Source organism: Mustela nigripes, chromosome 12 (assembly GCF_022355385.1).
Source record: "Mustela nigripes isolate SB6536 chromosome 12, MUSNIG.SB6536, whole genome shotgun sequence".
Lineage (NCBI taxonomy): Eukaryota > Metazoa > Chordata > Mammalia > Carnivora > Mustelidae > Mustela > Mustela nigripes.
The window spans coordinates 27,818,527-27,890,615 of NC_081568.1; the positions used below are offsets into that span (position 1 = coordinate 27,818,527).

General features: G+C 40.8%; 1 protein-coding gene and 1 pseudogene across 6 annotated transcripts; both read right to left on the bottom strand.

Annotated features, from left to right (window-relative positions):
* Positions 1–3,748: 3,748 nt before the first annotated feature.
* CAPSL (calcyphosine like) lies at positions 3,749–33,944 on the bottom strand. Of its 6 annotated transcripts, none has more exons than XM_059416483.1 (6): positions 33,833–33,942; positions 19,567–19,703; positions 16,197–16,374; positions 15,704–15,913; positions 11,067–11,170; positions 4,262–4,352 (listed from the first exon to the last, which is right to left on the bottom strand). In XM_059416483.1, the coding sequence occupies exons 2-5, from the start codon at positions 19,701–19,703 to the stop codon at positions 11,069–11,071; spliced, it is 627 nt and encodes a 208-aa protein (XP_059272466.1). In that variant the 5' UTR covers positions 33,833–33,942; the 3' UTR covers positions 4,262–4,352; positions 11,067–11,068. The 6 variants fall into 6 exon arrangements, with proteins under 6 accessions (XP_059272470.1, XP_059272466.1, XP_059272469.1 ...); XM_059416486.1 differs by having other exon boundaries at positions 33,846–33,923; XM_059416485.1 differs by lacking the exon at positions 33,833–33,942 and adding an exon at positions 33,620–33,804.
* Positions 33,945–38,533: 4,589 nt separating this feature from the next.
* LOC132027487 (UDP-glucuronosyltransferase 3A1-like) lies at positions 38,534–54,733 on the bottom strand (annotated as a pseudogene).
* Positions 54,734–72,089: the final 17,356 nt, after the last annotated feature.

The following is a 72,089-nucleotide window of genomic DNA, read 5'->3' on the forward strand; positions in this document are numbered from 1 at the left end:
GGACAGTACTCACTGGTAGTACTGAATATTTGCTTAATAAATACTTTCTGGTTGAGTGAATGCTCAACTGCCTATCTGTTTCTTACCTAGATATCCATAGAACTCTCAAAAGAGCTCTTCATCTACCCCACTGGTAGCTTCTCGAATTTGTCATTTCCCAAGTCTGGTAGAGAAGCTGCCATGATTTGATGAACTTAAGAGACCCTGAAAAGAAGGACAGTAGATGTCTCATGTATAGACTATATGAACTGGGGTTTTCCCTTCCCTTCCCCTATATGCCTCATCTGAGAACCATAGAGCAGGAGGCATCTTTGTGGCTCAGTCAGTTAAGCATCTGACTCTTGGTTTCAGCTTAGGTCATGATCTCATGGTTGTGTGATCAAGACCAGCATCAGGCTCTGTGCTCAGAAGAGACATCTGGAAATATATAAGTCAGGACAAATTATGGGAGCCTTAAATGCCATGCCATAGGTCTGAACTCTCAAATGGTCTTGGGGAATTACTGAATATCTTTAATATCTTTAAGAAATGAAGTGACATGATTGAACCTGAGGTGTAGGAAAAATCATCCTGGTATTAGCATGAAGGGTAGAGGAAAAGGTATAAGACTGAAGGCACAGACTTACCTGTGGACCATTTCTACATTTGAGGTAGGAAGAACTCAACATGTAAAATGGGGAAGGAGAAAAAGACACCAAAAAAAAAAAAAAAGAATCAGCTGACTCAAAAAACTGCTGTAAAATAATAGCAAACCCTTCTATATAGCTTATTTAGCACCAGCTGAAGTTCTAAGTGCTTCCCATATATTAACCCATTATCTCTGCTTAGCAGATGAGTAACTGAGCTGTGAGAGATCAAGTAGTTTGTCTACACTTATAAAGCTAGTAAGCCAGGCAGGCTGACTCTGGCATTTTCACTCTTAACCATTTCTTGGCAAGGGAGGGAACAAAGATCCTTGGGTTTCTAGCTCATGTAACTGAAGACTACAGACTGAGATAAAAGTTTGTTCAGTATTAGTAGAAGATAGGGTGGGACTAATGGAGGCCACGGAAAGGAGTAATGAATTTTATTTTATTTTGGATCTGCTGATTTCAAGTGAACGTGAGTGACATGTGCAAATGTCTGTTACCTGGGCTCTTGCAACAGAAGAAAGTACAGTCTCCCTTCCTGCCATTTTTTGGATCTGGCATTATGTGTTAGAGCTAATATCTTAATGATGTTCTGATTTTTAACTCTATCTGATTCTAAAAATTTTCCCCACAATTTCTATCTGTAATAACAGTCTGCTTTGTCAGTAGACAATACTCACCAACCCTGAAAACTTCCCATAATTTATTAAATTAGGATGATTAGTTATTCTGCTGAATTATTTCCAGATAAGATTGTTCCAATTTAATTCTTCCCTCCAAGATGAAACAAAAAAGTATCTGATGTCTGGTCAGTTCACCAGGGCTTCAGTGAGGTACATTCCAAATGGTATGGAAATAAGATAGCCCACAGAGCAATATTATTTTTACTGTGATATTTTATACACAATTAATTAGAACAGAAGTATAGAAAAGTACCCTACAGAGACTAATTTCACCCTCAAATGGGTGAGGTAAGCCAGATCCTCAGTGATTCCATTGACATGTCTAATTAACATATCTAAAGTGAAAAGTGTGTCCCTTTCATGGGTAGTTGCTCAGCTATGAAACATTGAGAAACAGAGAGGTCAGGGAGGAATTTTTGTTAGTTCCCTCCAGGGATTGTTATGAAAAGAATATTATGGTCTTACTGGCAAGATGAATGCAATGCAATAAACTGTCAGCCTAATTTCATTAAATATTCTAATACACATGCCCTTTGTTCTTATTCCAGTGACTAAATAACCTTATAATTGTTTCCAACAAAGAACCTGCCTCTAGGGCAAAAATTTTCTCATTTACTAACATAAGTAACCTGGTTCCAGCATGTGAGATAAGACATAGCTACAACTCCCCACGGAAAACTCCTGTGTGGACATAGATGGAAAATTCCTAGCTCCTATACCATAGAGGGAGATAAAGGATGAATTGTCTCAGTGTTGGCATAGCATGAATTTCAAGATCTAGAATAGAGCCATAAGGCCAAGAGACAAGACAGGCCAAGTGGAGAATCATTACCTAATGTGGTTGTAGAAGTTGTTTTCTTCGTTGCTAATATGACCAAGAATAGAAAGACCTCGGTTCTATACTCCTCCAACCTGGCAAATACCTTACTCCACATGGATTAGCAGGACCACCAAACATGTCTCCCTGAGAAGATGGAAGGCAGGGCACCTGGGTGGTTTAGTCAGTTAAGCACCTGCATTCAGCTCAGGTCATGATCCCAGGGTCCTGGAGATTTAGCCCATGGGGCTCCCAGCTCAGTGGGGAGTCTTCTTCTCCCTCTCCCTCTGCCCTGCTCATTCTCTCTTTAAAAAAAAAAAAATGAAAGAAAGAAAGGAAGAGGAAGAAAATAAAAGAAAGGAAAAGAAAAGAAAGGAAAAGAAAAGAAAGAAAGAAAGAAAGAGAAAATGGAAGGCAGTGGGGACTGCTATTTTAAGTGGTAGAAACAGCTAGTGGTCCACTAAAATTTGTACTCTCTCCCTATTAGATAGATTTGCATTGGCAGGAAGATTTCCTGATTGAGACCACACTTCCCAGCCTCCCTTGCATTTAGATGTAATCATGAGACTAGTGTCATCAAGCAAAATGCAAGCAGAAGAGATGTGTGTCCCTTCCAGACCATACCTTTTCAGAAAGTTCTTCAGCCTTCTCTACATACTCTTTCCCTTCAGATACCTCGATCTCAGTGACTACAGAGCCTGGGAAAACAGCAGAATCATAAAATGGAGGAATCGTGCAACCCAGAATCACCACCTGGAGGAAAGCTATTCACTGACCACAAACTGGATACATAATACTGCTTCAGGAATGAAAAAGAAATATCTATTGTATGAGCTATGATAAATTTTAGGGTTTATTTACCACAAATGTTACCTAACATGCCATGTGTATGCCCTCTGCACTGCTTAGTAGCATCGGAGAACAAATTGCTAAGTGACTAGACTAAGAGCTGAATCGTCGCTCTCTCCCATCCTCAAACCCAGAGGAGGCTCTCTGATCTGGCCTCAGCAAGTGTGAGAATTGCATTCTCCATAGTAGATGAGTGGCTTGGCATTCCAGTTGCTATGAGCTCGCTCAACATAGGTCTGTCTTAAGAGATGGACCCACTCCCGGCGGGCTGACACATTCAGAATCTCAAGGCTGGAAGTCTCCAGGACTCAGCCCTCCAATCAAAATGCCTCCTCCCAAGAGTGCTATTTTGCTCCTACACATGCCTGGGGGCACATATATTTTCTTGGTACCTCCTTCATATTTTCAAGACTCTGATGGCAAGGAGAGGATGGCCCAGCATTGACAAATGGGCCAGGAAACCTTGCATCATCTGCCTTATGGAGGAGCCTAAAAGTGGGTTCCAAAGATGAATTCCCAAAACAGTTTGAAAGCTTTCCTCACTGGTGTACCCTAAAGTTCCAGAAAGCCTCCAAGTCTTTTTTTCCTGATAGGTTGACCCAGGACGTGATCCCACAAAATCCTAGTCTTCTACCAAGAGGGCCAACTGAGCTCACCTTCCTTTTGTCACCAGAATCACTTGTGACTCCTGTTCACGCATGTGTGGGCATTTGTTGACTTTAAATCCCTGGCTTAAAATATGAAGACAGAAAAAAAAAAAGACCATTAAATTTCAGAATAAAATAAATTTTATTTGTATTCACCAAGAGACACATTAGAATAAGTAAGCTCAGGAAATTTTACAAAGTCAGATGTTCTTCCAATCTTTTTATCATCACCCACTGCTAAAGACTGGAAAGAGAGGGAACAAATAGAGATTTGGGGAAACATCTACCTTTACCCCTGTAAGAGGAATGACTGTAACAAGAGGTACATTATTTCACCAAAGAACCACTTGCCAGTCTCACTTCATGGCTTGCTTCATTCCTTCCTTCTTTCCTTCCTTCTGTTCTTCCTTTCTTTCTGATTTAAAAATATATCCTCAGCCATTTAAGCAATGCATAGGATCCAGGCCATTAAGTAAGATGACTGAAGATCTATTGCTTTTAAAATCCTAGATCTTTCAGAAACTTTAGTTTACACCTTATCAAGAATCTATAGCATTGGACATCTTTCAAAGTCATTCCACTCTCTGAGAGTCCCCGATTTCCAAAAGAATTAACAGACAGAAAGTCATAATCTCCAGGATTTTGTCATCATTAAAATGAAATAGGCATCCGTGTCAATAGAAGCACTGACACCAGCATAATAGTTCAAGAACTCTTCTTTCGAAACCTGAGAGGGATAAAGAGCAGGAGAAAAAGAAGGACATGGTGTCAAAATATGTGAGACATAGTAAGGCATTTTACATTCTCCCTGAAATGTTTTCAATGGAGTCTGATCTGCCACTGACAATCAAGCAAAGTCAGGTAACTGACTCTGAGATCAGGGAACCTGGCTTGCCCCTCCCTTCTGAGGTGGGGCCCTTGCACGGTAGGCTAAAGACCCACCTGCCCACTGGCCATCACCTTTTGCATTAAGATAAAAATGTTTAGAGCTGTGCTATCCAATACAGTAGCCTCTAACCACACATGGCTTTTTAAGTTTAAATTTGTTAAAATTAAACATAATGAAAAACTGAATTCCTCTGTTGCACTAGCCACATTTCCATTGCTCAATCACCGTACGTGGCTAGAGGCTGACATCTTGGAGAGCACAGATGGAGAACATTCCCATCATCACAGAAGGGCCTATGGGACCGTTCTACTCCAGAGCATACTTGGCATGATTATACTTGTGATTATTATTAATACTTTAGAGAAATTTATAGCATAAATGTACAGGTTAAAAAGCTCTTTAAGGAAAGGAAGTTTAAGTAAGATGACTGAAATAAAGGATAGAACTAGAGAATGGGGTGCTTCTCAGGATCCTTGGACACCCAGGAATCCACGATGGCTGGGATTCAAAAACAGGATGTAAGGCACTAGCCACATGGGAGGTGCTAAAAGGCAAACTTCTCATTTTGGTCAGGATGTGTATTTCGTGTTTCGTCATTGGCCCTGTGAAGCCTATAATGGGCAATGAAATTAAAAGAGCAGAAATCAGCCTGTGGGATCCATTTCTTTCTCCCCCCTCTTAACCCCCCCTGTTTCTTAATACAAACACACAGAGTATTCTATTCCCCACAGTCTTAGGGGTACCACTCAGAGGCTGGGCATTGCGGGAACTTGCTTGGCCTGCCAAATGGGAGGAGTCCAACCCTGCAGGAAAAGGAATATAGGCATCAAATTTTCAAACTCTCATTCTTGGCTCAAAATAAGTGGGGGTGGGGAGGGTAAAGTTACATTTTGTCCTTTTAAAAACGTGAGCAAGTACAATTTGAAAAGGGCCTTATCATTTTCAAAGAAGAAATTTCATCCCCTTCAACTGAATTATCACACAAGCAACATTTTAAATGATCCAAAAGCACCATCTGGGAAGTAAACTTTTAAAAGAAGCATGATATGTAACATGTTAGCTATTAAAGAGAAAAATATTTTGGAAAGACTTTAAAACAGAAACAAAAGCTAGATGAACTCTTTTAGTACAGGGTTGTTAATGTTTCAAGTCTTCAATTGAGGGAATTATGTTAAATTAGAAAATCATGTGAATGTCAAGACACAATATGATAATGTGGTAAATTGACAAAGTTGGTATTAGATATTAAATTAGATCTAACTTTGGAGCTCAAAATCTTCTTAATTTCTGGTTTCTCAAAGCAATATCTTAACTGTTGACATTATGACAAATTCTTGCTTTCAATGCATACATAGCTTACCCACTACAAGCATGTATAGATTTTTTAAACAAAATATTTGAAAATTTATATCATAATGTCACTGAAATTCTGCTTTATAAAACACCTTTTCAGCCTCAATTTCAATTAAAGATACTATCAGAATAAGATTTACATATAGGAACTCCTCACTATCTAGAAATGGTTTGAGTCACAGTTAGATAAATAAAGTCTTGCCAATGAACAATTGGCCTAGGGCCATTTTCAGATATGTGGGAACTTTTTATGACTAGCATTTTAATTACATTTATGTGCAAACAGATATCTCCAAATACCTGTAAAACATATATGCACATAAGCCAGCACAGCTCTTATAATCTTTACATAATGACTTGCTTAAGAACCCATCCTTTTTAGTGTGGGTGAGACGGAAGTAGATTTTCACTCAAACCCTAAGTGAGCTCAATTAGAGGAGCTTAAATTAATGGTGATTTACTCTATTTACTGTGCAGCTTCAAAGATTATCTTAAATAAATGGTTGTGGAATGATGTTGCTAAATGAGATTTTAGGCATGACTCAGGATGAAATCTGTGGAACAGAGTTTATTCTGCAGTCCCCTTGGAAACTAAAAGAATGATCTGGGTTTCAGAAGGTAATGCCTGGTGTTTGGTAATGCTCTGCGTTTGTGCTGCACTTTATCCCATCAAGGTGGAAGCAATCGGAGGCTCACGATAACCCCGGCAAGAGAAGCTACTCTGCCATCTGTCATTTTCTCTCAATTACAGGTTCCTTTTCTGTTCCAAGGCGCTCTCAGAGCACGGGCCATCATCAGTTCCGCATGTGGTCTGAGTGTTTCTAGGAGACCAGCAACTCAAACCTTTCAAGTATAAGATCAAGATGTTCCCAGAATCAATACCTGTGTCTGAGTGCCAAATGCAAAGGTTTGTAAAGAAAAAGTTATTCAAGTCTTTCATGACAGGATTACAAACTACATACTCAGATCTTGCTTCAAAATTTCAGGTGCTTGAGCTCTGAGTCACAGGGTCCCTCTTAAATTTATTATGGGGTCTCGTGCAGAATGACACATCTGAGCCGCGCGGCACTTGTCCCTATGTTGGGAATGAGAGTGGGAACAGGAAACTCATGGTGCTCACAAGAATTTTGGTGAAACAGAAATGGCATCAACCATGTTCCATGGCTGTTAGAATTTGTGTCATACTCCAGAGAAATCATAAACAAATAAATTCCATTTATGAAGAGTAAGAAGACTCTAGAACAGGTCGGTTCATTTTGAGATTTTTCTTTCCCTGATATGATATACCTTTCTGGTTGTTGCAAGTTCCATTATCAAAACCTCAGCTACTGGTCGGTGGTTCACATTTTCAGTGTGTTCACTCCTAAAGAGCACCTTTCACTCTATTCTGCTGAGGGAAGATACTGGCTTTGGCGAAGCAGGTGTGAAAATAAAACAAGAAGGTCATGCTATTCTCAGAGAGGAAGAGCTGCTTCACCACAAGCTTCTCACCACACCAACTGAGGTGGCAAAAGAACTCTTCTCACACAGCAGCTTCTCAGAACCCCCATCAATCATTTGTTTATGTTTCTTTCAACAGATTTCACTCGTCATCTGTTTTATAAGACATAATTTTAAGGAACTCATTTGGTAACTTGGTTGGTTTTTTTTTTTTTAAGACAAGGAAAAAACTAGTTATCTCTCTCTAAGTTATATAGTTTCCACATCAGCAACCTGGAGGAGTAGGAGCACACTTAGAAACTGGCTTTCCAAAGGATCAGTTACATGAAGATGACATTATACGATAACCTATCAGATCCTTTGGCAGCTTTATTTTTCCTTGAATCATAAGCATTTCTAAAAACTGAAAACTTTGCTGCTTCTTTCAATAAGCTTTTAATTTACAACAGCAGCTTACAATTTCCAGGAAAGCAAGTTTGTTGACCAATCTGAGAAACTGGAATTTGGAGGTGGGGGGGGTTCTTTTATGCCCCAGAGGGTTGTGTATAAATCCAAAAAGGTATACCACTCAGAGGATGTTAGTAGAATTTCATGAATGAGGAGCAGAAGGGCCCCACACACCAGCCAAGAATACATATTTGGTTAATTTCATCTCTCCACTTGATTAAACATCAGCAGAACAAATTGCCTCTGTAGGTTACCTAAAGAGGGTTGAATCATTCCCTACTTGTACTCTCATGGCTCAGCAAGGCAATTCACAGTGGCCAAGGGAAGTGAAACGCTGACAGTGATCTGCCTCCAAGAATAAAGGGATCTTTTCTTGGCAGTGTCTTGATAGACTTCCTACAATCAGTAAATTACTGCATGGTCCTACAGCACATTGTCATAGGAAGGGCCCCGACTATCCTGCCTTCAGGGCTGATGCTTCTCCTCTCTTATCTCTGAACTCTGGGCTCTTGGTTTGGGTTCAAAGCCAGTGGTTTTGTTTGAATTTATCCTATAGCTTCTTCCTCTATCCCCAAAGCCTACACATAGTAGTGACTCAATAAATATTTACTGATGGGATGTATTCAACCTTGAACTGTGACAAAGGCAATCTGCAGCCTACTTGACGGGGACCCAGCTCTGCCTTAAAAAGCTGCTCTTAGGGTATGAATGTTGTTCTGTGTTGCTACCAAACTACAAAGAGCCATCCATCACCCTCCAGAGTGTCATTTGGGTCTGGGACAAAATCTTATCAAGGTTCGAATGTCTAGGAAAATTAGCCGTGCAGGTGGGCTGGAAGAATTCTGCCTCAGGCTGCAATACCAAGACTTCTTCAGGCAGGATGGGAACCAGCCCTTGGAGAAGGTCAGACCACCATTCTTGCCTAGTTTTGCCTTTGCAGGGTAGGGCGGGGGAAAGGGTTAAAACCCAGATTCAGTATTGATATTGGTGGCTTCTTGTGGCCAATCCTGATTCTCAGAATTTTTACATACTGTTTCTGTTTCATGAAAAGCTGCTAAGCTCATCCTCTTCTCTTTGGCTTGTTTCCTTCCTTCCTGTCTGGGGTCCTGGCCCCAAAGGTAAAGTGCTCCTAAGGGTTGGAGATATTTCATTGTGTTTAGCTTCTGACCTCAGTATTTACTTTTTCAATTGGAAATGGAGTAATATTTAAATTGTGTAAGTTAAATAAATAGAATATATATCCAGAAAAGTGTTGTTAGCAAATGATTTTTCTTAAATGACTGTTTGTTCCTCCCCTGCTACCAGAAGGAGTAAGAGTTAAATTATGAGTGAGCCCTGATGAGGCCAGAAATCACAGTTAAGACTCAGAATAGGAATGTAGTGATTCTTGACCATAAGATTGTTAGATTTTTTTTTTTTTTTACTGGGCGCGGGGGTCGTTGGTGGAATCTTCATTTGTGGGCCCAGCATCTGACCTGCTGGAAGGGAGACATCTGAATGTGGCCAGACACACGCTGAGGTACAGGTTATCTGAAATCTGATAGCTGTGCCCCAATTAGACAGGAAACAAGAGTACGACTGGGGAAGACAAAGCTGATAGCTACAACCTAGTCCTTATTCAGAATCACATGCTAACTCTCCAATTAAGCAGAGGTATGAGTCATTCCCAAAATCAAAGGCACAATCTATCTAGAACAATACACTTGAAATCATGGCCAGGAAACCTGGGACCTCTCCTTCGCCATCCTCTGCAAGGTGCAGGTTACAGAAAACATGGTTTTTTTTTCCCTATGCATTCCATCATAATCTCTTCTGGATTTCTACCTCATTTCTACATATTTCTTCATAATACCTGGCATCTTTTGGCCTGCCAATCTCTACATAAGCCTATAGAATAAAGTCAGTGGAAAGCCAGACTTGTGCAATCAATTTCTGAAAAACTAGCTTCCCATAATTTGGGGATGTTCCCAACCTCAAGAAAAAGGTCACTTGTCCGGCCTGTCATAGGGAAGTGGGAAATTGGCTTCTTGACAACAAACAAACTTCTATGATTCTTATCTGGAAACACCTGCTTTCACAAATTTTAAATCAATGTGTATCTTGGTCTCCACTTCCAACTCTCTGAGATAAAAAGTAAACAAGCGAATTAGTACAAAATACAGCAAGTGTGTTTGATTGACCCTAAACCCAGAGCCACTTAAATACATGGGATCTTAAAGGGTACTATTATTTCAATCCACATCCCCAAAGCAGGGGATGAATGCAGCCAGGGACAGAGGTGACAAAAAGGACTGTCCTTGAGTAACAAGGCAGGTAGTCATAGTCAAAGGGCTGTCACTGTGCTTCTACCTCTGGCCCCAGACACAGAACACACAGAGGGACACAGTGGTGGTTTCAATATCTATTTGCTAGTAGCTGGGGCTGCCTTTGCTTAGAAGCCTTTCATGGGGAGATTCTCACACACTGACAATATGAAGCCAAAGCTTAGATCTGGGAGGAGAACACTTTGGGCCATGAAGTGTCAAGATGGAAAATCTTGGAGTAGCAGGCCTACTCAAGTACCCCACCCCCTTGTACTGGTAGGAATGTCAATATTATTGGCCCATGGCAGGGACGGGGGAGATGAACATTCCACCAGACAAAGGCTTGCTGATATGGTCTGCTCACTCACAGGGCAAGAGGTCCCACATAATATCTGAGAGCACAGCCTAGCCTGAGACTTGAACCACACGGATGGTCCTAGCTCACCTGCTCAAGGAAATGGCCTCCCCTCTCACAGACACTTTAGATGACCCAAAAATGTCATTCTAAACCTACTCACCAAACTGAGGCTTCCCTAAACCACTGGCAGAGAAACTTAAGATTCAGGTATAAAAATTGAGGCCAATGTGTGGTTCTTCTGGTCCCAATTTGGAACTGAAGCACTTAAATATTTACAGTCAGGTGAATTCTCCCACCTAGAAACAGACCATCTAAAATGAGGTGGAGAAAGACTGTGGGTGCGTGGGTAGGGATTGTAATTAAAATAGTCAAACTTTTATTTATGGCCAAGGAAGACACCTATGTTTATTAGACATGTGTATGTATCCTAGAGCCTGGCTCTAGTAGCTTTTTGAATCTTATTTTAATTAATCCCTCTAGTAGATCTAAGGAAACAGCTTTAGCGAAGTCTTTTCTGCCCCAGAAGATGCAGTTTGCGTTGACACGAAAGAACATGAACATGAAATCAAATGTGATCCCAGTTTGGGGCTGATGTTTAACCATTTGGAGCCACGTGGCCATACACCCAAGACCCTGGTCACCAGGTCCTACATTTAGAGCTTCCAGGCAGTTCTCATCATGACAATGAAATACACATCCGTGTCAATGGACGCGCTCACCCCTGCATAGTAGTTCATAAACTCCTCAGGGGTCACCTGCAGTGGAAAAGTCAGACACAAAAACAAAACTTTGCTTCCCACCACTTCAGTAGAGGCCCATCACCAGTACCTGGAAATGAGAGAAAAACTTTGGGCAAGGCTCTTTACTGACACAGATCAAGAGTAGATCTCAGACGAGAGGAAACAGTCAAGTGGAAGATGGCCATGAGGGGTAGCGGAGGGGAAAAAGGAGTAGAAAGTTTTGAAAATTTCCAGACCAACCTAAATGAAAAGCGAGACACAGGCTCTCGCCTTTCTTTAAGTGCAGGAGCCTATCTGTTTGGATAAGTGTGACTGAAACACAGAATGAGAAAGAAGTTTCTTTAGTGGTAGTTAGTATGGGCTTTCTGCAACATGTCAGAAATAGTGCTTCAGGTTCTGGGTCTGGGCAAGTAATGGTTCACCTTTCAGAAAGTGGGATTCTGCCCTGTGGATAAAGAAACAGATTTCTACTTAAATAGTCCTTGGCCTTATGCTTTTTTAAAGTAGAATGTACTCATTTCAAGGCACAAAGTGAGTGGGGAAAAAAAAGGCGACCTCTGCTCCATGCCTTCCCACACCCCCTAGGATGGGTTCTTTCTCCATCCTGTGTCTATAACTGTCTCTTTGGAATATCAATTAATGTGTTTACCTAAGCTAGAATTTTATTTTACTTTCCTTCTAGAAAGAAGAAACAATAGTTATCAATCTTATTTTTTAATAGGTATAGACGATGTGTACGCTACAGTTCAACTATACGGGCTGACGTGATTAGGTGACTCAGGGAAAGAACTGTTTTCCTGTTCGACTGAGCTCTCTAACCAATCAATTTAGCCCGAGTACAGCCCTACTTACACAGGAGGACACAGAAACAATTATGATGGCTGTTAGCCCTCAATGTTAAGTGTCAGAAAGGATTAAAAGCATCACAAAAAGTGAAACCCATAAATAAATAATAAATAAATCCATATAAATAAACCCATAAATACACCCATAAAAAATGAACACTTCTTTCACAGAATGCCCACCTATATCTACTAAGAATCATGGAGCTGACTCACCCACTTACCTTTTTTGCAATTATAAGTGAACAGAGAAGAAAAGTCACAGGATCCATATTTCACTCTCTACACCTAGCTCCCACGTGAGCCCCAAATAGTAAGATCCAGAAGGAAGAAAGTCATTGGACTGAGCTAATAGTTAAGCTGGGCTTTTCAGTGGCCTAGAAGTAGAAGTCGATGGACATAGCTTTTACTAAAATCAGAATACTCTTAATGTTCTCCTTTCTTCAATTTCTTTACCTATATCTTCCTGTGCATTTGTCCATTACCTAGCATGAAACCCCACCTGAGAGTCAGGTTACATAAAACTGGACATCAGAGCTAAGATATTTGATCACGTCAGAAAAGGCCATCAGTTATTCTTCGTGAGGTGTCTGCTTGTTTCCTGAGATTCACCGTACATGGAGAATAGCCTGAATTGAAAATCCTATGATTTCCCCAAGTTTGCCCTCATTGTAGTAAAGCACCTTTCACTAATAATACCCAACTACTGAATTATCTTGTTGGACATTAGTAAAAAGTGAGAAAGCAGACATGTCTGCTCTTGGTCAGCCTCTTGATGATGCTACCTTAGCTGATGGACTATTTATTATATGATGGAGAGTGTCCCAGATGGGAATGAGGGGAATATTTGAGTCATGATACAGAGTACAGTACCCTTTCCTCTGTTTAAGACTGATTTTTTAAAAATTGTAAGATAAATTTAGGTTATTTGTATAGACTCAGTAATATATTTAAAATAATTTTAATTATTAAAAAAAAAACACTATGAGATAGATGAGGCAACAAGACCCATATTCTCTCACAGGCTAATCTACTTCTGAGAGATTTTTTTTAAATATTTGTAACTGTAAAATGAAATATATAAATGAAAACTTTCAAACATAGATATTAAAAACAAGAAGTAAAAAATTTCAACCAACTAGGGTGGGATTTAGAGAGAGAATAGGAGAGAGGATAGTGGCTGGGTGGCTTAGTTGGTTAAGCATCTGACTCTTGATTTTGGCTCAGGTCGTGATCTCAGGGTCATGAAATCAAGACCCACCTCAGGCTCCACGCTTAGCGGGGAGTCTGCTTGAGATTCTCTCTCTCTCCCCCTGCTTCTGTCCCTCCCCCTGCTCAGTCTCTCTCTCTTTCAAATATATAGATACATCTTTAAAAAAAAAAATCAGAGTGAATAGGGTTCACTTCATACATTATACAGTTGCTTTCATCCACATGACTTCTGTGCACCCATTGCTTGGAGGGCGGGGTATGGGAATTACTAGTACAGGACCATTCCATCAAAATCCATGACTACTATAAACCCCAGGAGACTTTATGACTACTTGAGAGCTTAGCCCACAAATTTGAGCATCATCCTTAGCTGAGAAGTGTACTAAATTTCTTGCCTTAGTCTAAATTCTGTCTTACTTGGATATGAGCTGTATATGTTAACCATAAATGAGTGCACTGGCTTCAAACATAGCTATGCTTCACCATAAGAAATCTTGATGTATAAAACAACTCAATTTGGAAAGATAAGTTAAGAACTAATTATCCTCTTTATGAAAGAATTTACCGTGGAGTTTCTTTACATGAACAGTTCCTTGTGCATTTAAAATATGATTCAGTGTACAAAAGTCTGAATCACACATCACATTCCAGAAACATTTTCGTTATGTCTTTTAGGTGAGATCGCTCTGTAAAACCCTTAGCACAATACCCAGTAGGTAAGTACTCAATAAATGATCTAGATCTGTAATTATGCCACGTAAGTTTCATGTACGTATTATATGTAGTAATTAAAAAGGGGCACTTCTGAATCTTTTAGAGACAAGGATCTCAGATGTGAACATAATTAAGAGTCATCGGGGGCCCTTACTAAAACTGCAAACCTTTGATCTCCACCCGAAAATCATCAGGTTCTGTGGTTCTGCCTGGTGGCCAGCAAGGTACATTATTAATCCATCCCCCAGATGATGATCGGGCACAGTCAGCTGGGCATTTATACAGGGTCTGTGATATTCAGGTAATATCAAACACTATAACTGCTAAAAAACCCCAGTGACCTTTATGAGCATTTGAGAACTTGAGATGGCTTGTTAAAATAAATGTCAGAAAGGACAGGGTTGGGAACTTTAAATCAGCTGAATCATAACAACCGGCCACTCTGACTTGGGTTAGAGCAAAGAGCAGCTGAGGTTTCCCCTGGCAACGGGGAGAAGGAACCACCTGCAGAGAGCAGGCAAGTACACCCTGGGATCTCATGTAGAGGTGGGCTAATTTGGGGAAATGGCAGTTGACTATTTTTCCACTCCCATTTCAGAGATCAAAGGCTGGCTATGTTGGAAGAAAACATACGGTTCAGTTCTGTTAAGTCTGTCTCTAAGCATTAGGCTGCCCTACAAAATCTACCCCTAACCCCTTCTTTGAATCCACCTCTATAATTCCTTCAACTAAAAGGAGGGGTATTTCTCTGTCCCCTGGGGGAAAATGTCAGCAGGAAGGAAAGAAAGGTAGTCCCCTAACCCCTTGCTAATAAGACTTTCCATGAAGTTTCACAGAAAAATTTGGGGGAAATTCCCTTCAGAAGGGGAAGCCTTGTTTCCTATTCCTACCATTGCCATTTTTCCTCCTGCCCAGGGCCCCACTCTTCTTCCTGTGTAACTCGGCGGGGAAGAACCCTCCCTAGGGTTCCGCTGCACTGAATGTCAGCCAAGGAGAACACTCCCTTCCCCATCATCAGAGCAGCCAAGACACCTAATAGCAGAACTGAGGCCAAGTTCAAAAGTCCACTTACGGCTGTTGATAAAAGACAGACGACTGACACTGTCATCTCAGCGTGACACAGCTGCTGAGTTGCAGTTCCTTAGCCTATCAGACTATGCATTTGCAGCCTAAAGATACCAGTTAATGGAGGTGGGGTGGTTGCCCTTTTTTTTAAGGCCGCTGTAGTTTCCAAATGCAAGTTAATCTCAAAGCCCACTAACGATGAAATCAAAGCGAATTCTGTTATCTGGCATTCCCTTTACTGAGGGCCTCCCTTAAATGACGGGCCTGCATAGCAAAGTGTGAGGACACACAATGTTGTGGGGGTGAGTGTGAAAAGCACTGCCACAGCCTGAAACACCTTGTGAATCATGTTCCAAATAATTAAGTTTTGGTTTCATTTTGAAGTTGAATAGGCTCTGCTGCAGTCGAGTTCATTGGTATGTGGCTGGCTAAGTACGGTAAGTACAGTGACCATGAAATGGAGTGTTAAATCAAAGGACCACGTTCTCCAGATGATGGCTATTTAGCCGTGTGTGGATCCCTTACCAATATATGTGCAAACACACATATCTTATCACTTCCTCTCCCAACTTTCTAGATAGTCTCTAAGGAAATACTTTACTTCTACTTATAAGGAATATGTTACACATATCTGTTAAAGCTTTGGCTCTCTTTCCTAACTAAAATTACAAATTTGACAGAAGAAATTCCACTAAAGTTAAGCTCTTCTACTTACCAATCCATCTTTGTCATAGGGTGAATCAAAGTTATCCAGAAACTTCCTGAATACTTGCTCCTCCGTCCATTCTCCATTCTGGTACTTAGGGTGGTGTTTGGCGTTATATACCTCACGAAGATCTTCAATTGTTATAACTCCATCTCCGGTCTTGTCTAACTTCCTAAAAGCTTGCATAATTACCTCTTTTCTGGCTCTAGACATTGGAGGCTAGACAAACAGAAACACACACACACAGACAACGCAAGTCAATGAGCTTGTTTTGTATCATACATCATGAAATACCTGTTTCCTCTCAAGGGTATGAAATGGTCTGCGTGCCGTTAAACAACACGCATGACAATTACTCTGAAAAGTCCCTACACCTGTTGCTGATCTCCTTCCCATCTCCTCCACAGTGCGCTGACAACTTCTGAAAACAAAACCTTAAAATAGCCAACCCAAACCATGTGAAAGCCAAACTCAGCAGATACAGATTCATGAGGCCACTTACTCTTAATGTAAGAAGAAATTCATTGAAGTCTATTGTTCCGTTTCCATCTTTATCAAACCTCCGGAAGAGCTCTTCTGCCTCTTCCTTTTCCATGACCACGGCATAATCATTTAGCCCTTTCACAAATTCTTTGAAGTCAAGAGTTCGGTTGTTATTGTCATCCATAATTCGAAACACTCTAAAGAAAACATACACGGACACAAAAAGAAAGACCAAAAAAAAAAAAAAATAAAACAGAGAACAAGGGGTAAGAATAAAGATTTAAGAATAAACACTCTCACAGTTTTTTAAAGTAAAATACAGAAGCCCTAGATTCTACTCTGAACCCTCCTCCCAAAATAGGAGAGTCTCTTCCGAGCCTCTCATAAAATAAAATGTGCTATGCGATTCTAATTTTAAGACATTCTGAAAAATGCAAAGCTATAGAGACAATAAAAAGACAAGGGAACGGGGAGAAGAGAATAGGCAGAGCACAGGGGATTTTTAGGGCAGTGAAAATATTCTGTATGATTTTATAATGGTGGGTACTTGGCCCTATGCACTTGCTAATGCCCACAGAACTTTAGTATACAAAGAGTAAACCTTAATGTGTAAATTTTTAAAAAATTATCTAGGAGGTCAGGGAATTCCAGGAAGGAACGTAGACGGTGACAGGAGAACCTAAAGTTGGAAATAATCTCACTGAATGTGGGGTGGGGTATGCTGACTTGTAACTGTGGAAATTAGAAGAGTGCATAGGACTAAAGGCACAAGGAACTGCACATAGGCACCGGACTCTAGTTCATAAAGATATTTCCCATGGAGATTTGAGTGGGCAATTCTGACATGCTATAAGCTATACTGGAATTAAACAATTGAGTAAACAGAGGGCAGGTGGTGGAAGTTAGTGTATCACTGTTGAAATGAGAATTTAGATGAGCTAGGGAGGAGCCTAGAATGGTCTGATGCATGCGGGTAATGGGCTGGAGTTGGAGACATTGATATGAACTCATGTTTAGCTTAATATAAATAAAATGATTACATATAAAAATCTATAGCTATGTACATATATCATATATTTTCTTTTTCTGTCAGCTAAGAGAACCTAGAAGTAACACCCCATTAACAAACACATCTAGAGCCTAGATCTTGGTTTCCAATACAGTTCTTCAATAAAAGGAATGGGGATTTTTGGAGAAATGTCTGATTCTAGGACTGGGGCATGATATACAAGATGAACTTGGAATATCTTATACCAGAAAGTAAGGAAGTGCTCAAAACAAACAAAACTACATTGATGGGGCTACATCAGAGGGACACAGGAGCCAAGTGAAAGAGCTCCTAAGGCCCAGACTTCAACATTTTGGGCAATAAAATAGTGTTGTGTTGTAACCCAAAGTATAAACTAAATATCCATGAGTTCATATTGATTTAAGTAAATGATTCAATAAAGAAATAAGCAAATATTACTTAGAAAAGACAAATTTCTCTTGCAGAAATATTCCAGATAAATTGTGCACATACTCTGTCCTCAAGGAGGAAAGCATAGTCCCCACTCCCTATGTATGGCTCTGCACAGAGACTTCCTTCCAAGGAGTACAATACAGAAAGGGAGGGAGCAGTAACTTTACATTGGAGAAGCCAGACTAACATTGTCTCAGCCAGATGATCAAGGTCAACATCAACAGTGATAAGTCAAGTTGACAGTAGGCATCCTTGACATGAGGTGATGAAAATGGTGCTTCCCTAATGTGGTCTCAAAAAACCATAAACCCAGTCTAATCATGAAGAAAACAGGAGAGGGTAGCTTCCACTTGAGTTGAAGAGTGATTAAGGAAAGGGCAAAACCAGTAAAGGGGCAGAGGCAGACGGCACATTGGAGCATGAACGATCCAATAAATGAGCCAATAAACTGGCTTATAGGGGAAGGGCTGTTAGGGATTGGTCTGGGGGGTGGGGATGCAGGTAGCAAGAGGGACTCTACTGAGCGGGTCAGTGAGTAGGTGAGAGGGCAGTGTCGCCGAGGGGTTTGCACCAAAGACAGTGATAGGACTCCAGAATGAAAGAGGTGGAGTGTGGAAGTTAGGGTGATACAGTAGTGAAGAGAAGTGGGCTAGTCTTCCTGCTGGACTGTGGCCACCTGGCCACCAGGGTCCATGTGTCCACAGTCTGGACTTCTGACGGCACTGGGCTTCCTGTGAGAATTTGAGACCACTGAACGTGACAGTCCTGATACTCAGCGAGTACCTCACTGGAAGAGAAGCCTTCCACAACCTCCGCATGTGAGGCCGGGGCCCCTGAGGCTGCCCTGTACTTCTCTCACACACGACGTCACCACAGAGATTCTCACTTCCGTGACAATGAGTCTCCTCAGTCTAAGGCCTGCGTGGGGCCTGGAGGGGCCTTGTTCACCCACGAATGTACACGCACCTGGCTCATGGCAGGCTCTCCTATAGTCTGTCAGAGAGAGGTAATGGGGGGCTCGGTGGTTCAGTCAGCTAAGCGTCTGACTCTTGATTTTGGCTCGGTCATGATCTCAGGGTGGTGGGATCAAGCCCCGCGTTGGGGCTCTCCCTGCTCTCCCTGCCCACCACAGAAAGCTCTCTCTCTCAAGTAAATTAATTGATTAATTAATTTTTAAAAATCTTTTTAAAAGGGGGGGCCTGGGAGGCTCAGTGGGTTAAGCCTCTGCCTTCAGCTCAGGTCATGGTCCTGGCGTCTTGGGATCGAGCCCCGCATTGGGCTCTCTGCTCAGCAGGGAGCCTGCTTCCCCCTCTCTCTCTGCCTACTTGTGATCTCTGTCAAATAAATAAATAAAATCTTAAAAAAAAAAAATCTTTCAAAAAGGAGAGAGAATGCACAGGATCTGCCCACTGGAGGCTAACAATCTCTTTCTCCTTAGGTTTTGAGGACTTCTCCCATATCAGAGGGTCCGAGGACAGGCTCTATGGAGCTGGGAGAATCCCACTGCCGTGGTATATCCCACAGGCAATTCCTGTGGCCCCCCAGAGGTGAGCAAGATAGGACCGCCTGAGAGCAACCTCCTCCCTCTTCCACTCCGGCCCCTATTGTCACAGCTGCTAGGAGCGTCTCTCTCCAGGTCCTGCTCCGTGTCTCTGGGACCCGAACATGCCTCTCCCTTCACTTCCAGGCATCCCAGCAGCTGGGCTCTCTTGTCACAGACACAGCCTTGCTGAATCTCGGACAAAGAACTAAAAATTGTCACAAGGGACCTCAGAGATCCGTTCCTCCAAACTGCATTTTACAACTAGGGAATGGAGACCCTAGGAGGCCAAGACTTGCTCAAAGACCCAGAGCTAGTCATAGCCTCACCTGGCTGTGTCCCGCCTCTCTACTTTGGGCCCCTGCCACCCCCTGGCCCGGATCCTACCTGCCGAGTCCTTTGATGCCTGCGGAGCCCCGGGCCAGGCACTCCAGTCGGAGTCTTTCAATGGGGTCAGTGGCCGTGGTGAGCTTTTTCTTGGCCTGGATTGCCATCTCCCGATCGTGCCGTGCTGTCCCTGCCATCTGAGAGGAGAATTCGCAGCACATCAGCAGAGCTCGGGCCTCATCAGCCAGCTTCTGGCTGGGCAGGGGGATAGCAGCCTCTCCCAGAAGGAAAACACTCTCACCCACTTCCTGGGAAAAGCCTCGAACTCCCTAGAATTTCCAGCTTTTGGCTAGACCAACTATGTGCCTGAGTATTCCTTGCTTACTTCTCTGGTCCTGAGGACATCTGACTTCTCCAGCCTGGACAGCAGTTCTGGACAACAGTTCAAATAAACAGCCTTTCCCAGACACACTTTCATTTTGTCGAAACACTCCTCCCATCATACAATGAAAAGTCCCACTTCTCTATATTCTCCTTTTTGAGTTGTCCTTCTATTATTCTCGTAGTTAGCATTCTACCTCTTCCCTTTGACTCCACATTTAATATTCTCCTCTTTGGCCTAACATTAATTTTTATTGTTTCTGTCTTGGCTGAGCTGCTCCACACTGGGCCCTCAGAATCCCTGCCCATAGCTGGCATGTTTTGTTTAACAGGTTGGTGTTCATTACTACCTGGATTCCTGAGACAGAGAACGGTAAACAGGTACTCTCTCTCTCTTAGATATAAGACTTTTTTTTTTTTTTTTTTTTTTGTCTACACTTTGGCTTTTGTGTTTTAAATATTCAGAAATAGGAGAGGGTGGGTACCGTGAACCTCCCTCCGGAGAAGTCCCTGAGCCACACACAAACTCCTGCAGGGCGGTTTGGGGTTTCAGAACCTGCAGAAGTGGAAAGCGCTCTGGGATGAGGGCCTGGAGACCCAGGTTCTAGTCCAGACTCCCAACTCCCTCTCAGCGACGTCTGAGCAAATCTCTGGGCCTCTGGTTTCTCCTTCTCTGTCAAGTGAAAGGCTTAAACGATTTTACAGTTCCTCCCTGTTCCAAAAGCAACTAATCCTCCTATGAGCTCACTGACCCAGCAAATGAGGGATTCTAGAAATTACTTTTCTTAATGGGAGTTGTGAATGAAGGAGCAAGACAGTTGAGGGGTAGGCAGACACAGCATTCAAATGCAGAAAAGATGGTGCTGGAATGGATCTGCTCTTGGCTCAAGGGCTCCCCCCCCCACCACGCCTTGTCCCTGGCCAAGTGCTGGCAGTTCTCCTGAGGCCCACACTAAAAAGGGGGAATTCTTTTCATCGGAGCCGACAACTCTCAGACCGATGCTCTCTAAGGCTGTTCATCTACACTACAGGTCGTGAGTTCTCCCCCACAAAAATCTCATTATTTCACTTTGGAGCGAGGGAATCTCAGACTGAAAACTGAGACCACAACAGATAAGTCAGGGATGTGAATTCCCAACAGCCTCATTTCCTAGCACATGTCCCAAGAGCCAAGTTAGAAGTTCTCTCCTTCTTGACCCACATTCTGGTTCCCACGACTTGAATGTAACTTGGGAATAATTCTCAGTTCTCTTAGACCCCCAAGGCAAGAAGGAGACCTTTGTCCAGTAGGTCCTGGCCGCTTTATTCCACATGAAGAAGAAACTGGTCTGCCCAAGGCTGGCTGGATCCTTCCTCGCTTCCTCCAGCAGCGAAGGAACGGGTTGGCCAGAAATCCAGATGGCCACCTGCCATGCTTTTGGAGGCCTCTCTCTCCACTCCCAGTGGGCCTGTACACACAGGTCTCCAACTCACGCAGCCACCTCAGCCACAGCCCAAATCAGCTGCCTTCCTGGCAGCTTTAGCCTCTTCAAACCTTCCTTTTCCTGTTACTATTTTGTCACCTGATGTCAAACCGACAACTCCTGGAGCTTGACCCCAGCTTCTAGCCCTAAGGCCACCCCACAGAAGGCTTCAGCCACAGTCAGAAACCTGGGTTTTTCTGTACGAAAACCCCAGCTCCCTCCAGGCACCCCCTGCCCCCATACACAGCTAGCCTTGCCCAAGCCTCTTCCTAGCCCTGAGCAGCCTGAGCAGCCCTGACCAGAGGCTGCTAGCAGCACCGCCACCGCGCCCCTCCCCGCCACCGAGGGAGCTGGAAAGGCTATAGGCAATCTTGTGCCCTAGCTCCATCAGGCCCCCAGCCCTCACTTGGTGCCATCTGCCCAGTGGCTGCCCCCTCCCCCTATTCATCTCCCTTTTCTCATTTCCATCACCTCTCCCCTGCCTTTTCACCCCGCCCTGCTGGTTCTGGTTTGCCACACCGGTCACAGGGGCAGGCGGGGAATGGAGAGACACACAGGCCACAAACCAGTAACGGGGTGTGTGAGACAGAGCACGAGAAAGGACCCAGGTGGGGCCCTACTGACACACCTTCAAAATTAACAGCGTCAGTTGCTAGAGTTTATGGCTCCCCGACCCCGTGGTAGGCATGTGCCCAGGCCTCACAAATGCCCAAGGAGCTGAACTGAAAACAGAAGCTCAAACAAATACACGTGCGTCCTGTTCAGAGCATTCCTCACGGTGGCCAAAAGCACAGAAAGCCCAAATGCCCATCCACAGAGGAGCAGATGAACAGAACACGGTTCCACTTCTCCAAGGTCACCCAGTCTTCAGATGCCCTACCTCCTTGTGGACCCGGGTTTGGGATCATAATAACACTGCATTAACCTCTACTGTTCCCATGCTCCTGCTTGGTCCTTCTATGCAGTAAATGTAACCTTGACCCACATAAAGAGTGGACTCGTCTGCTAATTCAACAGCTATTTGTTGGGTAGGTACCATTGGTCGGAGTCTGCTGGGTGCTGGGAACCCAAAGATGAACCCAGGTCTGTCCCTGTTCTTCAGGAGCCCAGATTTCATTCACTAGCAGCTGGAGAAGGGGAGGTGCACATGGATGATTAGGGTAGAGTGAGAAAACTATAAGATTGGTGCTTCAGCAGAGAGCCGTCGTAATTGGGGAAAGGACCTCACATCTGGCCTTGAGGGGGGAGTAGCAATGCAACGAGCAGAGAGCGGGACAAAGCATGCACAGACACAAGAAGGAAAAGCCAAAGTCACACACTGATTCCATGTACAGGGAACATCAAGAAAAGTCAAATGCACAGAGACAGAACACAGACTGGCTATGGCCAAGGCCTCAGGGAAGGCGGCCATGGGAAGTGGAGTTTTTTAGAGGAGCGGGAGGGGGGGTGATGAAAATGTTTTGGAACCTGATACAGATGGTGGTTGCACAACATTAGGAATCTACAGTATATTTTTAAATGACTAATTTCACATTATGTAAATTTCACCTCAATTAAAAAAAAAAAAAAAAACCCGTGAGCTAGTTACAGTTATGGTTTTTTTTTTTCCCCTAAAAAAACGGGGGGGGGGGGGGGGCGCCTTTGGTGTGGCTCCCAGGAATTCACACACCCTTAGGACCATGAGGTCACCCCAAGCCCCTCCTCCTTCAGCAGACTGGGGAACTGAGGCATGTGCTGGTAAAACAACTTGCTCCCAGATCCTGGCTGACACCCAAACGTAGGTCTTCTGACGTTTCAGCAGAGCTCCTTCTACTTCACCACGTTTGTGAAGTAAGATAAAAGAATCTCAAAGCACAGTAGGTGGTTCCCATCCACAGGAGAGCAGGGCAGAGCTCAGGAAAGCCTCCTGCGGGTTTTATCCCCTGTGCCCGACCCCACACAGCGACCATGCACATGGTGGCCTCTGGGGTTGACTCTGATATATTCAGTAAAAAGAAGTCCATTCCCTCCTGCCATGATTCTTGAAATGCCTGAGTTAACCATTCACATCCATCGCTTAGTTACCTGGTTCATCAACAAATGTATGTTCTGTGCGCTGTTTTCAAGTCACAAGTGTCAGAGAGGAAGGATGACTCTGAGAAGCAACTCCTTGAACAGCACAGGATCTTAAATTTGATTGAAGATTAACCACTGAAGTCCCGTGGTTAAGCAGGACAGGAAACAAAGTTTGGTAAGAACTGGGGGGTTTCAAAGAAAACCCAACAAGGCAGGGTTTTGGTGATGAAAGACGACACTCGGGACTTCCGGAACTTGCCTTAAGGCTCCAGGCACCTGGGCAAGAGTCTTTCCCCAAAGGTGTGTCACTTAACATCACTGCAGGACATAAAGCGTCCCTAGACTGCAGAAGACCCTCCCTGAGCCTCTAGGAGCCGGCCTGGTGACCGCCGAAGAGCATGCCCTCCCTAGGCACGGGGCCGCAGCGCCACCTAGTGTTGGCACCGCGTCTGCGCATTTCCCCAGGGGGGCTGGGTCCCTTTCTCCAACAAATGTTTATTAAGGGCTTAGTTTAGAGCAGGTCACTGGGTTGGACTGGGGAAGAGGGAGTAAGGGCGTGGGGGAGAGCAACCCTACTACTCCCTCACCACAAATCAGAAGAAGGTAGCTAACCTGACTTCGAGCAGGGTTTTCTGAAGACTTCTCAGAGAAGGGGCTGTCTTTTATCCTAAAGGAAAGAGTAGTTAACCAGGCTAGGGTTGTGGGGGGCAGAAGAAGGAAGGGTACCGTACACTTCCAGAGTGCCAAGGCCCAAACGAAAGAGAAAGTGGTATAATTACAGAAATGCAAGTATTCTAGCAGGACTGCAGAATGGTGGGCGGGTGGTGTGATGAAGCCCTTGTTGGGAAAGGGAGGAAATATGGAAAGCGGAGATTTGGAGAAAGATGACACTGAGAAGGTAAGCAGGCATCAGATCACAAGGAGCCTGGGACACAAGCTGGGCAGTTTGGATCCTGTACCGAGAGCAACAGGAGACGACAAAGGACTTTAACGAGGCAGTGACAGTTTGTTGTCAAAGAGCCCTCGGATTCAGTATGGCACAGACTGGGGACAGCCAGGTGAGAGATCCTGCTGACTGAGCGGAGGTACTGGCAGCAGGGACAGAGAAAGGGAAAGAGATCTGAGATGGAGAGTACTCAAATATACAGTGTGAAGGAGAGGGAGGGCTCAGGGTTGGCAGAGATCAACCACCCACGACCCTGCCAACACCCCCCCACACACACACACTCCCCCAGCTGGTGAGGAGGAACGTTCACAGAGCAAATATAGGGAGGGACCTGGAGATGTGGGGCACAGGCCAGGTGGAGCCTCCAGCAGCAAAGCCAAAGGAAACTTTGCAGCAAGGGTCACTGGGGCTCCTCACACAGAAGCTAGTTAAGGCTCCCTCATCCCACTGTCCAACTGCACAGCCTCCTGCCCCTGCCAAAACGCTCTGCTTGGATTTTAAATGAATCATTGTGAGACAGGATATGGACAGGTAAAATTGCATGGAGGTCTGTCTTTTCAAGTGTCTCAGGAAGTCCTCTTTGCAGGGTTCAGGGACAGATTTAAACTGAACCTTTGGTGCCTTCTTGCGGCCATAAGCTGAATTACAATTCTCTCGTGGCAGTAAGCGGAGAGAGGTCTCCGTCTCTCTCTGTCTCTCTCTCATGAGACTACACCCAACAGCTTACACACAGAGGTGGATCTTAAAACCAAAGAGAGAGCCCCAGGAGTCATTTATTCAGACACCGATACAGAGAGAGCACCAAGATCTTCCACATCCTCTGACACAAAACAGGAAACGTCTCATCTGTAGAGCACACTACCCTCTGTTTTCTGTGACATTACACTTCTGGTTTTCCTCTTTCACGAAAAAGATGGTTGCAGGAAGGTGCAGAGGGAACTGCAGCAGGGTTAGTCAGGTCAGACAAACTTTAGAGAAAGGGAAAGCTAGCCTGGAAGTGTTGGGGGAAACTGAATTAGGGAACCGTGGTAGAGGGAACAGAGAGGAGGAGGCTGTGGGCTGAGGAGGAGGAGGGAGAGCAGGCTGGCCTCCCCTGGCTGCGCAGGGATGTTCACCGTGATGATGGGACATGGTTTTGCCCAGAAAGTCCTCCTTTGCACCCCACTGCTTGGGGTGCAGAGACAGGGGGACTGTGAGGGAACTGTCCTACTGAGGAAGTCACAGAAGCCCAGCCCCATGAAAACAGTAACTGCCAGCAGAGCCGTCCAGTCTTTGGAAAGACTTCATGCTATCAAGCCCATTTTCCCCATAGCCAGGCCATGTAGTGAATCTTGCCTTAAAAACCTTTTGAGGCATTTCTGTAACCGTTAAGTACCTGTGCCATTACATTAACCATTTCAATAGCAAGGGACCCAGAGTTGCTATAATAGCTCTGTGTGATTTTAAACATTTTTCTATTTAGAGAAAAGAAAAGAGCAAGGCAATGTCAGAGTAGGTAGCTGCTGCTTAAACTGTAGAGCTTCGAACTCACCCTTAGAAGATGGAAGACCTACTGACCTTCTCTCAAACCCACATCCAAGCCAAACCTTTCCCCATCTTGACTTTGTGGGGATGATCCTGTGCCTAAGGGCCATCCCTATGTGGATGGGGACATGTGGGGGGTTTTAGATTGTCTCTACTTGGGAACAGAATGTAAGACTCAAATTTTGATTTAGACTCAGTGCACCTTTTACTAATTAAAATGTCATCCAGGGATAGGGTAGGACATTCAACATATCGTGTTTGAAGGCAATAGTAGGGAAATATCAAACCATCTCTACTGACTCCAATCCGTTTAATAAACTAGCTCCTGTTATGTAGCAGATGGCAAAATCCTGTAGTTCCTCAAGAGTTTCCCTTAGAAAATGCTCCTCTGTCATGAACTGGCTCCCAGTAGCTCAAAGTAGCCTAGCAGGAGGCTAGAAGATGCCCCTCTGAGACTGAAATGAAAGACCCAGATGATTTGAGGAAAGACATAGTTTCTGCAGTAGAGTCCTGGGAACCTGCACTCACCCCAAGTTTAATCACAGGTGTGGGTCAGTGTTGTTGATGTCCTGGGGGATCCTTCATTGAACCCATTTGAGCTCAGTTCAGTGAAACAGACCCTTAGCATCTCTAGCTACTAACAAGGGACGGTGCTAAGTCTTCAGGAGCAGGTACAGAGCTATGGTTCCAACCAGGTATGATTTCACCCACTCTGCCCTCCCTCCCCATCCCCAGGGGATATTTGACAATGTTTGGAGACGTCTTTGGTTGTCACCGCAGGGGTCTGGGGTATTACAGGCATCTAGTGAGTAGAAGCCAGAGATGCTGCTAAGCTTCCTACAAAGCACAGGACAGCCCTTGACAACCAAGAATCTTCCAGTCCAGAATGCCGGTAGTCCCGAGGTTGATCCCCCCTGGCGGAGAGAAGGAACTAGAGCACCAGGAGCAACAAGGGCACCAGAGGTGTTGTTGATGACTCAATGTCTGTGCCCCACCCCAAGCACAGGAAGTTAAAATCTCCAGGTGTGATGGCAGGGATCTGTACGGGGCTCAACACGTGGCTCAACATGGGGCTCAAAACCCCGACCCTGCGATCAAGACCTGAGCTGAGATCAAGAGTCAGATGCTTAGCCAACTGAGCCACCAGGATGTCCCTTCAGAGGGTTTTAAGATGCACCCGAGTTTGAGAATAGAAGGAAGCAACAGGAGCTACAGGATCCCTCTAGTGGCAGGAGTGAGACCTTGAGTGACAGGGCTGGAGGAGAACTGAAACGTAACACAGGATAAAATTCAGGCACAAGGAGAAGTGTTAAACCATAATTCAAACCACTCCGGGGGCCATGTCTGTGGCTCAGTGCTCTACATGCAGGAGTTCATGGCCTCGGGCAGCTGGTTCTATCAAACATTGTCACCCTATTCCAGGACGTTGGCATAAACCCAGAGAACCCAGATCCTTGCCCAACCAAGAAAGTGCCAGGGGCAGTGGCAGAGTCAGCGCGGACACCTGAATGTGCTCTGGCGACATCCCCATGTTCAACAGGGATGCTCCGGTGCTCAGACACTGCTTTGGGAATTCAGGGAAGGTCCCTGAAAGGAGAAGGAAAGCCAGAGCTCCAAGGAGGAAAGTGCCTTGGAGGGCTCGAAGGTTTTCACTGCAGACGAGGGAAGGGGACAACAGCACAGGGCCAAGCCAGGCCACACAAGGGGGTCCTAAACACAACCCCTCGCCCTCCTGCCTCAGGGCCTTTGCTCAGTTAGCAGAGTGATGCGCAAGGTATTGGTTTTGTTTTTTGAGGTTTTCTTTTTTGTTTGTTTTTTTCCGAAATCAAAATCAAAGCTACTGAGCTGATTATCTTCCATTATATTTGTCTTTTCCCACAAATTATTTTTTTTTAAGATTTTATTTATTTATTTGACAGACAGAGACTACAAGTAGGCAGAGAGGCAGGCAGAGAGAGAGAGGGAGAAGCAGGCTCCCTGCTGAGCAGAAAGCCCGACTCAGGGCTCAATCCCAGGACCCTGAGATCATGACCTGAGCCGGAGGCAGAGACTTAACCCACTGAGCCACCCAGGCACCCCATTCCCACAAATTATTTTTTAAATTGCTCCACAACCTATGAATACATGAAACATCTGGGTTTTGTTTGGATTGTTAATTTCCACATCAATTTGAAGTATGATGGTATGCAGATCTACACTTTAATGATAAGAACACACTGGAAATGAGACATCACTGAAGTCTGGCATCTTATCAGGTTTTCTCTGTGCCAAAATACATTTTCATAAGATGTTTAAAACTCCTGCTTTAGCCTTTGTCAATTGGCAGGTTTCTCTAGAGCCCATGTCTGCTAAATCATTGTCTTTCTTTTATTCTCTCTGCTGTTCTTTGGGATGTGACTTAAGTCCTCGTGTTACTGTTTATGATATGGCATGATTTGAGAATAATGCATTATAAATATCAGTGTTGGAAAGTGTCTACTTCATACATCTGCTTGAAATTTTATTTTATTAATTCAACCAGGGCCAGGATTCAGGCCCAGTAAGGTAGGGGACTAGGGTGCCATGTTTAAGGAGGCCCTTCATCTCAAGACGGTGCAAATGTCAACATTGCACTTGTCCAAACCTAAGAGTCAGTGCCTCCTTAAATATTGTGCCCTAGGTGCCTGCTTTGCCTCACCCTGGTCCTGGTCCTGAAGTTAATGTCTGTTTACTGAACACCCATTATGTGCCACAACACAGTGATAAATGGGACAGCCAAGGTCTCTTCCAGGAGTTTCCAGTCCTCAGAGTAGTTTTAACCTTGTTGAATTTGAACTACATCTGATGTTCCAGACACTGCAACTGGCTTATTCTAAAGTCATTCCAATCTCCTTTGTCTGCTGCATTCCATTTTCAGTTGGGTGGCCACGTGAATGAGTTCTGGCCAGAAACCCAATTGAAAGTATCGAGAGCTCTAGGAGAACTCTTCCATTTCGTTTGCCTCTTCCTGCCTTGAACAAGAACGCAATGTCCAGAGATTTAGCAGCCTTTATGCAGTCATGAGGAAAAAGCCAAGGGAATCACAGATACCAACTTAAAGCCCTACTGTCACTGTGCTGCTGTACCAAGTCAGCAACTGCCTGACTCCACGCTCTTGTCCTGAGGAACCTGTCAGTCAGGTTCTCTATCATAGTCAAAAGTATTTCTAACTGATATAGTTGGCAAAAGCTTCTGTGTACAGAGCTTGGCTTGACCTTAGATATTGACCTTTACCCAGGTAAAATAACTAGCAATCCAATGTGAGGAGAGAAGCTCCCCCGAGAAACAGTCAAGAGGAGATCAAGTGACTCCATTACAATCTGCTCTCTCCACAGAATTTTATCAGCATTCAGCAACCTCTGCAGCATTTTTGGCTACAAAGAAGTGAGAAATACTCTTCAGCCTTATACTCAAGAACCCATATCACTAACACAATGTGATACCAGTTTATTAAAGCCCAAAGGTCCCAGGCTTGCGAGATCCTTATAATGAGCATCTCTAGGGAATCTCTGGAGGCAGGAGGCGGTGTAATAACACTCTCCTTGCTGTCTCCTTCTCCATCTTTCTCTGCCTTTAGTCTCTGGGGTTTTTACCAGGAAATCGCTTGCAATCTATTCCGGTCAGACAGCCTATTACATGAAAGATCTTAAAGAGGCAGAGTAAGAAAAGACCTAAGCTACACAAAAGTAAGAAAAGATTTGGCTGGATTTGTGTACAAAATGCAAAAAAAACAAATAAACAAACAAACAAAAAAAGACAAAAGAAAAATAAAACTTTCATTCCATACTCCCTGGTTTTAGTGACTATGCTCTTAGAACCAACCAGGCAACATTCCAATATCCCATTTTTCAGGTACCGTGAGACCTTGGCCTCAGTGATTTCAAACCCACTGCAGAGACAAACCCCAAATGTCTATCTTCTACTACTTTTAGATGGGAATAAAGGTCTGAGTACCATTTGTATTCTTGCAACATTAGAAACCAAAATCACTTAAGTAACTATTTTACGGCCACTGAAAATGCCTCCTTTGGGGTCCTTTGTCCATATAATGTTTATTTTATAGCCACTTAGAAATCCAGCCAACTATTTGCATCTTGCAGGCTTTTTAACTGATACTTCCAGAAAACCAAGAAGCACCAATGGATAAAAACCCAATGTCAGAGTGACAGTATCTGCATAGCTAGCGTATCAGACAGAAATCATGTCCAGCTACTCATAACAGAAACACGTAATTGTCTGTGAATATGACAGAGGTTTATTTCCTCTCATGTAAAGGAGTCTGGAGGCATTTCAGAGAGTCTATGTCCCAAAGAACTACCATCTTTCTACTTTACCATTGTTTGTATCCTCAGAGTTGCTTCAAGTTACAAAAGAACCTTTGTTGCTCCCACCATTACATCCACACCCCAGGCAGCAGAGAAGAGTGAGGACAAGGAGTGTGCCCTTGGCAGCTGAGTCATCCCTTCTTAATGGCTCCCACCTCCTTCCTTAATGGCACCCAACTCCTTCCACTGAAATCTCATTGGCCAGTCCCTCAAAGGCGGCTAGCACTATGATCTGAATGTTCATACCCTTCCAAAATTCATAAGTCAAAGTCCTAACTCCCGGTATTAAGAGGTGGGGACTTTGGGAGGTACTTAATTCACAAGGGTAAAACATGAATGGGATTAGTGTCTCATAAAGGAAGCTCCAGAGAAATCCCCTGCCCCTTCTACCACCTGAGCAGTAGCACGAAGGTGATGGCTCTACACCAGGTAGGGGACCCAACCATGCTGGTGTCTTGGTCTTAGATTCCTAGCCCACAGAATTATGAGAAATAAGCTTTTGTTTTTATAAGCTACCCAGTTTGTGCTATCTTGCTAGAGCACTCCAAACAGATTAAGACAGCTAAGAAACCTAATTTTGGGCTGGGTACTTTGCCATCCTTCAGGTTGTGTTTATAAAGAAGAGGAAAATTGACAGGTTCTGCCACAGTTGGCAGAAGAAATAGAGTCCTTCTAGAAACTATGTCAGCGCTTCCAGATCAGTTTTTCCCACAACATCCTGCGAAGCCACCATATCATCCTGACGGAGAACACCAGTGCGAATCCTGGAATCAAAAGTGAGTACGTTGATGATTTCTGGGCTCTCAACCTCTGTTTCCCCAAAGAAACTAAGATCCACAATTCCCTGGGCAGTTGTCGAGAAGACCCTGAGTTTACACCAACATACCCGAAAATGATCTAGACCTGGAGACACCAAACCACAGCCCGTGGGCCAAATTTGCCCCTCCATCCAGTTTTGTAGATAAAGTTTTACTGGAAAACAGACACACGCATTTGTTTATGCATGATCCTTGGCTGCTTTCATGCTACAGCAGGAAAGGTTAATAGTTGCCACAGAGACCTCTGGTCTACAAACCCTGAAATATTAGTTTGACATTGATTAGATTCCTCTTTCAATCTTCTCAACCTATGCCACGCTCCTCCACACCTTGTCTTGAAAATCACAGTAAAAATGGAGATGAACTCACTTGCATCACCTCCTCCAAGTCTGTACAGGTATTTATCTCCAAAACCATCCTGACTTTGTCCTCCCTGCCCTGTAGGAAGTGAGAATTGCCTCCCAGCTGAGGATGGTCTCCACCTAAAACACAAATCCCAACCCCTCTTCAACCCTCAGCCCCCATTTATGCCCCTTCCCTCCCCTCCACCAGCTCCTCCTTTTAGTCCATGAATCTGCAGTGATCCCTCCACCGTACACAGCCTCCAGCTCTCGCCCTTCAAAGCCCACTACCTGGAGGAGTCTCTGGCTTCTCCACTTTCTTCCCTTCCATCCATACTTCAGCCCACTGCAGTCTGGTCTCCGCCGTCCCTCCACTGAGCCTTCTCTCAGGAAGCACTGCCCACCTGATTACCACCACCAACAGTCACTCCTCACCTATTGCACTTTGCCCAGCAGTTGACTCTGTTGATCATTCTTCCTTCTTAAAACTAATCTCTCAATGAATCTACTTTCCTCTGTCTCCCTTTGTCTCAGGAGGTCTGACCTATTTTGCCTCTCCCTTGCCTTTTGGCTCCTTTCTAAAATGCTACTCCCTCCCAGGATTTGGTTATTTATCCTCTTCATGCTCTCATACCATCCCACAGCCCTTTCAGCCCCATCTACTGACAGCACGATGGCTCCTGAGTCTTTATTCCAACTCATGCACTGTGCTAGCTTCACAGTCAGCTTTCCCCACAAAATGTGTGTGCTTCAAGGACCTACAGGCAACTCAAGTTTAATGTTCCAGAGCCAAGTTCATTATCTTTTCCTCCTATTCCTTGCCTCAGGAAATGATCCCACCATTTCCCCAGGTCATCCACTGAACATTATCCTAGACGACTCCTCCCCTCTGTGTTGAATCAGCAGGCAAATACTGTAGAATTTCGCCATCTTGACACCCCTTGCCTCTCTGTTCCCTCCCTCATCTCCATTGCCATGGATACCACCTAAGTCCAGGACCTGGTCACCTCCCATCTCCACTATTGAATTTGCCTCTTAGCTGATTCCTTTTCTCTAGTCTTCCCCTCTCCAACCAGCCTTCAGATGACTGTCATAGCCATCTTTAAAAATGGAAATCTGAACTTCAAACTCTAATTAAAAACTTTTTTAAAGACTTTTTAAAAACCTTTAAGTTTTTTAAAGGTTTAATGGCTCCCCATTGTGTACAGGTAAAGAGTAAACATCTTCGCATTTGAAGTAGACACCGGCCCTGCCTGTCTCCCCAGCCTGGTTTCTAGCAATTCTCCACCTCTTTACAATTTATTCTGCATTTATACCCATTCACATTCCCCACGCGCACTATCGCATTTTGTCCCTGTGCCTTTATACATGCAGTCCTGTGTTAAGGAACACTTTTCCTCACTTGTTGGCCTAGAAAAGTCCTGTTCTTCTTCGTATAGTCACTATGGTGAAGCCTGGCATAACCACTCTCACCAGAGGGAAACAGCTTGCGTCTTTCTTTGCACCATCTGCGCAAAACCCAGATAGTGTCCATGCTGAATCACGATGCAACTCTCCGCTTTCAGAACTGCCTCTCCTACTAGACTATAAGGTTCTTAAGGGCAAATGCTGTAAACTTTGTGTCTCCAGTCATACCATCAGCACTCAGCAGGGTGCTACTAGATTGTTATTAGATCACCGCTATTTACATATAAATAGAAATACATGTCCACAATTTAAATCTCGGTATTTAAGATGCAGTTACAAAATAGAGACATTTCTGTAGTAAAGAGATTTTGGTAAAAAATAAACAAACAAATAAATAAATAGGAGCTCTAAAAACTGGAAACGAATTCATCTACTTAGTATGATTTAACTACACCCTAGAGACTGAAGGCAAGATAAACAGTATTGCTGTTTAATAAGGCCCTTCTCAATTTTGTGACCAATCAAATCAACTCGACAACGTCTAGCAAGCAGTGTCCAGCCTACTGCTGTTTTCTGTCTAAGTGGTCAGTTCAGCAGGGTATGACAGAAATAGCATATCTTTCAATGCCGGAAAAACCAAGGTCTGAATCAAAGCTCAATCTCTTGATGGCATTAATGACTTGGAGATGCTTCACCTCGAAGCTGTGTTTCCAATGGTCATACAGGCTAGATGAAGCAATTCACCCAAACGCTTCACACGTCAGTACCCTACACCTAGTGACTGCTCAGTGATGTGTACTGCCCTCCCCTTTAGGGAATAAAATTGATTCTGTACCTTTTTATCTGAGCTCTTCTTCTCAAAAGATGACCAATCGTCTCCCAGAACCACGCTATTTCCTCCCCAGACTGACAACCGAGAAGTCTCATCAACTGCTGGTTTTCTCTTTAGAAAGTAACACCTTTCGTCTTCTCTCTCCTTCTTTCTTTCTTTAGCTAAAACTAACCAAAGTGATCAAGCCAACATAATAGTTCAAAAACATTGATTTACCTTCAATGCTAACCTGAGGCCACCAGTTGCTGGGAACCGAAACTACGGACGCGCTCCGGGGTGTGCGCCTGGGCGGGTTCAGCCCCCCTGCATCCCCCGAGGCCTCCTCCGCGTCCCTCCCCCGCGACCCGCTCCGGCCGCCCTTGGCGCTCAGTGCACGGGGCTTGGACTCCCAGAAGCAGAGTCACACCCTGATTGGCTCAACTCACTGTCCATCCCTTCCCTGGCCCTGCCCTTTCTCAAGTTTACATTTTGGTTGCCTAGGAAACGCGCTGGCGGTGAAAGCCCGAGCCGCTCCCCGCCGAGCGGAGGCTGCCAGAAGGGTACCTGGCGATTGTTTGGTTTCAAGGACGGCATCAAAACTTACCTCGTTTGTTGTATCAAATGATGTTCAGCAAATTGTCTTACTCCCTCAGGCCACCCCCTCCCGCCCTTCTGTTGTCTCCAGGCGGCACCCTGCTGGGGTGTCTCATTCTCTCTCAGGTGACGCTGAAAACCTCAACACACAGGAGACGCCACGTTATTCTAAGTGATTCAAAGTCCTCCCTCGCTCTCCACAAGCTCAAGCTGACACGATGCCATTCTGTCCTGTTTTGGTTACCTCTTTTCTCCTTTCTTCTCACTTCCCTTCTCTTCTTACACTTGTTGCTCACGATGAGTTTGCCAGATTAGAAGCAGCCTAGGGCCCTGTTCAGAAAAGGTACCTAACTCCAGCTCTCCTCCCTCCTGGCACCCGTGACATCCGCCCCTTCTCTCGCTTCTGTCATGAACTTGTCCAAAGAAACCAGGACTCTAATGATGAGGACAGGAGTTCCACCCTCTGTCTGGCATTCTACATTCTACGGATTCTCAGACAAGTGTGGTCATTGATGTCTACTGTCTCTACAGAGGACATTACATTTCTCTTGTCCACTTGTCACCCTCGCCCTGGAGATCAAAGAGGTAATATTCTCTGGGGATTTTAAGGAGGACTTGCCTTGGTCGAAGGAATTTCCGTCGGCGTGTGATTTGAGGAGCAAGAAGGGCCACTTGCAAAATAAGTCCTTTGTTTCTCTTTTAGGATAAATGTTGCTTTCAGAAAGCCCCTCTCAAAGGTACACAACACCCACCAAGCAGTAAAAACTATTGACACTGGCAGGGTATTTGATGTGGCACCCACCTTCACCCCAGGATAGTTCCCAGAGTCTTCCCCACACACCATTAGCTTTTTGTCCAAACGCATCCCTCCTTACTTACTGCAGCTGACCCCGAGGTACTAAGCAGTATCATTTCATTTTCACTAAGTGAGATTACTAAGCTAAACTGACCATGAGACAAGAGGCACTGCCAATGACAGATAAGTCTACTTTTCAACTAATAAATCAGTAAGACTGTGGGAAGTCACATGAGAGGACCAGGAAACTCTGCATCATCTTTGTATCTTTCAAAGCTCCCAGCATGATGCCTCGTTACAAATAGGAAATCAGTTGATGTTGGCTGAATCAAATTGTTGAACTGGGTAAAACGCACTCATGTTAAGGACATTTAAAATATGAAATCTAGAAAGAGCTAGTTCCTTGGACTAGGTAGAAATTTGCTTAAGACAACAAGTATTCCATTTACCTCCTTTTTCAAGGGTAATTGGTTGACACTTGTACAAATAGCTATCTCCCAGTAGCCTGCAATTAGGATGTGATTTTTTAAAAAAATATTTTATTTATTTATTTGACAGAGAGAGAGATCACAAGCAGGCAGAGAGGCAGGCAGAGAGAGAGGGAGGAAGCAGGCTCCCGCTGAGCAGAGAGCCCCATGTGGGGCTCGATCCCAGGACCCTGAGATCATGACCTGAGACAAAGACAGAGGTTTTAAACCATTGAGCCACCCAGGTACCCCAAGGGTGTGATAAACCAAACAACAGAAGATTGACATGGGGGGAACCATGTCAATTACCGTAGGAACCAACAAGTGATCATGACTGATGCTAATATAGAAATAGATAAGCAGAAGAATCATTACATAATGAAGGGAAACATAAATGACAGATTGAACTCTATATCAGCATCTTAAAATGTACCTCTAAATACATGTATTTTGTATGCAGATACTGAGTGTCCTATTTCATGCCCATCAAAGATCAACATATTAAATATTTTACCTGTGTTTATCATTTCTCAAATGTGTTATTTTAGGTTATAATTATGGAGCAACTCTAGGTCCCACTCACAAAATAAACTTGAATTAAGTCTGATACATGTATCTGATCACTTAGTCTGATTCTTCAAGAAGTAACTCCAATTCTTACACACACTCTCTTCTCTCTTCCAAACTGTACTAGCTCTATTTTAGAAATTATTAAAATGTATTTGAATTTCTAATTATGTTCAAATACAACAATAGTTCTTGAATACTACATTTTAAGGGACTCAACAGAGTGACACTGAAAAACACATCTCACACTTAGAGATTTTCAAATCAATTTTAAGTATAATTTGTATACAACAAGCTGCATCCATTATATAACTATAATACAAATGCTACTTCATTCATCTTTTCATGGGCATGTAGTTTTTTTCTGGGGCTATTATAAATAAAGCTGTTGTGAACATTTGTGTACAGATTTCCAAGTGGACATAGGCTTTCATTAACCAGAGTAAATACCTAGAAGTGGAATGTCTTGGTCATGCGGCCAGTGTGGCTGAACTGAAAAACTGCAGAGCAATTTTCCTGTGTGTGGCTACACCATTTCCCACTCCCCTCAGCAATGGAACAGATACGAGTGCCAGTAGCTCTGTCTCCTTGCATTATAACTGTTCATATCATCAGTCTTTTTAATTTTACTCATTCTAGTAGGTGTGCTATGATACTGTGGTTTTATTTTGCTTTTCTCTAATCACCAATGTGTCAAGTAATTTTTCATGTGATTATTGGCCCTTTGCATATCCTCTTTTGAGAATTGTCTGCTCAAACCTTTTGTTCATTTCTGTACTGGTTGTGAGATTTGTTTGGATATTCTATATACAAGGGTTTTGTCTGAGAAATGTGCTGCAATATTTTCTCCCAGATGATGACTTACATTTTTATTTTCTTGTACATGTCTTTAGAAGAGGGAAAGTTTTTCCTTTTTATAAAATCCAACTTATCAAATGTATTTATTTTATGATTTTATTTTTTTTTTAAAGATTTTATTTATTTATTTGTCAGAGAGAGAGCGAGCGGGAGCAAGCACAGGCAGACAGAGTGGAAGGCAGAGTCAGAGGGAGAAGCAGGCTCCCTGTGGAGCAAGGAGCCCCATGTGGGACTCGATCCCAGGACGCTGGGATCATGACCTGAGCCGAAGGCAGCTGCTTAACCAACTGAGCCACCCAGGCGTCCCTATTTTATGATTTTAGCTTGTGTGATATGAATAATAAATCTGTGCAATCATAAGACTAGGATGACTTTCCTTTAGAATATTCATAGCTTCAGTGTTCACATTTAGGTTGATGATACACTATGAGTTAGTTTTTGTATATGGTACATAGTAACAGTCAATGTTTCTTGTGTATGTTATTAAGGAAAAAATATAAGTCATTCAGATATCAGTTGTTCCAGTACAATTTGATGGGAGATTTTTCTTTTCCCATTGACTTGTTTGTGTACCTTCATGAATCAACTAAAGATGTCTATGTGGGTCTATTTCAGAGTTTTCCAGCTACCTTTGGAAGTAGTAACCAGAAACAAATCACAGAAGGCTATATCCCATGCAAGGAGAACCAACAAAGGATCTGAATCAGGGAATGATGAGATCAGATGTCCATACCATCAAGGCCATGCTGACAGTCTGCCCCAAGGAGAAGATTTCAATGAAAAGAGACTGGAGGCATCAGCCCGGTTCACCGGCTGCCTTGGATCAGATTCTTTGGATGAAAGTGGAACTTAGGAAGGAGTAGGCACAGAGCTGGCTTCTCTGATTTATAAGTGTTCAGGCAGGATGACAGGGTGAGAGTGGGAACAGGACTCATCAGCTGGAAGCCTCATTCCTTGGTCCCTTCGTTGGTTATGAGGGGGAAGAGTCTTGGCTATTTATTCTAATGACAACACAGAGAAAGCTTCAGGTCTGCCTTTCAGGAATTATTACAGAGACAAATTTCAGAGATTTCATAAGAATTGCAGAAATAAAACTTGAATTACACACACACACACACGCATGTCTTAATGGACGTGCTTGTGGCTGTAGGTGACATCATACAACACGAGAACTCACAGAACCTGGTAGACACCTGCCACCAGCTCTGCATTCTACCTAGAAAATCTTATCTTGACATGAGCAAGGGTGGGCCTCTTGCCACTTCTGCATGGAGTATTTCGTAGTAGCTGCTTCATCCTCCATTTGAATTATTTCAACATGTGGTCATAATCCCAGAATTAACCAATTAAAAATTAGGGTGTCTGGGGCCATCCTGGATATGTACTGTTTTCTTTACTATGTTTTAATCCACAAGGTAACATACATTTAAAACTTTTAAGGAAAATTTACTTCAATCTGAAAATGCAAAAGCAAATATAAGCACAGAATCTGAAGATTGCTTCATAAGAATTTCTAAGGGAGGCAGAAAATAGTGAAAATCAATTTTTGTACCACCCTCAAGTATGAATATGAGAAGACACCAGCGGTGCCCTGTGTGAGGGGAAATCCTTCTACAACCAAGACCTCCCCAAACATGCATCAAGGCTGCACCTCCATCAGGCTTTCTTCAGCTTCCTGAACCCATATAGCCAGCTGGCCACCATGCCCGGCAGCTTTCCACAGAGCCACAGGGTGCCCAGGGTGACCATCAGCAAGAACAAGAAGACATCCAGCAGGTACTGCTCATGCCACGGCTGCTGCAGGCCATGGGCTTAAGGTGGGCTACACCCCCTGTCTGGAGGATGTGGTCAATCCAGCCCACCAGCCTCTGGGCAGGGGTCAGGGGGTGGGAGCGCCTGATGATGCTGGTGGCCATAGCTGCTGACTTGTACCTGTTGGCAGAGACAGAGGTTGGGCATTACTCATGTGGTCTTAGAACTCTTAGAGACCTTGTATCACACACACACACACACACACACACACACACACACACACACTTTCAGTTATATGCACAAAAGACTCTGTTTCAAGGAAAAGTTGTTGGCCTGGACTTGTTAGAGTTTAGCTGGGTACCATTGAAAAGTTCAGGCTGGTCCTTCCATGCAAAGATGCATGCCTAGTGCTAAAAGTGCTAAATTATTTTAAAAAAAAGTGTACACTTACTAAGTGTAAGGATGAGTCTCTACCCAGGGGGGAAAACTATAAAGAAGTGTCTGAACTGTAAACATGCCTCTACACAAGGACACTTACAGTAGGCTAAAGGAAAGAGTATATAGGAATACATGTGATAGAACATACCCTGGATTCAGAGTAAATGTCCTTGAGACCCTAATAAGATACCCAGTCCATTGTGATTTTCCCATCATTGTGCCAGAAGGGAATTTACCAAAGAGAAGATGGGCCCTTTTACTGACTTACTTAAGAGAAATTCATCCCAACTTACTTTTGTGGCAGGCCCTGTGATAGTCCCTGAGAACACAGGGAAAATCAAGAGACACTGGGCTGTCGAGGGTAACTCTCTACTTGCTAGTGTGAGGGACTCTCAGTAAATTAAACAGAAATAAATGGGGTAGTTACTGATCCTGAGAAGTGTTAAGAAGGAAAAATGATTGAAGAGGGTGGAAGAAAGGGACACATTTAGGACTGTCACACAAAGACCACCCGCCTCTCTGATATGAGGGTACTGGAGAAGAACCCAACTGTCAAGAAGGAGACAGACCTGTGAAGAGAAGAAGGGATGTCTGAGGGAACAACACTGACAAATGGTCTGAAGCAGGAAACACTGTGGCATATTAGGGAACAAGAAGGTGTCCTCCTGCTCAGTGTAATTCTATTATCAGTAGCCCTCAAATATAAGATCTCTCAGAGACCCTATGTAAGTAGGTCAGAGTCCTCACAATACTTAGGGAAAAATTGCTCACAATATCTAACCTAAATTGCCTAGTCCTGTTCTCAGAAAAAATAGGTCATCTGTTAACATCACACAGATATCATTCCATGTCCCAGAAGTTTCAGCTTTTATTACCAAAAAAGAGCCACATGTTGCCCTTTTTGCTTAATGTCTTCATTCAGCCTAAGTGAACACAAGCCCAGAGAACTCCATACCTCTTGTCTTCAATGACTTCCTTCATCTTCAGAGCCAATGTCTCTGCCTTGATCTGCTTTAGCTGGATGGAGACACCAAACTTTTGGCTTCTACTTGGACCAGGTTGTCAGACTGGTCTCCAAAGACAGGAATCCCCACCATGGGTACACCATGTTAGATGGCCTCCATTATGCTATTCAATCCACCATGAGTGACAAAGTGACAGACAGATCTGTGGGTTAGCTGTTGCAGATCAGGAACAAAGCAGAATATTTCAAGATGAAAACTTCAGAACACCAGGGAATGTATTTGGGTAGGAAAAAATACCAAAGGATCTCAAGGTATGTTAGATAAAATGGATTTACTGATTTAGTTTTAGACAGACTCAAGGGAGCATATTCCAGAATACAAAATTCTTGCCTTGACTCTGTACAGAGACTCCTCTAAATCAATCCATCTAAGACTTGGAGCTCAGGGAAATCTGTAGAGAAGGGTGGTAAGTAAGGCATATTCTTCCTCCCATTCATCCAACCTTCCTTCTATCCTTTTTCTCTCTTTGCTTCCCTCTCTTTGTTCTCTCTCCCTCTCTGTGTCTTGTCTGTTTCTTACTTTGTAGGTCTCAGGCTCTCCCTTTCACTGCCCATTCACTTCCTGCTTACATGAAGGCTAACACCGTCACTAACATCACATCTCATATGGCATTCATCAAACTTACACTGTATGTCCTTTCTCCTCAATTTCTTAAGAAATCCTCTAAAGTAGGCAATGATGGACCACCCATCTAGGTATATCCAGTTCCTGTGTGCTCACCCCACTATTATTTAGAGAAAACTAAAACAAGTGTTGATAATGAAGAGTTCATGTCAAACACTGCTTCTCAATAGGGATGTGCATCGGAATCTATTTGTGACTGGGTAATGCATATTATTAAGGGCACCTGTGGTCATGAGCACTGGGTGTTATAACACAACTAATGAATCATTGAACACCACATCAAAGCTAATGATGTACTAGATGCTGGCTAATTGAACATAATAACTAACAATTAACTAACTAATTAATTAATTAATTAAAAGAATCTATTTGTGTTTCTTTGAAAATTAGAAACCTTTTTCCCTACACCATGTGTAGAACCCTGTATCATAACTTCTCAATATGCTTGTGAGCCATAGTCTTAGGGATCAACTTCTGATGTAATCAGTGGTTTTGGTAGTGAGGAGGCTCTAAAAAGTGGCACAGGACAAAGACAACCTATTAGTGTACAAGAAGTTCTCTGTTACCAGAGAGCTGGATGGACAAAATAACTGGCTGAGAGGTTACTTAGCTTCACACTCAGAAGTTTTGGCACATTCTTCAGACACTGTCAACATAAACTTTGTGAAAGTGTGAGTACACTTTTTGGGGAAAAAGAGGAAGAACCAATGTGTATTGATTGGAGTGTTTCTATAATGGCATGTGGCCTACCAGGGACTCAAGAGGCTAGGAACAACAGTGGCAACAAGAACCCCAAATGTAATCCCAGAGTCCGCAAACTGTCTTTGATTGTGTCTGGACAACCTTGGTCTGTGCCAAATATGGTAAATTCCAAATAACCTAATGAAAATATTGCTTCTGGTGGCAAGAATCAGGACTGGAATAGAAAGGAAGAAGAAACCATAGCAGCTGAAGCCATTTGGGAAGCCGAGCCTGATTTCCCAAGAACTCCAGCTGGCTGCGCCATTCCTGTCCTCTAAAGATTACCTTTAGCTACTAGATGGCCCTTCTCATGCTGGTGGGGTTGCCCAGAGGAAAGCTAAATATACATAAATAGGAAGAGAAAAGAAGATCCAGGCACTCCTCACCCAAGAGGTCATTCTGAGGAAGCCAGTCCACGATTCTCACATCTGCTGCCAATTTGACATCTTTGGGCCAACAAGAAGGATTACACTTCCATTTCACCCCTTGGGACAGATGAGCAAAGGCGCTGTTCATCTCCCTGAGAACTTCCTGGGACTGATAGCTGTTCACAATGGAGCTTAGGGCCACAAGGACAAAACCAGTCTCCCTACACGGCAATGAAATTCTCACTCTCCTAGAGAGAGGTAAGAAAGGAAAGGAGATTAACACAGTTGTTCATGAAAGCCTGGATGCTTTGAAATGAAAGTCAGATATTTACTGAATACATCTTCCTGTCAGTGCTTAGAGCTCACTAGGTTCTCCTAGCCCCTGGAAAGCTCAGTGTCCTCTGCACTCTGCTCATATCCATTGTCTGTTGGACTTGAAGTCATTTCTCTGAGATCTCAGGACACATCTTACCATATAAACACTTTCAGTAATCACCAATGAATGTGAAGACAGCTGTAGGTGTCCAGCCACTTCCACAATAGTCCAAGTTGCCCTTGAGGCACTCAAAGCATACTATAGCACCAACATCTAGATCCAGGACTTGTGTGTGTAACAGTGTTTTATAGCAAAGGAAAGTGGAGATGGTGGGAATCTCTTCCTTCATTGAAAACATGGTCCCAGGGTTATCTTCATCCCTCATTCTAGGTGTGGGGAGGTATGGTCATTTCGGAGTGTTCCAATGCCAGAGCAGAGGTGCTAGAGCCTGGGAGAATGCCAGTTGCTGTGCTGGCCCAGTCGGGGGCAGCATGCTTTCTGGAGGCTGAGGTAGATGATGGGGAAATGTTTTTATTATTGTCTCCTTCATATGCTTATTAGCTATCTGTCTGTCCTCTTTGTTAAGGGCTCTGGGAAGGTTTAACCATTTTAAAATTTTTGATTGGGGTTTTTATTGTTATTATTGAGATTTAAGGGGTTTTTTGTATATTTTGTGTATATGGTTGTGTATTTCTTATAATAGTCTTTATCAGATATTTCTTCTACAAACATTTACTTTTGGTTTGAGTTTCTTACTTTTATTCCCTTAGGACTGTCTTTCTCAGAACAGAAATTTTAATTTCAATTTAGCCCATTTACCAACTCTCTCCCAGAACATGTCATAGGTTTTGTATCTAAAAAGTAATTACCCAACCCTATGCTTCATTCAGATTTTTCAATTCTTTAAAACACTTTTCTTCTTTCCTTTGTATTTTTAGATGTTTCCAGATCCCAGCCTCTACCCCATTGCTCCACTCGGGCTTTACATGACTCCATGCAGCACAATACTCTAAAAATTACTACTCCAAAGGAACCACTTAAAACAGTTTCATTGCCCTTTTGTAATTAGAATGATCAATATAAATTTATTACTTAAAATTAGAAAAGGCAGAATATGATGTCAGGATAAGAAGGTGAAGGCTCTCATTTCCCCACAGAAACATTTAAAACAAGAAGAACTAAAGACTGACTTCATAACTTTATAGGCCTTGGGGAAACAGTATATACAGAAACCACATATGCCCATCGAGGGACAAAAAACACACTCAAAATGCTGGAACTTTCTATGGCATTCTTACTCTCCCTTGTCCTACCCTCTTCCTGGAGAGGCGTGTCACAGTCCAGAGGCAGCAGTGCTGGCCTTGCCTTCCCCAGCAGCAGAAGAACAGAAAAAAATTGCAACATTACAACCACTCTGTGGGCTCCCAAGTGGCAAGTTTCTGTCTCACCAAACTTGGAACTTTCACTGGGAATGGCAATATAGTCCAGATATCAGGCTGGCAGGACTTGTAAGGTAATAGTGGCACCATGGCATTTAAAACATGCATAATTCCGGGCGCCTGGGTGGCTCAGTGGGTTAAGCCGCTGCCTTTGGCTCAGGTCATGATCTCAGGGTCCTGGGATCGAGTCCCGCATCGGGCTCTCTGCTCAGAGGGGAGCCTGCTTCCCTCTCTCTCTCTCTGCCTGCCTCTCCATCTACTTGTGATTTCTCTCTGTCAGATAAATAAATAAAATCTTTAAAAAAAAAAAATAAAATAAAATAAAACATGCATAATTCCACAGAACTTAGAGTCTTGGGGCAAGAGATATGGGCAAAAACTAAAATAGAACAACTAAAAGTCCTGAACAGAATCTGGGTGAGAGTCTCTGGGAACATAAGACATTAAAATTAGTCAAGTACGCAGGAAGAATCAGAGTTGAATAAATGAATATATTAATTAATTAATTAATTGCATATAAATAAATAAATGCAAATAAATGTCCTAGACAGGACAAATACCCCAAAATATCTAAGAGACTTTAATCCTTTGCCCCTGGCTCTTCCAAAAACTCATAACATGCCCCACCAATTAGTAAGGTTCTTTCATGGTAGTCTGCAAACACTGGCTGAGGTGACTGTTCTTCCAAATGCCCAATTTTCTACAAAAGATCACCAAAAAAAGACAGAAACAAGTCATCCAAAGGAAGAAAATAAATCTCCAGAAACCCCCCTTGAGGACACACAGAAATTGGGTTTACTAAACAAAGACTTAGAAAGTTGACTAAATATGTTCAAAAAACTAAAGAAAAATGTGGACAAAGATCTAAAGAAAATCAGGAAGACAATATATGAATAAAACTGATAATATCAAGAAGTGCAGAATTTTTTTAAAAAAGAGCAAAGGAAATCTGGACCTGAAAAACGCAATAATTAAATTGAAAAATTCAGTAGGATATTTCAACAGCAGGCCTAAACAAACCAAAGAAAGATGTATTCAGCTTGAAGGCAGGGCATTTAAAACGTCAAATATAAGAAGCAAAATGGAGAAAGTATCCAGAAAATGGAAAGGAGTCTAGGGACTCATAGGACCCCATCATATGGATTAATGTATATGTTGTGAAGATCACAAGAGAAGAGAAAGAGAAAGAAGCACAACAATTGCTTAAGGAAATAATGGCATACAAGATAATATTACATGTAGATATTATATGTAACACCATATTATATGTAACAATTCCAAACACAACAAAAAACCCTGTCAGAACTAATAAACAGTAATGAAAAGTACCAAAAACACCAAAAAAAAAAATTAGCTCACAAATATCAATTGCAATACTGTATGTTAATAATGAACATTTCAAGAAGGAAACGAGTAAAACAATTCTATTTATAATGTACTCAAAAATAAAATACTTAGGAATAAACTTAACCAAAGAAATGAAAGATTTTACATTGAAAACTATAAGATATTGTCAAAAAAAATTAAAAAGATATAAATACATGGAAAGAAGTCCAGGCTTTATCAGTTTGAAGACTTAATGCTTTATAAAGATGTCAATATAAACCAAAGTGATCTACAGATACATACAATCTTTATCAATAGCAAACAATATTTTGTTGCAGAAATAGAAAACTTATCCTAAAATTCATATGAATTTCAAAAGAACCTGAGTACCCAAAACATCTTGGGAAAAAAAGAAAAGTTGGAGGTCTCACTTTTCCAGATTTCCAAACTTACTAAAAAGCAACAATAATCCAATAATCAAAATAATGTGTGACTGGTATAAAGATAGATAGATATATCAATAAATAAAAAAGCTATCCCAGAAATACACCCTTATATATATTTGGTCAAATATCTTATGACAAATGTGCCAAGACCACTGATGAAGTAAAAGACAGTATTATCAACAAATGATGTTGAAAACTGGATAAAACCATAACTCAAAATGGGCAAAGACTTAGATACTTCTCCAAGAAGACATATAAAAAGCCAATAAGCTTATGAAATGGTGAACATCACTAATCAAGGAAATTCTAATCTAATCAAAGTGAGACTGTACTTCCCAACCATTAAGAGGGCTAAAAACAAAATTAAAACACACACACAAACAGAAAATGACAAGCATTTATGAAAATATGGAAAAGTTGGAACTCTTATGCATTGTTGACAGAAATGTAAACTGGGGCAGTCACTCTAAAGGACTATATAGCAGTTCCTCAAAAAATTAAATATATAATTGTCATACAACCCAGAAATTCCATTTCTCAGTATATTCCCAAAGGAATTAAAAGCAGGGGCTCAGACAAATATTTTACATTACTGTTAATGAACATAGCAGCATTATTCACAATAGCCAATATTGAAAGTAACCCAAGTGCCTTGGATAGATGAATAGATAAACAAATGTAGTATACACATACAATGAAATGTTATTCAACCTAATAAGGAAAGAAATTTGGACACATGCTAAAACATGATTGAATCTTGAAGACATTGTGCAAAGTGAAATAAGACATCACAGAATAAACATTGTACGATTCCACCTATATAAGGTACCTATAGTTGTCAAATTCATATGACAAAAGGAGAACAGTGGTTTCCAGGGTCTGGAGGCAAAGAGGAAATAAGGAGTCATGGTTGAGTGGGTATGAAGTTTCAGTTTGGAAAGAAGAAAATGTTCTGGAGATGCTGTGATGGTTGCCAACAGTATGGAAGTTCTTAATGACCCCAACTGTACTCTTCACGTGGCTTAAGTGGTGAATTTCACACTATGTATATTTGGTCACATTAAAAAAAAAAAAAGGAAAGGAGAGAAGAAAAATTACACAAGTGTTTGCTGTCTCACGAATTACACTCTAACTTCCATTATTCTCCACCTCAGTAATTCCTGTCTCAGTTCCAAGACCTAACTCACCATCATGTCAGGTAAGACCTGTGTTTTGTTCTGGTCTTATTCGTTCAACTGAATCTTCCACTACTCTAGTGTGGCCAGTGTCACTGAAGGAACCCAGCCTCATGGCCATCTCACTTATACCTCCACACACTGAACCTCCTATTCTCTCGATATGCTGTTTCTTCCTCCCCAGTTCCATTTCTTTGAAAATGCCACCATGAACCAAAGTCCATCTTGCCCATGAATCATTCCCCAGCTTTTTCTGTTCACTCAATACAAGGCCAGCAGAGGAAGGGTGGAGAACGTGGTGCCTAGAAAGCACGAGGACATCTAGGCTTTGGTGCTCTGAGCTGAATGTACTAGGGAAAAAAAATTAAAAATTTTTTAAAAATTAAATATATATTCACCTGAATGTCTGTCCTCTCATTTGTAAAATTGGAGGCCATCACTGTTCCCCCAAGGTGGCATGATATACAATCTATGAAGTAAATTCCATATAATAGCAACCCAGTATCTACAGGCAACAGGCAGCCCCTAATCTCAGCTCTACTTCATTTTGATAACTTCTAGAGCAGCGGTTCTGAGTTCAGGCTCTGCATTCAGACCAGCGGAGTAGCATTTAAAACTTACAATACCTAGCCCCAATCCCAACCAATCAAATCAGAAAATTTATACTGAGTCAGGGATGGGGGCTCTAGAGAAAAGAGCCATTGGAGATGATGGCTGCAGGTCTTGCTGTCAGTCGCACCCAGTCCAGCGTTGTTATACTATGTCTCTTTAGTTTTTTTAAGATTTTATGTATTTAGGGGTGCCTGGGTGGCTCAGTGGGTTAAGCCGCTGCCTTCAGCTCAGGTCATGATCTCAGGGTCCTGGGATCGAGTACCATATCGGGCTCTCTGCTCAGCAGGGAGCCTGCTTCCCTCTCTCTCTCTCTGCCTGCCTTTCTACCTACTTGTAATCTCTCTCTGTCAAATAAATAAATAAATAAATAAAATCTAAAAAAAAAAAAAGATTTTATGTATTTATTTGAGAGAGACATAGAGTGAGAGAGAGATCATGAAGAGGGGGAAGGGTAGAGAGAGAAGTAGACTCCCCACTGAGCAAGAAGCCCAATGCAGACTTCATCCCAAGGCCCTGAGATCATGACCTGAACTGAAGGCAGATGCTTAACCAACTGAGCCACCCAGTGGCCTCTATGTCTCTCTCAATCTCTCTCTTTCTCTCTTCAAAATATATTTCATCATGGATAACCAATCTCCTTAAAAATCGTTTCATGCGGTAGCCTCTCACTTCATAATTATTATGCATATGATCATAAAAAAATTAAAATTAAAATGTCAACATACTGAAGCATTTTTACCAGCAAGATTAGGACCAGGGTAAGGAATAGGAAGAGCTTAAGAGTTCCTCAAGGAGGTTCACAATAGCAGGGTCATGTAGGACCTAACAATACTTCCATTACCCTTACAGGAAGGGCTTCCTTAAAAGTAGATCCTGGAGTCAGCAAGATGGCAGAGTAGGAATCCCTGGACATTCTTTCCCCCTGAAAGCACACCAATTTGGCAAAATTTCATGGTCAAATTCTCTTTGTAAGAAATCCAGAAACTAAATGAAGGGGTACTGCACCCAAGGCAAAGGTTAAACAAATTCACCAGAGCTGGCAGATAGTTTTGAAAATACCCTCTCATCAGAATTCCAGCAGATGGATAGCCACATAAACAAGAATAAATTTGGACCTTTACATCATACAAAATTTCAAAATTGATGAAAGAATAAAAATAAGACCTGAACTACAAAGCTCTTAGAAGAAAACATGGGAGGAAAATTTCATGGTTTTGGTCTTGCCAATGATTTCAGAGATATAGGACCATGGACAGGCAACAAAACCAAAAATAAACAAGTGGGACTATATCAAACCAGAAAGCTCTATAAAGACTAAAAAGACAATTTAGAGAATACAACCTAGAGAATAATACATTAATTATTATTATTATTATGTATTAATACATTAATACATAATCTATTAATGTACAACCTAGAGAAAGTATTAAAAACAATATACCTGATAAGAGGTTAATCTCCAAAATATACAGAGAGGACTACAACTCAATAGCAAAAATTAAAAAAAGAAAAATTCCTATAACTAGATTAAAAAGTGGGCTAAGTATTTAAATGACATTTATCCAAAGACAAAATACAAACAGCCAACAGATACATGAAAAAAGGCTCAAAAAGCACTAGTCATCTGGGAAACACAAATCAAAACCACAGTGAGGTTTCTCTTCATATCTGTCAGTACAGCTAATACCAAAAAGCAGAAAGACAAGTGTTGAAGACATGAAGAAATTACAACATTTATATACTAGTTTCCAACTAGTAGCTGGAAATGCAAAGTGGTATAGCCACTGTGGCAAACAGTGTAGTGATTCCTCAAAAAATTACAAATACAACCACTAATGATTCATCAATCTGATTTCTGTGTATATAGCCAAGAAAATAAATCAGGATCTCAAAAAGATTTCTGCACTCCCATATTAATTAAAGCAGGATTCATAAGAGCTGAGACATGGATACAACCAAAATATCTATTAAAGATGAATAGGTAAAAAATTATCATGTATAGATACATAAACACAAAGGAATATTATTTACCCCCTTAAAAGAAAGACATTTTATTCAACACTTGGGTGGCTCAGTTGGTTAAGTGTCTGCCTTCAGCTCAGGTCATGATCCCAGGGTCTTGAGATTAAGACCCTCTACCTCTCCCCCCAATTCATGTGTTCAATCTTCTCTCTCTCTCTGTCAAATAAGCAAATAAAAAATCTTAAAAGAAAAGAAGGAAATTTTACAATATATGAAAACATGGATGAATTTTGATGACATTATGCTAAGTGACATAAACAAATATTACATGATTTTAATTATATGAAGTATCTAAAACTCAAATTCATAGAATCAAGAGAGAAAAACCACGTGGTCCTCTCAATTGATGCAGAAAAAGCATTTTCAGCATCTGTTCCTGATTAAAATGATTCAAAGTATAGGGATAGAGGAAACATTCCCCAACTTCATCAAATCTAACTATGAAAAATCCACAGTGACTATCATCCTCATTGGGGAAAGCTGACAGCCTTCCCTTTAAGATGAGGAACACAACAAGCATGCACACTCTTGCCACTTCTAATACTCTGAAGTCCTGGCAACAGCAATCAGACAACAAAGAGAAATAAAAGGTATCCAGGTTGGCAATGAAGAAGTCAAGCTCTCTCTCTTCACAGATGACATGGAAAACCCAAAAGACTCCACCCCCAAACTACTAGAACTCATACAGCAATTCAGTAATGTGGCAGGATACAAAATCAATGTACAGAAATCAGTTGCTTTCTTACATGCTAACAACTAAAATAGAAAAAGGGAATTTAGAGAATCAATTCCATTTACTATAGCACCAAGAATGATAAAATACCTGGGAATAAACCTAACCAAAGAGGTAAAAGATCTGTACTCAAGGAACTATAGAACATTCATGAAAGAAATTGAAGAAGACACAAAAAGATGGGAGACCATCCCATGCTCATGGATCAGAAGAATAAATATTGTTAAAATGTCTATACTGCCTAGAGCAATCTATACTTTCAATGCCATTCCGATCAAAATTCCACCAGTATTTTTCAAAGTTCTGGAGCAAACAATCCTAAAATTTGTATGTAACCAGAAGAGACACCGAATTGCTAAGGAAATGTTGAAAAAGAAGAACAAAACTGGGAGCATCACGTTGCCTGATTTCAAGCTTTACTACAAAGCTGTGATCACCAAGACAGCATGGTACTGACACAAAAACAGACACATAGACCAGTGGAACAGAGTAGAGAGCCCAGATATGGACCCTCAACTCTATGGTCGAATTATCTTTGACAAAGCAGGAAAAAAAATATACAGTGGAAAAAAGTGTTCAATAAATGGTGTTCGGAAAATTGGATATCTATGTTTAGAAGGATGAAACTTGACCATTCTCTTACACCTTACACAAAGATAAACTTGAAATGGATACAAGACTTCAACATGAGACAGGAGTCCATCAGAATCCTAGAGGAGAATATAGGCAGTAACCTCTTTGATATCAGCCACAACAAGTTCTTTCAAGATATGTCTCCAAAGGCAAAGGAAAAAAAAAAAAAGCAAAAATGAACTTTTAGGACTTCCTCAAGATCAAAAGCTTCTGCACAGCAAAGGAAACAGTCAACAAAACAAGGAGACAACCCACAGAATGGGAGAAGATATTTGAAAATGACAGTACAGACAAAAGGTTGATATCCAGGATCTATAATGAACTCCTCAAACTCAACACACACAAAACAGAAAATCATGTCAAAAAAATGGGCAGAAGACATGAACAGACACTTCTCCAAAGAAGACATAGAAATGGCTAACAGGCACATGAAAAAATGTTCATCATCATTAGCTATCAGGGAGATTCAAATCACAACCACATTGAGATACCACCTTACTTACACCAGTTAGAATGACCAAGATCAATAAGACAGTAAACAACAAGTGTTGGAGAGGATGTGGAGTAAGGGGAACCCTATTACACTGTTGGTAGGAATCCAAGTTGATGCAGCCACTTTGGGAAACAGTGTGGAGATTCCTTAAGAAATTAATAATAGAGCTTCCTTATGACCCTGCTATTGCACTACTGGGTATTTATCCCAAAGGTACAGATGTAGTGAAAAGAAGGGCCATCTGTACCCCAATGTTCATAGCAATAATGGCCACAGTTGCCAAACTGTGGAAAGAGCCAAGATGCCCTTCAACAGATGAATGGATAAAGAAGATATGGTCCGTATACACTATGGAGTATTATGCCTCCATCAGGAAGAATGAATACCCAACTTTTGTATCAACATGGACAGGACTAGAAGAGAGTATGCCAAGTGAAATAAGTCAAGCAAAGAGAGTCAATTATCATATGGTATTGCTTATTTGTGGAGTATAAGGAATAGCATGGAGGACATGGGGAAATGGAGAGAAGTGAGTTGGGAGAAATTGGAGGGAGAGATGAACCATGAAAGACTGTAGACTCTTAGAAACAAACTGAGGGTTTTGGAGGGGAGTGGCAGGTTGGGTGAGCCTGGTGGTGGGTATTATGGAGGGCACATATTGCATGGAGCACTGGGTGTGGTGCATAAACAATGAATTCTGGAACACTGAAAAGAAATTTTAAAAAATTAATTTTTTAAAAATTTACCTATGTAAAAAAAAAAAAAGTACTCATTAATTTCCAGGGGTTGGGGGAAGTAGGTAATTGGTAATTAGTATTCAAAGGAGGAAGAGTTACAGTTAAGTGAAATGAATAAGATATTGAGATCTAAGGCACAACATGGTACATATAGTCAATAGTTATGTGGTATATGTTAAAAATGTGTTAGAAGGGGCACCTGGGTGGCTCAGTGGGTTAAAGCCTCTGCCTTTGGCTCAGGTCATGATCCCAGGGTCCTGGGATCAAGCCCTGCATCGGGCTTTCTGCTCAGCGGGGAGCCTGCTTCCCCCGCCCCCCCCCCCATCTCTCTCTCTCTGGCTGCCTCTCTGCATACTTGTGATCTCAGCCTGTCAAATAAATAAATAAATAAATAAATAAATCTTTAAAAAAAAAATGTGTTAGGAAGGTGGATCCCATATTGCCATTCTTACCACAGTAAAATAAATTATAAAATAACAGAATGGAATAAAATTTTAAGTGAAATTGATTTAAATTAAATCAAATTAAAATAAAAAGGTACATCCTAACTGTTTTGTTATCTCATCCTACTTTACTCCCAGTTCCCATTGGCAGAGGAGTCAACAACTCTGCACTAAAAGCTTTGCATAAGTCCATATTGAGCGTAAAGGTTTCACTTACTTGAGGTACTGCTTTAACAGGTCTCACCATTAAGCCTCCAACATACACAATGCTCGGTAACAGGGGCTGAGTAAATTCAAAGGCAAAGTCAGAGCTCAAACCACAGCTCTGCTTTCCTTAGAAGATGAGACAAAACAGGCCTAGAACCTTCTGGGAAATGTTCCTTAATGGTGCTGTCAAATGCAGACTGGATTCATCATTGCCTCTTGAAGAAATCAAAGAGCATCAGAAAATTCTTCATTCTTCCCCAGAAGTCCATGTGGTCAGTTAGCAAGGAATGGCATGCTGGAACATAAGACATAGGGATTGGTAGCCCAAAGTCCACACTGGCAAATGGGGTGGGAAGAATTGACACAAATGGTTTCCGAAGCTTGTCAGCAACCAGGAAAGAACAGAAGTCAAATGCTTCAACAAATAATAGGTCAAAGTTCTCATACTTTAAGGAATCCATGATATCTCCTCTCCTTAGTAAATTACAGGGTGGCTCAGTGGGTTAAAGCCTCGGCCTTCAAATCAGGTCATGATCCCAGGTCACTCAAACCCTGAAGTCCCAGGTTTCAATCTAGGGGGCTGCCCTAAAGAACTTTCCCTTTTGTTGTGGGTCTGTGAGTCTGTCCTCAGTCCCCAGCATGGGAGGCTTTTGTGCTCTGGTGGTGCAAGATTCCAGAGACTCCCTCCCCCTTCCATTTATCTTCCAGTATTTCCTGTACAGTCATGGCTCCCTGCTTCATACCTCAAAACCAACTGCCAGAGATACTCTGTTTGTAGATATCTGGATATATCTTCTTACATCTCAGGCTGATTTCCTGGGTGTTCAGAGTGGTCTGGTAGATATACAGCTCAATTCAGGGAACTGGCTGAAATAGGGTCCCCCTCCTCCTCTGTTATCTTGCTCCAACTCCCATAGCTTGTGCTTTATGTGGGACAGCAGCACAACACTCTTTGTGAGCTCCTGTGTGAATGTTTGTGTCTTGAATGAGTGTGCACAATGAATCTCTGTAAAAGCAAGTTGTCCTCAAAGCAGTGTAATACATGTGCTCCTGGAGAAAATTCAATGTGGTTAAGATCTTGCCAGCCAAGCTTATGAGCAGGGCTGTTGAGGCAGTCCATGAGAAGCCAGTTATGAGGGATTTATATCCTTCCAAGATGAAGATGAAGAGAAATTGTGGTTGAGAGCTTGTTGAAATAGAAATTAAACAGAAAATATGCACCAAATTTGTATGGTTGTGAAGTATTTATGGGTACTTAGATATGGTCAGCAATTTCATTAACATTGGAAATGGGAGCCCTGATAGATGAGGCATGGCATTAAAGTTATAGTAGTCCCCTGCAAGGCACCATTCATTCTTTCCAGGTTTAGGAATAGTCTAAATTAGGCTATTAAATGGAGAATCACTGGGAATAATCACTCCTCCACTAAATAGGATTTAATCCTTAAAGGCACTGTTCTAATATAAATTAAGTTGTATTAACAGTTATAATATGTTGAGCAGATCCAACATTATCTCTGTTTTTTTGTTATGCTGACTGTAAGTGCCAAAACCTTAATTTTATTTTAATTTATGACTTTAATTTAGATAAGAGCTACCACGTCCACTTTGAAATTATTTAACAAATGGGTTTTCTAACTATGGGATATTTAATTTCATGTGTTATGACAGGGCATGCACATTAGTCTTCTAATGTTTTGTAACTTTTAAGAGTTACAAACTCCTAAAACTAATTTCAGGGAATTACCTTGACAAATTTAGATAGCTATTCTGATGTATTGATGAAGATCATTAAGTCTTGCCATTCATTCATCTCATCTGATGTTAAAAGTAATTTAGAAGCTCTGATGTCAAAAGCACAGAAACAAATCTGTGCCCTTTTTCTGTTATAAAGTTTTAAAATAATATTAAATTCCACATGTCAAAACTAAGAACTTTGCTTTAATTTTTTTCCTGACCCTCCCATCTTGCCTTTTCCTTCTCTTTCTGCTTTCCTTTGGTTGTTATTAGATGTATTTTGGAGAAGATATTCTTTCCAATCTGTTCATATTTATAAGTTTCTTCCTCACAATGTCCTACTTAATATCATCAAGGTGAGGGGCATTCTCACTGGTGATTTTGAGAGATCTTAGATTAAGCTGAGTTTGAATTAACTCCCTGAATTAACTCCATGGGGGTTATCTATGATCAGTGTTTTCCCCTATTACTCTGTTAGTCAAGGTTTTCTTTTCGCTACAGAGATATAGTCAGCAGCAATAGCAAAGGCATTTTCTAAGGTTCTAGTGCACCTTCTATGTTTACAGGTATGGATCTCATGATATGCCATGATGACTACTCTTCTTCACACCATTCTCTGGGCTTGTAAATTGTATCAGTCTTACCCTAGAGGACCATCCTTAATGGGGAAAGTGCCTGACTAGCACACAGCCATTGGTTAGAGGGTTCCAACTAGCCTGGTGTCAGTCACAGTTCATGCTGCAATCCAGGGCCATTTAAAGGCTAAACCCATACTTTTGTCTAAATGCACTTATAGAAGCCTCTCAATGGGATGGAAGTGAGGATTTCCCTACTTGGATCTGACTTGCTTGGCTTGAAAATCTTGCTTACACAAGGGAGGGTATGTTGAGACTTTCACTTTGCCAAGATGATTCAGAGAGGATTAAGAGGGAGGTGGAGTTTGAAAGCTGTCAGCAGTCCAACCTCAAAAATGGTGTCAGACTCTATTACACATGAGTTTTGGGGAAAATCCAGGATGGTAAGTAGGGCTGCAGAGGACTGTGGTTTTTAACTTAGCCTTTAGTATTTTGGGGCAGAATAAAAAACCTTGGAAGGTACCACCTTTATGTTTAACCTTTTTTTCAAAAAGAGAAAAGAATGGGGAACTATGTATGATAATAGAAGATCTGTATTTCAGTACAAAGGATACCACTCATTATATGTTCAATCTTGAGAAATTATTTGACACTCTGTTCATTTTTGTTTTCTCACTTGTATGATGAAGAATAGCTATACCTTTAAGCGAAAGCTTTAAGTAGAAACTTCCGGTACTTTAAATTGAATAAAAGTGACTGGATCATTATAAGGTTCTCAATAATATTATCAGGTCCTATGATTGAAGACTGAGAAAGCAAGAAAACAACAGCAATAAAACATACTTTTTACTTTTTTATTATTTATTTAAAAGCATATATATATATATATATATATATATATATTCTTTTGGAATTAAAAAACTATTGTATCATTATGTTAATATTAATCTGAGGTATGTGACCTAACTATCTTTATTATTGCTTATTATGGTGTGTTTTTTTTTAGAGAAGAATGCAAAATCATACCAAGTTATCAGTTGATTTCCCATTGAAGATCATGAAAAACAATTTTTAAAAGTTTTTATTTTTTTTAAAGACAGAAGCTTTGCATGGCAGGTAATTCTTTTTATTTTCTGAATGAAAGACTTACCATTTTAGTGACACAAATGAATTTTTGGATGCATGGATACTTGGAGTGAGTTTAAGAGAAATGGATGGATGGATGGATGGATGAGTGGATGGATGGGGAGATAATGATGGGTGGCAGTGGATGGGTAAAGTAAATGAGTTTGGCACCCCCAATTTTTCAGTCTGTGTACTATTCCTCTTCCACTGAAAACAAAAATGTATTTCTGTATACTGAAGAGGATTGTTCCTTCTGGATCATCCTGGTAATACTTCACCTACAGTCTTTGTGTATATATTCTCTCCCTAATTAAAAATGTGGATAGACAACTTAACTTCCCATTGTTGGTAGGCAAATCGGAGCCACCATTTTTTACTTACTTTTCCTCCGTTCTCCTCACATAAAATCAAGAATGGAAAAATACTGATTTTTTAGACCTTGAGCCACTATTTTTTAAACTCATTTTAAAACCCAAATACCTTGATGATAACAATGGGTGATTAGCCTGAGAGTTTTTATCATTACCTGGAGTATATAGAAAGTTCATCTTTGACATAAGAGGGGAAAGACAAAAATTCATGCTTTGTTGGTTAATAACAGCAGCCTAACCACACCTCTTTTCTTTCCTTAAATTTTTATTGAGTTAAGGTGGTCCTAAAATCTGACTTTTCCCAGAAAGCCTTTCTCCTTACCTAAACTAGGCCAAATTCTCTCATCTGTAAGAGATCTGATATACCCATTTGAAACTTTGGCTATGTCATCTTCTGTTATTCATAATTTTTAGTGCACATTTTGTCTCTTCTCCCCAGTTTGATACTTTGTAGACTAATTATCTAAAATTGACTAAAATACATGTTAAATATGGTATGGTATACTGAACACAGTGATTTCTTATATTTTGTTCAATTTATTAACTTCAAATCTTATTAATGCTCTACTTTTGAGGAGTTTGTACTTCATGACTTGTATTTATCCACAATCTATAGTAATTATTCATTATGCAAAACCTTTAAAAATGTAATAGAGGGTAATTTCAGCTAATCATCTGTTGTCTTAAAGTTGATTCTAAAGTGCCATGGGCATTTGCGTATTGCTAAGGAGCTCTCACCTGTGGGCCTTCTCTAAGTGGGCTGATATGGTGTAGTGTTGTATGGGTTAGAGGTTTGGTGGGCCATTGATTCTCAGTCCTTCATTTAAGTAAGAGGAACATGGGTCTCCAAAGCACCAGCACCTGTAATATCTGGTCAGGAGCATTCTTATCTATTGCCCATAAGTTGTGTAAAAATGTTCATTTTTTTTTCCAGGTACTGATGGGAAAATGTTGAAGGAGAATAGTGCCATAGACAGCGTCTTAAATAGGTATCAGTAAAATGTTAACATTACTTCTTTGAATACTCTTGGAAACATGAAATGGATAGGTTAATTATAAGCTTCAAACATACTTTTATTTTTTTTAATTGTTTACCTCATAAGCTAGAAAAATGTGAATCTTGTGTTCAGCTTAGAATTTGGATTCTAATTTTTACCATCAGAAGGTTCCTTATATGAAGCAATTTGTCAAATTTAGATTGTACACAATTTAAAGAAAAAAACAGGGCTAGATTATCAATATTGGAGGACCCTGCTACCAAGTTACTTCCACAGGTAGGCTGGGAAGAAGATCGTCACTCATAAAAAGTTAGACAACTTTCATACAGATAAAAGTTATACAGAGCATCATAGAATGTGTCAAGAAGACAAGGAACTATGAGATTTGCTACAGTCAGGGATGGCTTCCAAAGTGGAAAGTTCTTGAGTTGGCATGGATGATGGGTAGATACAATTGGCTGGGGAAAGGGCTGGAGAGGAGGTGAGAACAATTTAGGAAGCAGAAACAACCAAGACAGTATGACCAGAGCAGAATTATTTGTTGGAAACTTTTAAAATAGGTGGGCTGTTGCCAGATATGGTCTTTCTTAACCTGGGGTATTTTATTTGAGCCAAAGATTCTCCTAAATATTATGAAATTGACACCTTCAATGAATATTTGTCATGACCATGAACTTCAGGAGTGCACTGTAAACTGGGGATGGCGGGTGGCTTTAGAAACACAAAGGGCAGAGACATGCCTAGACCTGGAAGCAAGGGATGGGAGGGCTGCTGTGGGGCACATAACCCAGAACACTGTGGTTTTTAGCAGCACAGACAAAAATGGAGAGAGTATGGCCTGCAGTTTTTACTGAAGAACAGGCTCTGATATTTCTGTTCTGAGACAGAAGTTCAGATATGGTTACTTCTGCTCTGACTCACAGAAAAGATGTGGAGAGCCACCAGAGAAAGCCACCAGAGAATAAAAGCCCCTAAAACCTGTTTTCACTGAGCCCCCCCCCCACAAAGGGCAGAGAAACTCTGCCCAAACAGGTTTGCCTGAGTAATAGCACTGCAGGCCCTCCCCTATAAAACAGATGAAAGAACAAGAGGCTGACAACCCTAAGGTCCCTATAAATCAAGTGCATCTTGCTTAGGTTGTTGCTAATAATTTGGACTCTAAACATTCCCTCAACCACCCCTCAACAGAATGACTAAGTGGAGAAACCCCCAGCATAGGAAAAATTCAGAGACTGTGACCTCTGCCACAGAACTAATAGATATGGATATAAACAAGATGTCAGAAATAGACTTCAGGGTAACAGTTATGCAGATAATAACTACATTGTAGAAAACTATTAATGGCAACATAGATTCTCTAAAGGCAGAAGTGAGAGCTGAGATGGCAGAACTTAAAAATGCTAGGAATGAGATCCAGTCTAATCTAGATACTCTAACAGCTAGGGTAAACAAGGCAGAAGAATGAATTCATTATCCAGAAGACAAAGTGATAGAAAAGAAGGAAAAGGAGGAGGCTTGGAACAGCTTAGAAGCCATGAAAACAGAACTAGAGAAATAAATGATGCCATGAAAATGTTCCAATGATGGAATCATTGATGTCCCTGAGGGGTTGCAGGGAGAGAGAGGGCTAGAACATATATTTGAGCAAATCCTAGCTGAGAACTTCCCTAATCTGGGGAATGAAACAAGTGTTTGTGTCCTAGAGGCAGATAGAACCCCTTCCAAGGTCAAGAAGAATAAACCAATGACCTGGCATGTAATAGTAAAACTTGCAAATCTTAAAACCAAAAAAATCATCTTAAGGGCAGTTAGGGGAAAGAGATTCCATGTGTACAGAGGAAGGAACATCAGAATAACATTAGGCTAGTCCACAGAGACTTGGCAAGCCAGAAAGGGTTGGCAAGACATATTCAGGGTACTAAATGAGAACATGCATCCAAGAATACTTTATCCAGTAAGGCTGTAATTTAGCATGGATGGAGTGATAAAGAGCTTCCAAAACCAGCAAAAACTAAAAGAATATGTGATCACTAAGCTGGCCCTGCAAGAAATATTAAGGGGCATTCTATAAGAGGAGAAAGACCCCCAAGCCAGCCCTGCAAGAAATATTAAGAGGGTTCTATGAAAGGAGAAAGACCCCAAGAGTGATAGAGAACAGAAATTTACAGAGACAATCTATAGAAGCAAGGCACTCACAGGCAAAATGGTAACAATAAAATTGTATCTTTCACTAATCACTCTCAACATGAAAGGCCTAAATGCTCCCATAAAATGACAAAGTTGCAGATTGTATAAAAAGATAGGACCCATCCATATGCTATCTACAAGAGACTCATTTTGAACCTAAAGATACATCCAGACTGAAAGTGAAGAGATGGAGAACCATCTTTCATGCCAATGAATAATGAAAGCCAGAGTAGCAATTCTCATATCAGACAAATTAGACTTTAAGTTGAAGACTGTAGTCAGAGATACAGAAGGACACTATATCATTCTTAAAGGGTCTATCCAACAAGAATATCTGACAATTGTAAATATCTATACCCCTAACATGGGAGTAGCCAATTACATAACCCAACTGTTAACCAAAATAAAGAATTTGTGGAGCATAATAAAAAACATGGAGGACATGGGGAGTTAGAGAGAAGGGGGTTGGGGTAAATTGGAAGGGTAGGTGAATCATGAGAGACTATGGACTCTGAAAAACAATCTGAAGGGTTTGAAGTGGCAGGGGATTGGGAGGTCGGGGTACCAGGTGGTGGGTATTATAGAGGGCACGGATTGCATGGAGCACCGAGTGTGGTGAAAAAATAATGATACTGTTATGCTGAAAATAAATAAATGAAAATAATAATAATAATAATAATAATAATACATTAAATGTAGGAGACCTTAACACTCCACTCTCAGCAAAAATATAGATCATTTAAGCAGAATATCAACACAGAAACAAAAGCTTTGAATGACACACTGGACCAGATGGACCTCATAGAACATTCCACCCTAAAACAACAGAATAGTCATTCTTCTCAAGCGCTCATAGAACTTTCTCCAGAAGACACCACATACTGGGTCACAAATCAGGTCTCAACCGAAAAGACTGAGATTATTCCCTACATACTCTCAGACCACAATACTTTGAAACTGGAACTCAATCACAAGAAAAAGTTTGGAAGAAATTCGAACACTTCAAAGACAAAGACCATCCTGCTCAAGAATGTTGGGGTCACAAGAAAATCAAAGAAGGACTTAAACAATTAATGGAATCCAATGAGAATGAAAACGCATTGGTCAAAAACCTATGAGATACGGCAAAGACCATCCTAAAGAGGAAATACATAGCCATCTAAGCCTCATTCAAAAATAGAGAAATCCCAAATACACAAACTATTTTTACACATTAAAGAACTGGAGAATCAACAACAAATTAAGCCTAACCTATGCACAAGAAGGGAAATAATTAAGACTAGAGAAGAGATCAATGAAGTAGAAACTAGAAATATAGTAGAAGTTACCAACAAAAACAGAAGCTGGTTCTTTGAAAGAATTAATTAGATTGATAAACCACTGACCAGACTTAATTCAAAAGAAAATAGAAATTCAAATTAATAAAATTATGAATGAAAGGGGGAGAGATCACAACTAGCACCAAGGAAATAGAAATAATAATCTAGAAATTATTATTCCAACAGCTATATGCCCATAAGTTATGCAAACTAGAAGTGGATGTCCTGGAAACATATAAATTTCCAAGACTGAAACAGGAGGAAATCAATAACCTGAGTAGACCAATAACCAGTAACAGATTGAAGTGGTGATCAAAAACCTCCCAAAAAATCAAGAGTCCAGGACCTGATGGACTCCCTGGGGAAATCTACCAAACATTCAAAGGAGAAATAATACATATTCTCCCGAAGCTGTTTAAAAAAATAGAAACAGAAGGAAAACTTCCAGACTCGTTCTATGAAGCCAGCATTACCTTGATTCAAAAACCAGGGAGAGACCCCATCAAAAAGAGATTTTTTAGACCAGTATCCCTGATGAATATAGTTGCCAAATTCTCAACAAGATCCTAGCTAATAGGATCCAACAGTACATTAAAAGGATTATCCACTACAACCAGATGGGATTTATCCCTGGGATGAAAGGGTAGTCCAGCATTTACAAATCAATCAATATGATAGAACACATTAATAAGAGAAGAAAGAAGAACCAAATGGTCCTCTCAATTGATTCAGGAAAGCACCTGATAAAGCATAGCATCCTTTCCTGAATAAAACTCTTCAGAATATAGGTATAGAGGTAACATTCTTTAATTTCATAAAATTGATCTGTGAGAAACCCACAGTGAATATCACTCTCAATGGGGGGGGGGGGGAATAACTGAGAGCATTTCCTTTAAGATCAGGAGCACAACAGGGATGCTCACTTTCACCATTATTGTTCAACATAATACTAGAAGTCCTAGCAACAGCAATCAGACAACAAAAAGAAATAAAATGTATTCAAATTGCCAAAGAAGAAATCAAACTCTCTCTCTTTGCAGATGACATTATACTTTATATGGAAAATCCAGAAGACTTCACCCCCAAACTACTGGAACTCATACAGCAATTCAGTAATATGACAGAAGAGAAACTCAATGCACAGAAATCAGTTGCTTTCTTATACACTAACAATAGAACTATGGAAAAAGAAATTAGAGAATAGATTCCATTTACAATAGTACCAAAAACCATAAGATGCCTTGGAATAAAACTAATCAAAAAGGTAAAGGACCTATACCCTAGGAACTACAGAACATTCATGAACAAAATTGAAGAAGACACAAAAGATGGAAAAACATTTCATGCTCATGGATCAGAAGAATAAACTTTGTTAAACTGTCTATGCTGCAAAGAGCATTCTATACTTTCAACACCATTCCAATCAAAATACCACTGGCATTTTACAAAGTGTTGGAACAAACAATCTTAAAATTTGTATGGAACCAGGGGCGCCTGGGTGGCTCAGTGGGTTAAAGCCTCTGCTTTCAGCTCAGGTCATGATCCCAGGATCCTGGGATCGAGCCCCGCATCGGGCTCTCTGTTCAGCAAGGAGCCTGCTTTCCTTCCTCTCTCTCTGCCTGCCTCTCTACCTACCTGTGATCTCTGTCAAATAAATTTAAAAAAAAAATTTTTTTTTTAATTTAAAATTTGTATGGAACCAGAAAATACCCTTAATCACTAAGGAAATGTTGAAAAAAAAAAAAAAAGCTGGAGGCATCACATTGCCTGATTTCAAGCTATATTACAAAGCTGTGATCACCAAGACAGCATGGTACTGGCACAAAAACAGACACATAGACCAATGGAACAGGATAGAGAGCCCAGATATGGACCCGCAATTCTATGGTCAAAAATCTTTGACAAAGCAGGAAAAAATATCTAATGGAAAAAAGAAACGCTTTTCAATAAACAGTGCTGGGAAAATGGGACAGCTATGTGTAGAAGAATGAAACACAACCATTTGCTTATACCATACAAAAAGATAAACTCTAAAAGGATTAAAGACCTCAATGTGAGACAGGAATCCATCAGAATCCTAGAGGAGAACATAGGCAATACCTCTTTGACATTGGCCACAGCAAATTCTTTCAAGACACATCTCTAAAGGCAAGGGAAACAAAAGTAAAAATGAATTTTTAGGACTTCATCAAGATAAAAAGCTTCTGCACAGCAAGGGAAACAATCAACAAAACTAAGAAGCAACCCATGGAATGGGAGAAGATATTTGCAAATGACATTGCAGACAAAGAGCTGATATCCAAGATCTATAAAGAACTTCTAAAACTCAACACCCAAAAAACAAATAATCAAGTCAAAAAATGGGCAGCAGATATAAACAGACACTTCTCCAAAGAAGGCATACAAATGGCTAACAGACACATAAAAAGATGTTCATCATTGGCCATCAGGGAGATTCAAATCAAAACCACATTGAGATACCACCTTACACCAATTAGAATGGCAAAAATTAACAAGGCAAGAAACAAAAAATATTGGCAAGGCTGGAATGCAAGTTGGTGCAACCACTTTGGAAAACAGTGTGGAAGTTCCTCAGAAAATTAAAAATAAAATTACCCCCGACCCATTAATTGCACTACTGAGCATTTACCTCAAAGATACAGATGTAGTGAAAAAAAGAGCCATATGCACCCTGATGTTCATAGCAGCAATGTCCACAATAGCTAAACTGTGGAAAGAGCTGAGATGCCCTTAACAGATGAATGGATAAAGAAGATATGGTCCATATATAAAATGGAATATCATTTAGGCATCAGAAAGGATGAATACCCAATTTTTGCATCAGCATGAATGGGACTAGAGGAGGTTATGCTGAGTGAAATAAGTCAGGCAGAGAAAGTCAATTATCATATGGTTTCACTTATTTGTGGAATATATGGAATAGCATGGAGGACATTAGGAGAAGGAAGGGAAAAATGAAGGGGGATTTCAGAGGGGCAGATGAACCATGAAAGACAACAGACTCTAAGAAACAAACTGAGAGTCTTAGAGGGGAGGGGTAACAGGGATGGGATAACCAGAGATGAGTACTAAGGAGGGCATGTATTGCATGGAGCGCTGGGTACTATACACAAATAATGAATCATGGAACACTACAATAAAAACTAATGATGTACTGTATTGTAACTAACATAATGTAATAAAAAGATTTAAAAAATTAAAATTAAAAAAAGCACAAGCTATGGCATGTCAGTTAAAATTCCTGAGAAGAACTATTGTTGCGTTGAAGATCTTTCCATCCCTACTGTCAAGGATGCAGTTTCATTTCCAGCATGACAGTACTGGAAACTTTCCCAAATACATGTTCCTACAGAGGTATATATGGAGGTGGGGAAGATTCTGAGACGATGGTGGAACACCAGGAATCTGTCTTCTGACCTAGACAACAATTCCACTTGCAGAATCTTTCTAAAAAAACTATTTTGACACTCTGCAGTCAATTGATCACTTGCAACACCCAGGAGAAGTCTGTAAGTGTAAATTGCAGATAATTTCAGTTAGCTTCATCTCTTATCACAGTACAGTTACCCATTCCACCACCCCTCAGTCTCAAAGCAGGCAGCTGAACATGTGTTCAAAAAGCAGCTTACATACAGGTTTAAGGAGCCTACACAGGCAAAAAGGAGGTTCTTATCCAAATATCAGGTATCTGTGCTCTAATTGCTGATTGCTTCTTCTGATCAAAGAGGTATAGACAAAGAAGTCAGCAGCAATATTTTTGCAACACTGTCCCATTGTTGCAAGTACTTCCTCTTCTACTTGAATGGAATTCCAGGGAACTTAAAAGCCTAACACCATTTTTTCCCCTTATTTTTCTCATTTTGCCCTATTGAGAGAAAATATTAAAGGCTAGGATTTAAAATTTGAGTGTTGTAGTTTTAGCATGTTAAATAAATCCCCATGGCAACACACACAGAAAATAGCTACAGGATACACAAAAGGAAATCAGAAAGTAATTAAACATTTCACAACAAAGATTTGACTAAACACAAAACAAAGAGTAACACACAAAAATGAAGTATAAGAAGCTAAAAGACATATAGAAAACAATTATCAAAATGACAGAATGTAAGTCTTTCCTTACCAGTAATTTAAATGTAAATGGTTTAAACTCTCCAATCAGAAGACAAAGAATAGCAGAATGAACAAATCAAATCAAATAAGACTGCAAGAAACAAAGAAGGACATTATGTATTAATAAGGTTTCAATATAGCAAGAAGATATACCTATTATGAACACATAACGCACATAACAAGAGACCATTAAATAGCTAAAGCAATAGCTGGCAGAATAGAGGGAGAAACAGACACTTCTATATAATCTTTGGACATTTCAACACCCACTCTCAATAATGGATAGAAAAACCTGAAAGAAGATCAGTAAAGAGACATAAGACTTACACACATTGATTCACTAGATGTAACGGACATATAAAACACACTCTACCCAAAAACAATAGTATACACGTTGCTCTCAAGGGTATGTGGTACATTTTCTAGCAGAGACCATATATTCAGTCACAAGTAAGTCTCAATGATTTTAAAAGATAGATATTATAAAATATAACTTTTCTGACCATATCAAGATGAAGTTAGTAATCGACAACAGAAGGAAAATTGGAAAATTCCAAGTTATGGAAATTAAACAACACTCTTTTAAATAACCAATGTGTCAAATCTGGAGAACTCACAAGGGAAATCAGAAAATATTTAGAGATGAATAGAAAATGAAAATGAAAATACAACATAACAAAATTTATGGGATGCACCAAAAGCAGTACTCAGAAGGAAATTTAAACCTGTATTATGCCTATATTACAAAAGAAAGCTCTTAAATCAATAACCTATTTTGCCCCTTAAAACACTGGGGAAGAAAGTGTACTAAACCTAAAATAAACAGAAGGTAGAATTAAAAGATTGTGGAAGAAACTAATAAAATTGGAATGCAAAATAAATAAGAACACAATGAAAGCCAATTCTTTGTAAAGTTCAAGAAAACTGATTAACAAAACAGAAAGAAACAAAGTACAAGGACCAGAAATGAGAGAAGGACTACCACTAATGCTGACAAAATGATAAAAAGAATTCTAGAATTCTATGAATTTTAGATGGCAATAAATTGGAAACATAGTTGAAATAAACAAATTCTTAGAAGACAGAAACTACCAAAGTTAACCTGACGAAGAAAATGACATTCTGAATAGACTATAAAGAAGAAAATTGTACCATTTTGGTAAAGAACACTGAATCTCTTGCCATTTAGATATCCAAAGTATAAATGAAGGTTAGACATGTGTCTAAGGACACAATATAAAGCCTTAACCAAGATTCTCCTTATCTTCTGCAGATTTTCAGACACTACTAATCATGATCAAGGCACTGATTAATTTCTGTACATGCACAAGCCTAATCTTCTTTGAACAAGACATTCAGTGAAACATTCAACTCCCTCACTAACCTCAGTCAGTAGGTCTCATAAAATGCCATGATGACTTATACAGATTCAAACTGAAATTAATGAAACATGGCACATTCTGGTCATCAGTCAAATGTGAAGGGAAACAGCCATTCCAGCCCCACCACTAACCACCATAAAAACCCAAACACATCCTCCTTTTCCTGCTCTTTTAATGTATGTTTAGACCAGCTTTGGAGATTCTTTACTCTCCCCTGTGAAGCCTCATTATGTTATTAATAAATCATTTATTAGCCTCCTGGTATGTATATAAAGCCATAAGTCTCAACATCCAAATCTAACTTTGGGATGGGGAGAGACATCCTGTCTCTCAGAGTGCCTAAAACAATTTAGGAAGAAATAATACTAATTCTACCCAAACTCTTCTAGAAAAATGAAAAAAAGAATACTACCCAATTCATTCTCTGAAGTAAGCATTGCATTGATAACAATGCCAGAAAAATAGAAAAAAAAAGTTCCAAGAACACAACAATGTCCCATATGGTCACAGATATAATATTTTAAACCAAAATTTAACAAAGCAAATCTAAAAATATGAAAACAGAAAGCACATTTTGACAAAGTGGGGATTGTCCCCAGAATATGAGTTAGTTTAACATTTGAAAACCACCTAGTAAAACTGATCATATTAAGAGAATAAATAAAAATCATATATACATATTAATACATGCAGTAAAAACATGAAATATATTTCCCCACCCCCTCAGTTTGTTTTGTGAGATTAAGAGTCACTTATGGTTTGTCTCCCTCCCAATCCCATCTTGTTTCATTGATTCTTCTCCTACCCACTTAAGCCCCCATGTTGCATCACCACGTGATTCACAGACCTGTACCCCTGGGGATAAAAATATATGTTCATAAAAAATAAAAAATTATATAAAAATATATATATATATATTTCCCCACACTAAAAATTGTGCTCTTCAAAAGACACTGCTAATAGTGTAAAAAAATCAGCCATGGACTGGCAAAGAACATTTGCAAAGTTTGTATCTGATAAAATACTTATATCCAAAGTATATATCAAGAACTGAAGACTCAATAAAGAGAAAAAAAAAAGATCCAATTTAAAAATAGGCAAATTTGACAAACATTTCACCCGGAAAGATAAATGGATGACAAATAAGCCCAGGAGAAAAATGTTCAACATCATTAGTCACAAAGGAAATGCATATAGAAACCACAATGAAGCACAAGTAAACACTTACACAATGATGGCTAAAAGCAAAGACCAACCATACCAAGTATTGGCAAGGATGTGGTGTGCCGGGAACTTGCAGTCACTTCTGGTGAGAAGGCAGAATGTTACAGCCCCTGGGGAAACAGTGCGGCCATTTCTTAAGAAGTGAAACATACACCTAGCATATGGTTCAGCCACTGCACTCCTACTAATTAATCCAGATAAAAGATAGCCTACATTCCTTCAAAGTCTTGTACACAACTTTTCACTGCAGTCTTATCTGTAATAACTCAAAACAGGAGAAAACCCTAATGCCCACCAACAAGCAACTAACTAAGCACATTGTGGTAATCCATACAAAAAACATCATTCATCAAAAAAACCAAAATATTTATGCTGAATGCACTAAACCAAAATATAAGGGGGCATAATTATGATCCCATTTCTATAAAATCTACATGATGCCATCTAACACATGGTGACATATCAGTGATGGATTGGCAATGGGAATAGAAAGGTGGGAGAGCTGGGAGGGGAGATGGCAGAAGGACATTAGACATCTTCTGGTAAAGAACAAATATATTTTTTATCTTGATGATGTTGATACTTTCACAGGTATAGATACATACATATGCTACCATATGTATATATCCAAAAATAACAAATTGTGAATATTGTTTCCATATAATGGTTTAAATAATGAAGATAAGAAACTTCAGTCTGCAGCCATGCAAAGGGAGAGGACTATATTAAAATTCTTACTTTAAACAACTAAATAAAACAAGACCAAATACATGTTAAAATGGTTTTTAGACATTGAACTCTAGGTAGTGCAAGATATTCACAAATGGCTGGTGAAAACATCCACAATACAGTTCAAGAAGGAGATACCCAGATGTAGCCTGACCATCTCTCTGAGTGGAGAACTGATTTGGGGGAAGGCATGGCAGCTGGAACTCACAGGGAAGAATACCAGAATACACAAGAGAGCTGTAGGGAGAGAAAGCTCTGGGATTGGGGTCTTTCTGGGAACAGTCAATGAAAACATGGAGAAAACTACTCAAAGCACCATAAAAAATAAACAGAACAAAACCTAGAGGTTATACAGAGCCTCTTCTCAAGCCACTACTCAGTCTTGAAAACTTCCCAATCAGCTAGATAAAGGTGCATTTTGAACTAACTCCTGTTAGAGTTATGGAGTTAACTTTTCTCAATAGGTTCTAAAATTCAGAGGGAAAAGCTGTAATTTATTAAACTTTATAAACCTCAGCAATAAGAAACTGATCTCCTCTTGATAACAGCAGACTAGATACTAGGGTTTTGGGGTTTTTTTTTTAACTCCCAGGGCTAAGATGAAAAAAAATCTAGGTAGATAAACTGAGGATCCCATGAATCCAAAGCCTGAATCTCAACATAGGGCTTCCTAACATTAGCTGCTGATCTGCTCTCCTAACACCATACCCAACAAAAGCAGAACTAACTGGCTGAAGGGGTGGAATTGTCTGGTCAGGACAATTGTCCCTCTAGACAGAACTTTGCTTCAGGGTTTGTAGTAAAGCCTATGAGAATCAATGACATAACTGAACAGAAGAAAGAAAACCTGTCACTTGGGGAATGTCTACCTGGCAGAAGACAGCAAGCTCTTTTCGGAAAAGAAAGGGTCAGAACTGCAGGTCATTAAGTCCTCCATAAGTTGGCATCTTATACCTCTGACTTCAGTTATTAATAGAACAATCCACCATCTCAGCATTAGAAACAATAGCTACTTCAATTTTTCTGAAGTAATTTATTCATTAAAGTTGTAAATAAAAACTGCTTAAATAAGTTATCTGAGGGGTGCCTGGGTGGCTCAGTGGGTTAAAGCCTCTGCCTTCAGCTCAGGTCATGATCCCAGGGTCCTGGGATCGAGTCCCACATCAGGCTCTCTGCTCTGCAGGGAGCTTGCTTCCTCCTTCTCTCTCTGCCTGCCTCTCTGCCTACTTGTGATCTCTGTCTGTCAAATAAATAAATAAAATCTTTAAAAAAAAAAAAAGAAGAAGTTATCTGAGAAGTAGTTAATACAGATTCAAGTTTCAATATTGAGTATTGAATAATCCAATCAAATGTTCCCTTATTTGCAGACCTCTTCCAAGATCAACTGCTGATGAGAAAAAAAAAATCCATTTCAAAAACCTCAGAAATTCTCAATGAATGGTAAATATTTCAAGAAACTCTGGACTATTAAAACTTGGAACCAAGAATAAAACTAAGGGAATCCATGGGTCCCCTGAATGGTTTGTAATTTTGAATGTGGGCATGTTTGTTAAAGAGGTAGAGGGTCTAAAGCTTTCAGCAGTTCCTCAATCTGTGGGTACCACCAAAATGAAATGATCATGGACTACAACTACCATGATTGGTAGTCAAGGAAAATACATAATCAGACTGATAATCAAGGCAGATAAGGGGATGTGTGTAAAAAAGATATCCAGTGAACAATATAGAACCCAATCTAGAAGGCAATTAAACAGTAAGAGAGTCTGAAGTTCATCTCTAGATCTTCATACCTGCTCAGACTTGTTTTTCATCAAAAATGATTAATTTTTTATTTTTTTAATTTAAGTTTCAGCAATTCTGAATGAGAAATCCAGAGCTTAAAGTTCCAGATCCACACAACTCTATTATTAACATGCTGTATGAACTTGAACAAATCTTTTGAGTTCTCTGAGCCTCTGTGTCCTTGTCTGTCAACAGAAAGACTTGACAACATTGATGAATTTCATCTTAAGTTCAAGCTTAAGTGGCTCAAGCACTTCTCCATCACTATGCACAAATCATGGGCAGCCAAGGACTTCTCAAGAATTTAGAATCATGTCATTGACAGATTCTGATCCTAGGATATTATTAAAAGACATCCTTTAAAAAATCTTTCTTAAAGTTCAGGTGTCATAGCAGGAGTAGAAAGTAACCTATGAAAAAGGAAGAATAACTTTCTTTATAGAAAGAATCTATAAATATGGCTGAACACTTCTGTTCAATACAAATTAAAGTCAAAGCACAGTAGTACTTTTCAAAATGATCAGTAATAATTTATAAAGGCTTGCCTGAAATGAAGTGACACCTAGGTAAGGGGGTAAACCATGTAGTTATAGCATGTGGAAGCCAGATCTACAGAGCCTGATAAGATACCAAAGAGGCAACACACACACACACACACACACACACACACACACACACACACACATTTTTTTCTACCCTGTCAGTACAACTAGATTCAAAAATATTTTGTGCTAAGTAGTGTTATACAAAAAACATTATATCTCTTTGCCTTCAATAGAAAAATTCAAGAATTCAATACTTACAAAACAAAAATGTACCTGGGATTAAAAAATCTCATCCATAAAGAAGCATAATGACATCGTAGCCATGATCTTGAAGAATCTGAGATAACCGATCCAGCAGTAGATAATGGCTTCCACCTAGGAACAATACAAAATTTAATTTTTGCGAAGATGTGAACAGAGGGTCTGAAATTGATGTGGGAATGGGAAATCCAAGGTAAAAGGACAGAGAGTTGATGGTGAGCAGAGGAAGATGAGTTTCTTCAGTCTCCCTGTCTCACTTTAGGTAAGCAGCAGCTGAGATACCTAGAAACTGCCTGTGGCAATCCTCCATCAAAGACTTGTCTGTGATTATGGTCACCATACCAGTGTGAGGAGCTTCTCTAAACTAAGGCCTGAAGGAGTTTCTGATCTTGGTACATCGTGTATTTTAGCCAAGCCTTATGGAAACACCATGTCCTAAAGAAATAACTATACTGGTAGAAATCTCGAGACACTCATGTGTAAGAGGGAGGGAAACATTCCTATTGGACAATCAATCAGAGCTTGTTCTGGAATCTAGTGTAGGAGCCAGAAACAAGGGAACTTGAGTATCATTACAATAAACAGTACCTTGAGTTTCAGAGGGTTCAGATAGAGAGAAAAGTTGAATGCTTTGATTTGTTTACAAATGAATATTTTTATATTTCTGTAAGTCACAGATATCTTAAGAAAGAAGTTTCCTTAGTCTAAAATAGCAAACATTAGAGAACCAGCAGTGTTTAAAATGAGACACACTATAATCTTTTATTCATTTAGTCCCATGTTACTAATTTTGGTTTAGTTTGAATGCAGCTTTAGTTAGTTCTGGAAATTCTTACTCATTTCAGTTCTTATCTTAAAGATATTTAATACCTGTGTTGTCCTGAAAGTCCTTTATATGAATCTCCATTAAGGTGAAACTCATTTTGCAAGAGAATTAAAACAACTATAAATGACAAAAGCTCAAAATAGATATGGTTAAAGAGTTGATGAGATGAGAGTTTACAATATAGCTAGCAAGTAAATCAGGTTATTTCTGTAGTACATAACACTTCAATAATTAAAATAGCAAGTCAAAACATTAATGTATAGAACCTGTAGAACAGTTATAGCATTTACCCAAATGTAACCCAAGGTTTATCATTTGTTTAGCAGTACTTCCTGAGTAACTTAGCATACCAAGGAAAAGCCTAATGAGCTAAAGAGATTTCATTTATAATTTAAGTCTTGTCAACATTTGCTAAAATCTTATAAAGTTTTAAAGCACATACCTGAAAATAATTAGGGATGTTAAAGACCTGATGTAGGCAAAATGT

Excerpts from the sequence above, each read along its gene's own strand:
- CAPSL (XM_059416487.1), bottom strand. The coding sequence starts at position 19,703 with ATGGCAGGGACAGCACGGCACGATCGGGAGATGGCAATCCAGGCCAAG. Across the intron at positions 16,375-19,566 it reads GGCATCAAAGGACTCGGCAG|AGTGTTTCGAATTATGGATG; the intron begins GTAGGATCCGGG and ends TGTTTTCTTTAG. Across the intron at positions 4,353-15,703 it reads CCTATGACAAAGATGGATTG|GTTTCGAAAGAAGAGTTCTT; the intron begins GTAAGTAGAAGA and ends TATCCCTCTCAG.